This window comes from Sorex araneus, chromosome 6, assembly GCF_027595985.1.
Source record: "Sorex araneus isolate mSorAra2 chromosome 6, mSorAra2.pri, whole genome shotgun sequence".
NCBI classification, from domain to species: domain Eukaryota; kingdom Metazoa; phylum Chordata; class Mammalia; order Eulipotyphla; family Soricidae; genus Sorex; species Sorex araneus.
The window spans coordinates 158,382,912-158,455,000 of NC_073307.1; the positions used below are offsets into that span (position 1 = coordinate 158,382,912).

General features: G+C 40.6%; 2 protein-coding genes across 2 annotated transcripts; one reads left to right on the forward strand and one right to left on the reverse strand.

Moving 5' to 3' along the window:
- The first annotated feature begins 2,114 nt into the window (after positions 1-2,114).
- LOC101556583 (B-lymphocyte antigen CD20) lies at positions 2,115-21,060 on the forward strand. Its single transcript, XM_055143257.1, has 7 exons — positions 2,115-2,177; positions 11,564-11,735; positions 12,832-12,951; positions 14,658-14,714; positions 17,763-17,999; positions 19,070-19,171; positions 20,211-21,060. Exons 2-7 carry the CDS (start codon positions 11,577-11,579, stop codon positions 20,418-20,420), a joined length of 885 nt encoding a protein of 294 aa, XP_054999232.1. The 5' UTR covers positions 2,115-2,177; positions 11,564-11,576; the 3' UTR covers positions 20,421-21,060.
- A 22,935-nt stretch (positions 21,061-43,995) lies between these two features.
- On the reverse strand, positions 43,996-44,293 carry LOC129405678 (40S ribosomal protein S27-like). Its single transcript, XM_055142703.1, has one exon. The coding sequence runs from the start codon at positions 44,291-44,293 to the stop codon at positions 44,039-44,041; it is 255 nt and encodes an 84-aa protein (XP_054998678.1). The 3' UTR covers positions 43,996-44,038.
- Between the last annotated feature and the right edge of the window lie 27,796 nt (positions 44,294-72,089).

Genomic DNA, 72,089 nt, shown 5'->3' on the forward strand with positions numbered 1-72,089 from the left:
GACACACACAGAACAGCTGGCCCCAAGAGCTAAGTCCCCAAGATAGAACTTGGGAAGTAGGGCCTACCCAAGAAAGCAATCCCTGAGCACCTTTGACTCCTGACACCCTCTGCCATACATTGGCCAAAGTCATCCCCATTCCCCAACTCATGAAAATGAAACGCATGTTTCATCAACACGCATGTTGGACTTCAACCTCAAGCTCACGATCATCCATTATTCAGATCCTAGTTCATAACAATTCTTTTCACCAACTACTGAAACACTTCAATGAAACTAATAAATCTGCAAGTGGAATTCTAAGTGGGTAAAACATGAGAATGTTTCCCCTCCTCTCCGAGGTAGTGTTTTTTCAATTGTGGCATCATTCTGACATTGTTTACTTCCAGGGCTCCCCTCCAGTTCTATAAGTTGTAAGTTGGACCCCTAGTTTGGTGCCTTTGCCTCCCCTCAACATAATTTTCAACTTGGAGCCCCTTGGGATATCCTGCACACACAGACAATGGAGAAGCACTGTGCTATAGCATGTATGAGAGGTGACTTCAAGGAGTTTGCATTTGTGTTATTCATGACAGCTAGTTCTTGTTCGAATGGTAGCTCTGTTTCAATGATGATCTCCTTGAGTGCAAGGAGATGGCATTTTTTCAAAAATTGCACCAAAATAAGCTTCTCAAAAACTGTATCTACCTCTTAGTAAACTGACTGCAACCCTTATCAAATAAAAGAGAAGCACATGAGGAGAGAAGAAAGAAAAGATTGAAATATTTCTTTGGGGAGGAAGGGGATTTTGGGTCACATCCAGGGATGCTCAGATGGCTCTGTTCTCAGGGATCATTCCTGGCAGTACTCAGAGGACTGTATTAGATACCAGGGCTCAAACCCAGGTTGGCTGCATGCAAGGCAAATGCTCTACCTGCAATACTATGGCTCCAGCCCCTTGTCTTATATTTCTAAGCAACAGAACCACTATATTTTAGCCCTTTAGAGTAGGCAGACAAATAATTACCTAATTACAGTCTCATGTCTTTAACAAAGTAAAGCAATACCAAGGAAATTGAAAAATACAAAATCCAACCTATATTCAAACGTGTCATAGATGGTGGCATTCATAGATATCTTCAGGAATACAAACATTCTTTTTTTTTTTCTTTTTGGGTCACACCCAGCGATGCTCAGGGGTTACTCCTGGCTCTGCACTCAGGAATTGCTCCTGGCAGTGCTTGGGGGACCATATGGGGGACCATATGCCGGGGATCGAACCCGGGTCGGCCGCGTGCAAGGCAAACGCCCTACCCGCTATGCTATCGCTCCGGCCCCAGGAATACAAACATTCTTTGATTCCTTTCCCAAATGTCCGTACTCTTAGACACAAACTTTCTCCCTTGCTTCACTTAATCTAGCACTGGGGTTGCTGGCCACAGAGATCCAGCCTCGACTGAAAACTGAAGGGGACACAGGGAACCCGACAGATGAAGGCAAAGCTGGATTTGTAGGTTAAAGTCCTATAGTTCACTTTACGTGTCCAAATAAGGGACTTGTGCCTCAAGCTCCTAGGCACGTGATAACCAAACCAAAGGCTAGTCCATTTCTACAAATCTGCCAAGACATATATGACACAGACTCACTCTGAGCCTGAATGTGAACAAATGAGAACAATACATGTAAAAGTGTACGTGCAACCCTCTCAAGCATCCGGGTCTGTCTGCATGGGTCTCTCTGCATGGCTGCTTCCTTCCACCTACTCACTTCTAAAAATGAAGTAAGAAGGTAAAAGTCCTAACATCCCATCTTAGAATCTATACAGCCCCCAGGGACCCACCCTCCACACCTGCTAGCTGGGTAGGGACGGCAAATTTCTTCTAATTAGGGGAGTGTAAAGTACACCCGGCTGTCCCCTGAGGTCCTTTTTAAGAAGTGAAACCTCCTGGGAAGGCAGAAGATTTTTGTACATCCTTCAGCGCATGTTAAGTATATATTAAACTAAAATAATTGAGGCAAAGCCCAAGGTAGCAGAAGTCACCGATTTCCTGTCACCTGATATCTATCAGTGATCCCAGACCCGAACTTGGCCTCTCTCACTCACCCTCACGGTCTTTGAGAAAGTAGCAGTGGAACTCAACTCAGCAGCAAGGATCCAAATCAATCCTTGGAATTGATTGAAGGCATTGGGGATTCAGGTAAGAGTTCAGTTTTCTATGTTTAAATGAGTGATAAATAGGGCATCAGATACTTCTGGAGATTGAGATTCTTGACTTTAATTCTAATCCTTCCTTCGTCAGGTTTTGAAGTGGTGTCATGATCTGAGAAGGGTAATGTTAAGTTTTTCTGCCCTTCTCGTTTCTCCCTGACTTTGTCTCTGTTTGTCTCTCTCCCCCCCCCCCATCAATGCATTTACACATGTGTACATGTGTGTACGAGTGTGTGTGTGTGTGAGTCTATCATGGTAGAAAATCAGCAAATTAGCAAATAAGAAACTTTAAAGTTCAGTTTCTCAAACCCAAGTTCTACCACTTACAAGCCATATTCCCTCAGGCAATTCATTAAATGTCTATGATCATCCAATTTCCTCATCTATGAAAAGAGCTTGGGCCGGGTGGAGGGGGAGGCAGGAGGGAGGACACAATATCTTACCCACTGTATTTTAAGGAATAAAAGAGCAAAAACCTTGAAGTTCTTAGAAGACCCTAGTACCTAATGAGCAAATCATCAGTTGTGCCTATAATTAAAATGACTCCGTTCCTTTTGTTTTAACTGCTTTTGCATCCAGAAGATATTCTGTGAAACGTAAATATCTCTATATACTTACATTTAGCAGAATACCTATATAGTGCTATGGATCAAAGGGTAATTTTTTCTGGAGGGGTATAGGGAAAATTAATCTGAGCATAAATTCTTCCTCAAATCTATCACAGAAATCTGGGTGGCCACCAGAGACAAAAGAAAACTTTAATTTAAGAGTTTAATCCCTAGCACCCCAAATGAAACTCCTGAGCCCCACAAGGAGCAATCCCTAAGTATAGAGCCAGGAGTAAGCTCTGAACACTGACAGGTGTGACAAAAAGGCTGGGGCAGGGGGTGGTGAGTAGGGTAACAGATGAATTTTAACATTCCATAATGGTTTTCCAAAATCAATATAAAATGTCCCTTTCCCTGCTTCCCATGAAAAAGCTTGATCTCACCAACCATCAGGTTGGGACGAAAATCCTCATTTTCTTCTCTGACAGTCTGATCACTGGCAGAGCTGCTCTGAGAAAGCAGTTCAGTTTCATGCTCAGTTTCATGTTTACTAGACACAGAGGACACAAAAATCAAATTCTCTCTGTAGTCTTAGTAAGACACAAGGAGTCCTTGAGAAATTCATACCACATTTCCAAAAGTTACAATAAGGCAGTAGGAAGAAAAGGAATAGTAATAAGTAAAAGATGCGAAGAGCGGAAGCGTTGGAGGGGGGCGGAGGTAACACAGCTAGAATAGACTCAGGTGATGTCCATGTCTAGTGGTGCTACGGACTGAAATCTCCAGGGTAGGAGCATGAGCGTGTCAGTTTCAAGAGGAAATGAGGATACATGGCCAAACTGCAATGAGGTTGGTCCGGTTAGAACTCGGGAGAATTGAACCGTGATGGCCAGAAGGGCCAGGTGGAAGAAGTTTCCTTCAGTAGAGCATGACTGAGCAGCGGAAGAGTTTTGGTTTAGAAGAGCATGACTTAAGCAGTAAAATGGGTAGTTTGAACTAGCAGCCCGTGATGGGTGGCTAGAGCAGAGAAATATTGAAGGCAGAAAAGCAAGATATTTGTGAAGTCCAGGAGATAGAATAAGAAGACTCCAGTTCATGGGAGCTATAATAGAAGGGCAAAAATAGGTCCTTGTGTAAGATAATTTTATGCAGGCAGAAACTGTGAAATTGGCTATAAACCCAACCACTGAGAAGTGAAGGAGCTCTCGTGAAACATGGCTCCAGGGGATAGAGCAATAGCACAACGGTTAGGGCATTTGTCTTGCTCACAGCTGGCCTGGGTTCGATTCCCAGCACCCCATTTGTTCCCCTAAGCACCACCAGAGTAATTCCTGAGCGCAGAACCAGGAGTAACCCCTGTGTATCGCCAAGTGTGACCCAACAGGCAAATAAAACGAACATGGCTCCATTGCTTTCTTTCAGGGCGGGGGGTTATTTGTGGGGGGACCATAACCAGGGATGCTCAGGAGTTACTCCTGGCTCTGTACTCAGGAATTACTTCTGGTGATGCTCAGGGGACCGTATGGAATGCCAGGGACCTAACCTGTGTCGGTCACATGTAAGGCAAATGCTCTCCCTGCTGTACCAGCTTCTATTTTTAAGTCTGAGAGTAGTACTGTCTATAGCACTGTCCTCCCGTTGTTCATCGATTTGCTCAAGCGGGCACCAGTAACGTCTCCACTGTGAGATTTGTTACTGTTTTTGGCATATCGAATACACCACGGGTAGCTTGCCAGGCTCTGCCATGCAGGCGGGATACTCTTGGTAGCTTGCTGGGCGCTCCAGGAGGTACGGAAGAATTGAACCCTGGTTGGCCATGTGCAAGGCAAACACCCTACCTGCTGTGCTATCGCTCCAGTCCCATCATTGACAGTATTGCAAATTATGTGCCTAAATTTGTTTAAAAAAGAAAGTCTACACCCCTATTTTCACATAAACGTCAATTAACATCTCAGTTTTATCTGTTAGTTTTAAATACAAAAAAATCAGGGCCAGAGAGATAGTACAGCAGGTAAAGCACTTGACCTTGCACATAACTGACCTGGGTCTGACCCCAGGCATCCCATATGATCCCTGGAGGACCGCCAACAGTGATTCCTGAATGCAGAACCAGGAATAACTTCTCAGCACTGCAAGGTGTGATCCCAAAACTTCCAAAAAGATAAAAAGATGATAGGTTTTTATTACTGAATGAATGTCATTTTTTTGCATATTGTTTTGTAACTCAGATTAACCACAATTTTTGGAAGTATTATAGCAATCATTTGCAATTTCTGTACTAAGTTTTAAGAAAGCAATCTCCGACTTTTTTTTTTTTTGTTTTGTTTTTTGGATCACACCCGGCGATGCACAGGGGTTACTCCTGGCTCTGCACTCAGGAATTACCCCTGGCGGTGCTCAGGGGACCATATGGGATGCTGGGAATCGAAGCCGGGTCGGCCGCGTTCAAGGCAAATGCCCTACCCGCTGTGCTATTGCTCCAGCCCCGCAATCTCTGACTTTTAAGTAGAAAAGTAGACTGAAGGGGGCCGGAGAGAGAGAAGAGTAGGTAGGGGGCTTGCCTTCTATGCAATGACCCGGGTAGGATCCCCAATATTCCATACAGCCTGAGAGCAGAAAGAGAAATAAAACAGTGTAAGCTAATGCATAAGGCAAGGCCACTGGCACTGTTGCAAGATTCTTAACGGAGCAGTTCCAGTTGAAAGGCTCTGGCAGAAACCAGGTGAGAAACCTAGAGGAGTGGGTGCGTGTTCAGCGGAGAAAGAAAGCCAAAGGCTAAGCCCTGAGTGATCACGGTAGTGAGCATGATGATGGCACTGCTGGCAGTGCTCAGAGACCGTGCAGGGCTGGGGACCAGACCCAGCTCTTCATATACCCAAGGTAGGTGCTCTACTACTGGAACCTATTCCCAGCCAGGAAGGATATTTTTGTGTGTCTGTTTTTGTCTGGGGCCCACAGCTGGGAGTGCTTAGGGCTGACTCCTGGCTCTACACTCAGAGATCACTCCTGAAGGGCTCAGGGGACTATAACAAGTGCCAGGGATTGAGCCTGGTCATCTGCATGCAAGGAAGATGTTCTACCAACTGTACTATCACTACAGCCCCAAGAAAGGATACATTTTTTTTTTTTTGCTTTTTGGGTCACATCTGGCTATGCACAGGGGTCACTCCTGGCTCTGCACTCAGGAATTACTCCTGGCGGTGCTCAGGGGACCCTATGGGATGCTGGGAATCGAACCCAAGTCGGGTCACGCGCAAGGCAAACGCCCTACCCGCTGTGCTATTGCTCCAGCCCCGAAAGGATACATTTTTAAGAAGCTGAGTGAAAAGGAAGAGGACATGGGGGAAACATTGTAAGACTAAAGAAAGGGGTCTGGATTGGAAGACATCAAAAACCCATTTGAAATAAAGAAAAGTGAGCTAACTAAAGTTGTCATTGAGTGTTTAGGGTTTATAAACTTCTCATGCTCTCAAAACAATGCTTTTGAATAGAGGAACCAAAAAAAGTAACCAGTATTGCTAAGACTAGCTCCCTTTTTCGCTCAATCCTAGAGTAAGACAGTTGATGATGAACAGATGTCTTTGAAGGATCAATGTCTTGGTGGAAGGGGTTGGACTCAGGTGCCCACGCAGAGGGAAAGGAAGTAAGAGCATTCTTCCTCAGAGAGAAGCTCACAGAAGACCATCAAAACGAAACCTACTTTGAATGGCAAAGGAGGAAGTAGAGATAATGAAAGCTAGGCACTTTTGCACTCCTCCATAAATGATACAATTATTGAGCTCTCCCCTAATTATTAAAACGCAAACCCATCCAAACTGTGAGCCCATTTTGAATCCATAGACAGGAAGAGAATGGTGTCTTGTACAGAGAAGAAAATATTTGCTGAGGGGGCTGCAATAGAATGGAGCCATGCCTAATAAACAGTGTCCTGATTTCAATAGCGTTTAGTGACTATCCCGCTGTGACATATTTTAACTACTGCACTCAGTAGCTCCTGCCACTGTGCCATTACTCTTTAAGTGCAGTTCCGTGTTCGGCACTGTCTTTGTGAACAATTCATTCAATGATGGAACATAGCTGCAGGAACCCGCAATATCCTTATGAGTACGTGTTCTAGTTTGCTACATTTATCATCAAATATATACTGCAAAGATTAATAAAACACCATACTAACAAATGGAGTAATTGGGACTAGGTGCTAGTTCAGGAGTTAGAACACATACCTTGCATCTGTCCAGCCCCATTTTTGGGTCAATACTTGATCATAATAAGCCCTCTCCCTGTCTCCAGTAGAGCACTGCCAGGTCAGGTCAGAAGCTTCTGAGCACTTTCTTCTGCAGCCCCGGGGGCCCCTGAGCATTATGGAGGTGGATACAATGATCCCCAGCACTGCAAAGCCTGAAACATCACATCTCTGGGACTTAGAATCCAACCATCTGATCTGGCTGACCAAGAGGAACTGGCAGGAATAGCCCCCAGGCTTCTTAATCACTGTTTAGAAGCCTCCTCCCAAAGTGTAGTGTTATGTATGTCCACGTTTTAAACTATTTTACTGCAATATTTGTTGAAAGTTTTGCAGAAATATAATTGTCACCATGATCCATCATTTAAACATGAAATGAAGGTCAATATTTCCCCTCCCAATAATCATTACCACTATACTCATAGTCCCAGCAGAACTATTTATGGGAAAGATTATCTCACCCATGACAAAGTTGATGCCACAAACAGTGGACAAATAAGGAGAAATGAATACAAAAGCACATCAATCATCTCCTTTGTCCAGTTGATGACTTTTTTTTTCTTGAATGGTCTCGAAATGACTTGAGGGGAGTGTGGCGATCCCTGGCTCATCCCATACTGTCCCCGGGGTAACAGACATCTCTGAGCCCCAGTGTCCACATCACAGGTAAGACAACACCATCCTGGCTTAGGATGGAAGATACTGGGAAAGTTGATGCAAGAGACACAATGCCTCTGGACCATGGTGCTCAGTGAGGAGAGAGAATTGTGTGTCCTGGCCTGTGAGACAATACGTATCACCCACCCACATTCTGATTTGGCCAGCACTAAGTACAGACCTTTAAGTTACACACATATCCCAGGCAAGGACTAACATGACCTCGTTTCTCAGATTCATAGAGTAGTTTCTGACCTTCTGAGGAGCTCTACGAAGTCTGCCAGAAGCAATCTGTAGACTTCTTAGTGGATTGTATAACTATGTGTCTTAGTTATTAATGGTCTTAATAGGTCAGTTTGTGCATCAAAGTAGATAGCACAGCGGGTAGGGCGTTTGCCTTGCGCTCGGCCTACCCGGGTTCAATTCCCAGCATCCCATATGGTCCCCTGAGCACCGCCAGGGGTAATTCCTGAGTGCAGAGCCAGGATTAACCCCTATGCATTGCCAGGTGTGACCCAAAAAGCAAAAAAAAAAAAAAGTAGAGCTCCAAAATCACATGACATCTTAGCATTCCTTGGAGTAAGACCAAGGTCAGAGCACCAAAAGTCTCCAGTCTCCTCTCTCTCTTCATCCATGAGCCAGACGTTCAGTTTTCAATTAATTGATAGTGATCCATCTCCAAATAGCGCATCAAGAGGTAGGAGAAGAGAGTGTTTCCCAAGAAAAAGGCTCAAAGCTTAGCCCCCAGGAGGAAAAGGAAAAGGCAGACCGGTATGCAGATCCCTCATTGGCTAGATTCCAGTCCTCATCTTAGTGTCCCAATAGTTATGTGATTTTGAACAAGTTGATTCATTTTTCTCTGCCCTTGTCACCTTTTCCACAAACAATGGGCAATGACTCATCAGTCATCCCTTGTGTGAGACTCAAATAAAATACCAGAAGTAAAATCTTTTTGTAGCTAAAAGGAGTGTACATAGGTGAGGCCTAAACACTTCTAGGCACCTGGTCTACAATACAGACACCCAACTCTCAGTAGTTGCAGTAAGATAAGCAAGCTGGTCAGTCTTTGAATCCAAGACCCCTTACATGATTTATAGCTGATAAAGAAGGGACCCAAGCTGCATCCACAAAGAAAAATTTCCCAGGCCCAGGGAAGACCCAGCAGGATCAAAGCAATTAGTAAACATAAAAATGGATTCCAATACAGATGCAAGAGGTTATCCTGTTTGTTCTTTTACCTATTTTCAGCATTCAGTTCTTATCCAGAGTGATTATTTCCAACTATTTTTGTCATATTTTGTCTATTCCAACTGCCTTCCTTCCATCACTTGAGGCACACTTCCAATCATGAACCAATCCTCCTGCCCTTGGGTATTAGTCTCATATTATGGATTTTTTAAAAAGTATATATCCCACAGAAGGGCTGGAGAAATGGCACAGCATGTAGGGCATTTGCCTTGCACACCGCCAACCTGGGTTCAATTTCTCCACCCCTCTCGGAGAGCCCGGCAAGCTACCGAGAGTATCCCGCCCACACGGCAGAGCCTGGCAAGCTCCCCATGATGTATTCGATATGCCAAAAACAGTAACAAGTCTTACAATGGAGACGTTATTGGTGCCCGCTCGAGCAAATCGATGAGCAACGGGACAACAGTGATGACAGTGATACAGTGATCTCACAGAAGAGTCTCCTTCTGACTTACTTCACTCAGCTTGAACAGCTTTGTAACTTTCTATCTCATGGGGATTCAATTTTTTAAAAACTAGATTCCAAAAGGAAACACAAAATAAGGAATATTGAACCAGCCCTTAAACTCGATAGCTAGAAATGGTGTTGGCAATCATCACCCAGCTTCAGACATGATCATGAATTTTTTAGCAAAAAGGAATAAAGAACCGTTGTGACTTCTGCCTTGCACATTTGACATCCTCATATATGTTACCTTACTTTTCACAACATGTCTGTGAAAGAGCCACTGGTCTCATATCTTAGATAAAATAATAAATTAATCTTTATAAATATAACAGCACTAAGATCAAGAATAACAACTGAGGGGCCAGGGAGATAGTACAGCAGGTAAGGCAGCATGCTTTGCATGAGGCCATGCCAGGATGGATTTCCAGGGCCCTATTATAGTTCCCTGAGCACACTGGATATGTGTTCCTAGCCTTTCCTCCCCCCAAAAGACTAACAGCAAAGTAGTTCATCATTCTTCAAACAAGGAGACTTAGTATTTATTTATCCAGCGATAATGATTAAACTACTAAGTTAGTGCATAATTTTAGACACTGAAAAGGGGGAAACAAGATCTCAGCTTTGATGGAATCTATACTTTTGTGGGAAAAGACAGACAATAGACAAGCAAATGATTAGGATAATTATATTGATAAGCAACATGTAGTGAGAGAGAAAAGAGAAAAAAGGGAGAAGAGAGAGGAGAAATAAGGGAGACAGAGAGAGAGAGAGGGAGAGGGATTGAATAATTGTAAATGGGGGAGTCCAGAGAAGGCTTTTCTGGGGACCTGGTATTTGAGCTACATTTGGATGAAGACATCAGTCATGCACAGACCACCCAACTATCAGAAAATGATACAAGATACAAGAAAATGACACAAAATGATAATTATTGCACTGCACTGTTGTCCCATTGTTCATCTATTTGCTCGAGTGGGCACCAGTAACATCTCCACTGTGAGACTTGTTGTTACTGGTTTTGGCATATTGAATACACCACAGGTAGTTTACCAGGCTCTGCTGTGTGGGCGGGATACTCTCAGTAGCTTGCCGGGCTCTCTGAAAGGGATGGAGAAATCAAACTGGGGTCAGCCGCATGCAAGGCAAAGGCCCTACCCGCTGTGCTATTGTCTGCCCTAATTATTATTAATTTTGTTTTAAGCCAAAGAATTTGAGGTTCAGGGAATTCTAAGAACTTGCCCGAAATATTAGTAAATTTAAAAAAATATGATTTAAATCTAAGCAACTGGATTTAGGAGGTTACTGTGCAACATATAATCTTAGAGATTATATGCTTCTCCTTGAAGCAATTCACCCAAGGTAGTGAAGTTAGAGGCAGAAAGAAGACTAGGATTAGCCCCTCCAGAGACAGATTTCACCACAATCTGCCATGTCTCTGGCCCCGTACAATGGAGAAAAGCAAGTAAGGGGAGGAAGAAGGAGAAGATAATGCAAAATAATTTCTCCGTAGTAAAACAAAAGAAAAGTACCGAGAGGTGAAAGACAGATAGATTGTGCATACATCTGTGTATATGTTTCCTACAAAGGTAAAGGATGCTTCAAACATGGCGGGCAGAACCCCTCGCAGGGACCCACGAGGCTTTAAGTCCTTGCCCAAGTTGTCCACTCCAGATGGAGTATGAGAACCCAGCAGTAGATATTCAGTCAGAGGCAAAGACAGTAGAGAGAGGCCATGTCTAATCTCAATGACAGAGACAATAGAAAGGAAAGTATTACAGGAACATACATGATAACCTTTCATTATCTGTGTTGCAAACCACTATGCCCAAAATGAAAGAGAGAGAGACACACAGAGAGAGAGAGGAGAAGGAAAAGAAGAAGGAAAGTGCCTGCCATAGAGGAAGAGTGGGGGAGGGACTGGGAACACTGGTGGTGGGAAACGTGCACTGGTGAAGAGATGGGTGTTGGAGCATTATGTGACTGAAACCCAATATGAACAAATATGAGCAACCTTGTACCTGTGCATCTGCTATTCAGTTTAAAAAATAAATAAATAATTTTTGTGGAAAAAAATGTATTTCAGAAATCTGACACAAAATAGACCATTGCCTGAGATCCCATTCTCTCTCTTCTCTCTCTCTCTCTCTCTCTCTCTCTCTCTCTCTCTCTCTCTCTCTCTCTCTCTCTCTCCTTCCTCTCTCTCTCTCACCCTCATGTAATTTTTTTAGCAGTTTTGAGAAAACAATGACAACACCCAGAAGTTCTAAGAGTGGAACTTTCCCGACAGAACCTCCGAAAGGCCCTATGGCCATGCATCCCTTTCAAGGAAGCATTCCCAAGAAGACGTCTCCAATGAAGGACCCCACAGAGAAGTTCTTCATGAGGGAATCCAAGGCTCTGGGAGTAAGTCAGTTTTCCTTTATACGATATTATAAGGGTTGTTTAAACCACAGATAATACAGGTTAGGGCTAGAAATCAACTCAAGGGAATAGGGATTTGATATGACCTAAGCTGCCCTTTATGTCTGCTGGGGTGGAAGAAATGAAGGATGTGACAAAAAGTCACCAAAACTCTATACCTCTCCAGGGTGATGGACAATTTAAAAGTATGCTTAAGGACGGGACAAGGGTCATATATTAAGCAGATGTTGGTCAAGTTAAAGGGTATGTTAAAAAAAAATTGTGGTAACCATGTAGCTTATGTAGAAATAGCTTATGTAGAAAGATAATGAAAACATTTCTATAAGTTTTCTAAATCACTGTGGGATCTATTCATGTAACCATAAACTAGAAAATGCGTGTGTATTTGTGTATGTGTACGTGCACATGGGAAGGGGGAAGGAATCGATGGGGAAATGCTCGAGATAAAACAAGATGAGATAAATGGGGGAGAAGGCAAAAGTTGAACTCTTAACAAAATCTTGGTCATTTGTCATATGCATCTGGAACTTTTATTGAATCCTTTAAATTGCTGGGGGAAAAAGTCATCAGGGTGGTTTTGCGTCCCCTTTTGATTTTTAGGCTGCTTAGTTAAGGGGTCTCTTATTCCAGTTTGTTCCCAGCATCCCAGATATTACTGCTTTGGAAACTGACTTTTGAAAAATGGTGGGGGAAATGGGTGAAAACAAGACAAAAATCTTGACCCCCTCCACCTCTTCCTTTGATTTCACACAGTCCAAGTCAGGGCCTGACCTTTGGTTTCCGATGACTTGGTGATTTTATTTTCTTTTTAAATTTTTTTATTAGAGAATCACTGTGATGTACAGTTACAAACTTGTGAACTTTTGTGTTTGCATTTCACTCATACAGTGATTGTCAACCCATCCCTCCACTAGTGCCCATTCTCCTCCGCCAGTGCTCTCAGTATCCCCTCACCACGCCCACCCCATCCCGCGCCATCCCACCCTGCCTCTGCGGCTGTATGTTCTCATTGCAGCACTGTTTACAATAGACTTGGTGATTTTAGTTCACCCCTCAGTGACCTCACTCTCTCCTCCAGGCTGTGCAGATTATGAACGGACTCTTTCACTCTGCCCTCGGTGGCCTCCTGATGGTCCACTCCAATGTTTATGCACCCATCTGTATAACTCTGTGGTACCCTTTCTGGGGAGGGATTATGGTGAGTAAAAACATAACTACCTGACAAGTGGTGCCGGAAAAATAATGTTTTTAAAGATTCACAGGATTATGCAGATTAGTTCTGCCTGGAAAAAGGATTTAGATAGGAACTAAGTTATCAGTTTGAAGTAATGAGGCAGAAAGAGAGGGTTGACTAATTTGAGCCTGGATCCCATAGGAGTTAAGAATGACCAGGCCTCAAGAACTGATTTTATGTGAATTCAGAGGAAGATGCCTTTCATGAATCTACACAAGGAAGGAAGATGGTTTAAGATTGGACATGTCCAAAGTCAATTTTTGTGAAAAGGGGGCATAGTCTCTCGAACATGGTGTGTCCTTTTAGCCTGGCATCTCAGAAAGCAAGAGGGAGAGGAGTGCCCCACTTCACCACCTATACCATCTTCCCAACAATTCTGTTATTACCCATGCCTGCTAAAATTAGGCTGGTTCTAGATATATCTGCTTCTGCACATCAACAAAGCAGCACTTATGGCTGATTTTGTGTGTGTGTGTATATACACACAAGTATATACATATATCACAAGTATATGTGTATATATACTTGTATATATGTGTATATATGTGTGTATATATAATTTCTCAATGGTAACGCAAAAGAAAAGCATCAAGAGGTGAAAGACAGATTATGCATACATTTGTGCACATGTTTTCTACAAAGGTAAAACAAGATTATACATATATTATTTGTGTGGATAGATAGAGACAGATAAGATAGATAGATAGATAGATAGATAGATAGATAGATAGATAGATAGATAGATAGATAGATAGGTATCTTCCAAATTGTAATCCTGCATGTACAGAGTACTGACATTAATTTCACTCTTATATTCATAGTTGCTTTGCTACAGAAGGGTATAGGACTAAAATTTATTTTCAGAACATAAAGATAAATTGAAACAGTAGATTTTTCCATTTCCTAGTTTAAAATATTAAAAAGGAAAACGAGAGATAATCCCCATGACTTCCTATAACAGCCAATACTTTAATGAAGAACCTAGGACATTCAACTCAAGTGTCTCCTTCCACATCAATTCACAGTTCTAAACTAACAGCAATGTCATTTAAGTCATTATGAACTGAAAATAGCAATTTTATTCCACAATTAAAATAAAAAGGAAAGGAAAATGAAAATGATCTTTCCATTTATACTGTAATCATTGACATGGAAATATGAATTCTGGCTCTCTGGTCTTATTATATTTTTTCCAAATGATTAAATCAATGTGGGTTGAATTGGAAAATAGATGAATCCAATAAGGATGACTAGAGTGTATTGAAAGCGGCCATAATATGGATATCCATTTTACAACCATTTCTCAATGTTAAAACTGATCTTCTCTTGCATGTTGAAAGTAGATAATGGACCAAACATGATGACCTTTCAGTGTTTGTGTTGCAAGCTATAATGTCTAAAAGTAGAGAGAATATGGGGAATATTGTCTGCTATAGAGACAGGGCGAGGGTGGGAAAGGGGGGGCTATACCCGTGATATTGGTGGTGGGGAATATGACTGGTGGAGGGATGGATGTTTGATCATTGTGAGACTGTAACCCAAACATGAAAGCTTGTAACTATCTCACGGTGATTCAATAAAATTTTAAAAATTAAAAAAAAGACTGATCTTCTCTGCCACCTCTCTCAATTGTTTCACTCCCTTCCCACCATCTTCTTTTTTTCTTACAGTATATCATCTCTGGATCACTGTTGGCAGCAGCAAAGACAAACTCCAGGGGATGTCTGGCAAGTAATCATATGTTCCCTTTTCACACACATTTTAGCATTGTCTACTTTCTCTGTTGGAAAAAAGGATTCTTTACAGCCCCTTGTTATCCAGCAGCAGTGAGCTGTCTTTCAATCATCAAAAGTAGAATACCTTCCTTCATGTTGGCTTGATTGTATTCATGAAACTCTTGTAAATGACATCTACCTGAAATCTGTCTATGGAAAGAGAATTTAAGGTAGATTTTAGAAATAAAGGATGCTTATGATCTTACGGATGGTCATGTAGCTCAAGACTAACATGTCTCTTTCAAAGCCAAGTCATTCATCTCAGATCACCTTTTAGGAAAACTGACTAATCAACATTTTAGTGGTGTAAGTAATTTTCAACCTCCACCTATAATCTCAAACAAGTCAGTTTTATGTACCTCTAAGTTTTTAACTATAAAAATGAAATATGCCCTTGATACCATATAAAATGGTCATGAGGATGAAGCAGAGTGACTGTGAAAAGCTATTGAATTTTTCTACTTTGTATGATTCTAAGCGACACATTTACATCCAGAAGAGCTCTCTATTCTGAAGGGGTAAAAAACTTATCAGCCAAGGTCTTCCCCTGACTTTTTTGTTTGTACTATCACTAATTTGAGACATTTCCAAAGCGATTGCTTGAAAGAATTGATTGAGATGATCACCTCCCTAGAGATGGCCCCAAAAAAAGTTTTGGGGAGAAAAAATGATTATAAAAATTGTTTTATTTTACAAATACAGGTAGTTATACCTATTTTTCATATGTAGATTACACAGCCAGAAATAAAGCATATGTTTTCAAGTAAGCATCAGTAATTTCATACCTTTATGGTACTTGTAAGATATATTTTCCTCTTTTGAGTTTCTATCATTTCTGCAAGGTAGAACATGAATCTTGATACTCTTTTTCTTATATCACTCAAAAACGCCAACTCTGGTTGTATCTTGAAAGACAATTGGTTGGTCATCACAACCAATGACAATGGAAGGTAGATGGTTACAGTAGAGGGTAGGTGGTGGGGTATTGGCTTCTGTTGTCAACTTCCACTTGGTAATACAAGACCAAAGAGGTGTGTTCTTTCCCTGCCCATACCTACTGTACCATCATGATTCATTGGCTTCCCCTCTCCTTTCCCTCAATCTCCCCACATAGATATAATCTAAGTACTACTTATCTGTAGAATAACATTGGTTTGTCCTTTCTGCCTTGCCACAGGGAGCTTAGGTTTATTGGGTTACCCCCATCACAGTGCTCCCATTCTTCTGTGTTTATTTGTAATCTCTTTCTTCGTGCTCTGCTCCCCCAACAGGTCAATCACATTTATCTCCTAATCAGACTCCATTAACTTGGAAATATGCTTTTCTCTTCTCCTTAAGTCCTTTGCATAGTTAATTTAGAACAATGTCCTTTTTGTATAGACACAGGAAGACAGTTAATGCTATGCTTTTGCAACTTGGGAGTTAATTGACTCCAAATAATAACTCCTGGACATCTGTTCTCTCAACTTAAGCTTCAGTTGCCCTTACTTCCTAGCACTCCAAAATCAGGGGCCTGTGAAGAGGGACTGGATGGACCCAGGGCAAGCTGTGAGCTACCCTGGCATCGAAATGGGCCAGGCCAAAGCGCCATAATACTTAACTAAGTTAAGAGCATGGTCATGGACAAATTCTGTCATGATCCAAACAGTAACAACTGGATTAGGACCCTGCAAGGGTTAGGAAAGATTAATCCGGCCTGAGCATTGTAGTCTGAGATCTATAGTGAGATGTCCCCAGGAGAACCACCCTACAAGCTTAATGTATCTCTTACTGTGTCCATACAAAATAACTAATATTAAAAAGTAGAATTAAAATGTTAATTAAAATGTTAATTAAGTTATTGGAGTAAGGAAAGGAGAAAACCCCCTAAGTGGTATTTTGCCCTTGAGCCTGATCAGGGATCAGGAAGGGCTTTGATATGTTGATTGTGCTACACCAATGCTGGGAAGTTGGAGAGAGACTAGAGAGAGAGACCAAGGCAGGGAGTGGGAGCTCAAAGAGATGAGCCTGGAGAGATAGGAGGAGCCCAGAATGAGGGGCAGTGTGAGACTAGAATGGGGAACTTAGTGATAATGTGTGGGGTCCCCACTGCGGGCATCATCCTGTCCCGCAGGGAGCACCTTTCGTGGGGCTAAGGAGGGGACGCAACCGAACGAAGAGACGCAGAGCCAGAAGGAGGAGGAGAGAAAGAGAGTTTATTCACAGCAGTTACAATACTTATACCTCTTGGTGGGAGGGGGCGGTATGCATGCTTGGACCCCCATAGGAACAATAGTAAAATGCAGATCAGGCATGGGCGTTGGGCAGATCAGTCATGGGCATTGGCTAGTGAGAGAGGAATGGCGAACTGATAAGATCAGTAAGGTCAGCAGTGGTGACCTTGTTACAGGAATCCCAAGTAAGCCTCCGCTTGACTAGAGGATAAGAGCCGGGCTTGTAAAATGGCTCCCTACAAGAATGGAACAGGCATGCAGGGAGAATGAAATAAATGCCAACTGATCAACAACCAGTCTGGCTCTTGTTTTCACCTTCGTCTACCCATGGCATTGGCTGTCCGGGGTGGGGAAGTGGCCTGAGACCACCGAATGTAGGCGGCAAGAGAGAGCTAAGGGATTTCCTAGTCCATTGGTGATTACACACTTATCTTCATTGGTTCAACAAATTTTTACTGATTGCCTACTAGGATGATCAAGTCAGTGAAAGGAAAAGTAAGGGTACAAAATGAAAAAAAATAGTTCTTGATAAATTAAATGGTGATAGAATCAAATGAGTAGGGAGTAATAGAATGGAACAGAACTGAGAGATTAGGATTTCAGTTAAGATGGCAAAGAGACTAAAAGAACTAATAAGACTTATAAGAACTAATAAGAACTGATAAGAACTAATAAGACTTAGCTAAAGTGTCCTTGTGAGTCAGGGGAGTTGGATCTGGAGTAACTTTGTGTCTTATGTCTTTGCAAGTAGAAATCAAGCCAAATGAATTTTTCTCCTCCATTTCAGGTCAAGGGGAAAACTGTAATGAATTCATTGAGTCTCTTTGCTGCAATTTCTGGAATAATTCTGTTGATCATGGACATATTTAATATTACAATTTCCCATTTTTTTAAAATGGAGAGTCTGAATCTTATTAAAGCTCCTGTACCACTTGTCAATATACACAAATGCGAACCAATTAACCCCTCTGAGAAAAATGCTATATCAACCCAATACTGTCACAGCATACACTCTGTATTCTTGGTAAGTACAAAATGGGATTTCTTTTCAGGAATAAACTATGACATTATATTATAAAATTGACTCTGGATCCAGACTACATGCTATTTACTGTAGTTGGTCAAAAATTTAACTTTGCCTCAATTTATTAAACTCTTAATGGGGAAGGTAATAATATATTATCTTGAAAGTCTGTTCATAAATTCAATAATGAATTTATATTTGAAGATCATTTATTTAGAGTATATAGGATGCAGAAAGTTTCAGCCACTTAAGCAAAATAATCCCCTTCCTTAATATTAATTAAACATATTACTGTTACTGGTATTTATATTTATCATTATTATTGAAATAAACATACCTATGTTGTTACTGACAAATTTTGCCTCAATGAGTCTTTAATGTGGAGCTTAAGCAGGGAAAATTGCATTTCCCAAATATGGAGATATATCTTTGCTATAAAACCAAACAACCTAACAACCTAAGGTGAATACAATTCATTGGAGACTTCATAATTCTCTTATGTAAAATTAATTTTTCATCAGTTATCACTTCCTTATTCTCTATCAGCAATCAATACCAACTATCTAGTTAGAGTTATAAAACCAGTAATAGTGAAATAGTGAAGAATAAAGAAAATACTCATTAAAAAAATAGTAATAGTACTAATAGTTGCTACACCCTTGCTCATCAATCACTCTTGGTGTTATTCAGGGGATCATATATGTTATTTAGTACCTGTAAATAACTATTTTAGTTATTAACCTCCCCAGCCCTAGATTTTTTCATTTACTTTTAATAATTTACTTTTAGTCAATGATTAATATACTGAGCATCAACTTTATATTCTTGAAGACTTAATACCTTTTTTCTTTTCTTTTGATTCTGGGGCCACACCCAGTGATGTTCTGGGATCAAATCCTAGTTCTTAACACACACACAAAATTACTCTTAGTGACACTCACAGAACCACATTGGGTGTAGGGGATCCAACCTGGGTTGACTGTGTGCAAGGCAATTGCCCTACATTCTTTACTATATTATCCAGTCTGGATTCACCACATTTTAACCCTCATCTTTCTGTCATTTTTCAGAGTATTTTTGCAGTGATGTTGATCTTTGCCTTCCTCCAGAAACTGGTGACAGCTGGTGTCGTTGAGAATGAGTGGAAAAGTCAGTGCTCCAGACCCAAAACTGTAAGTCAGAGCCACTCCTTCCACAGCCTCGCTCTGGGGAAAATCATGTATACAATGGGAAGCATTACATTCTTTTAGGAAGAATGTAATCTGATGATACTTGGAGACTGGGAGTTCCATGATAAATGGTCTTGACATTTCTGGAAGGGCTACCAAAATTGAGGGGGATATTTTAAATGTGAAATTAGTCTGAAGATTAAACAGAGGACACCATTTTATGAGATGTGTGTGTGTGTGGTAGTAGTAGAAATGGTGTTATTGATGGTGGCGGCAGTGGTGAAAACCAAGGAGTCAATGGCAGTTCTGGTGTTTGCCAAGCTCCCAACAACAGAAAAACTGTACCTGATGCAAAAGTCAAATGATTCACCTATGCCATCCTTAAACTCTTTTTCATCCCGCATCTTACTAACCTTAAGTCATTTTTTACTTCAGTAATCTATTACTGATTTCATGATTTTGCATTTATTGAGTAAAAGTCAGATGTTTTTACAGACTCATGAAAATTACTAGACCTTTTGCCTGGTTGCTCGGTATCCCCTCTTTTCCGATGCATTTCATCAAATCCTTTTTCCAAAACAACATATTCAAATAGACTCTACCATTTGGAGACAGGAATATCTAAGTGATAATTTTATTAACAATAGCTTCCAGTGTAAAAGAGATAATTTAAAAGCACCATTGCTTTCATGGCTGTGCTATGAAAAACATAAAATTAAAGGGATTAAATTACTTCCTGTAGGTTACTTCCAAGGAAGGCAAGTCAAAAACTAGAATCCAAATTCTGTCACTAATGGAGAGCTTTTTTGCAGTCATGTGTGATTCCCTTGGGCAAAGTCACAAATGTCTGCTAGTTTTGAAGGGGAATTTTGATGTTTGAAAAGTATTTGAGCACCTGGGAAATCAATCTTGGTATCTGGGACAAATAGAATATGGTGTGAAGAGTTTAAAAATAGGAGGAATTTGACAAGTACTTGTAGATAATGTTGAGAAATGTGTTGATGGTATAGTCAAGAAAAGTCTCCTTGATTCTGTATTGCAGAATGTAGTTCTCCTATCAGCTGGAGGAAGAAAAGAAGAGCAAATAGAAAAACCAGAAGTGATTGAGATGACACAAATACCTTCCCAACCCCCAAATGAAGAAGGCGTTGAAATTATTCCAGTCCAAGAAGAAGAAGAAATAGAAGTAAACTTTCCAGAACCTCCCCAAGATCAGGAGTCCTCACCAATAGAAAGCGACCCCTTAAATTAATTTTTCTGTTTTCTCTTTTTTTCAGCATTAGTACTCATATTCACCCCAGTATCTTGGGGGGGGACCCTATTTGTGTCCTTCACATCGCTCAGGACTTTGCAAGGAATAGTCACAGCTCTGACTCATGCATTCTCACCATCAGAGAATATTCTCCTTGAGACAGAGTAGGCTGTCATTTCTCTGTTTGCAGCAGTTTCCTTATCTTCAGAAGTGCAGAATTAGTGCTTATGAATGAAATTTCTCACTCAATTTTTTCCTTGGATAAACATTCTTAGAAGGAGTCATGGTAATGATGGTGGTGATAGACGTGAAGGTACCCAGAGTGACAGGCGCAGCTAGCAGCCATCAGCAACTCCACTACCTAAATGGGTATTGAGAGAGATACATATGAGTCATAAATCAAAATTTAGGCCTTGGAAGAAATAAAAAAAAATGTAGGCAGTCACATTTGGAAACATACAACCTTACAGTTGTATATTATATTCTATAATGTACTATAAACATTCTCAAAAACTGCATGCTTGAATCTAACATAATGGATTGCAATGCTTTCTTTTTTCCTAGCTAGCCTATTTCAATTCATTTTCATCTGCTGCGTGCTGAGTGTTCTCAGTTTCTTGTAGGTAAAGAGAAAATATAATCTCCATTCCCTGGGATAGTTCTACTTTTGTTAAGGTCAAGAGTGGAAGATATTTGCTATGATTAGAAAACAGAAAGCATGCTATTTCTGTCTGTGTAAAAAAGCCAATAAATGATTCAAAATGAATAAAATCTTCTTGTATTCTTGTCTACAAAGAACGATTCCAACATGAATATTTTCCCAATCTTCTTTCCCATATAGTATCAGATGCTAGGAGGTCTGTGGGTCTGAATGGTGAGATATCAAGGAACTGATAATTAATTTCAGAAATTTTTACACAAATATTATGAAGAAAATTTTCATGGAATAGATCATAACACATTACCTACTCGAACTTCAAGAATGCAAAAACATATAGCAGGCACTTTGTAGCATTAATATTTTCCTTATTGGTACATAATTTTGATCATCATCATCATCATCACCATCATCCGGTTGATCATTGAATTTCTTGAGTGGTCTCAGTAATGTCTCCATTCATTCTAGCCCTGAGATTTTAGGAGCCTCTCTTTACTCGTCCTTTCCAAGGATGCCACTTTGGAGGCTCTTTCAGGGTCAGGGGAATGAGACCTAGCATTGTTACTGGTTTTAGCATATAAATACACCACAGGGAGTTTGTGAGGCTCTCCCATGTGGGCAGGAAACTCTCAGTAGCTTGCCAAATTCTCCGACAGGGAGAACTAGACTATAAAATGTCTAGGCTTCCGGGAGCTTCATTTAATAGTCTCTGGATGTTGGCCATTGTTGGGATTACACGGCATCAGGGTCAGTCCCTGGGTGTGACGGTCTAGCTACTGGAAAATGGGAAATCTGGGTGGAAGAGGTCCAGTCCCAATCCAAGCACGCTTGGAGGTCTCAGCCCCAGGTCCAACACACCTGGGTTCCTCTGCTGGTACCTTCATGCGTGAGACTCGTCGGATCGTGTGGAAAGGGGCCTTGAGCATGGCTGTGGCTAGGCTCCGGAGGTCTTCGGCCACGGGAGCTCTGCTTGGGGTGTGGAGGGAAGCTGAAGCCCACCCCCTTCCAAGGGGCTCCAGGGAAGACAGCCAGGTGCATGGGCAAGATAGGTATCTAAAAATTTTTTTTTAGACCAAGGGTCTTTTCAATTTCACTTTTTTAATTTTTCAACTACTTTTATTGAAGTACCAATATTTTCAATACTGTTAATTATAATTTTTATGCCATTACCAGAGTGCTCACTTCTGTCCACCAATGTGCCAAGGGCCACCTCTAGCCACCACCCCTTCCATGTAAGTTCAGCTCTACACACAAAATCTCCATTTCCAAAGACTTTGGCCATTTGTTGTTCCCTTACTATGCTCCGTTATATTTCACATATGAAAGAGTTTTTTAAAATTTATTATAAAGGTGTGACTCCTATATATACATAAATGATTAAAACTAAATTTCTGAAATTGTACAAACTTGTCATTGCAACACAGGATTCCATTGGAAAACTATCAATAACTCCTCATTCCTCTCATCGTGGGTAATTAAGGTATTCCCAAATACTTTTATTGTTTAATTGCAAGTTGTTTCCAGGACTGAAGAACTGTGAGCTAGAGACATATTTCCTTTTGCAATTTAAAAATATGAATTCACATTTCAAGTCTTGTTGAAGACTATCTAGGAATCACTGTCCTGTGATAAACCAAGAAATTCATTGTTATTTTACTTGTAGTAAACAGAAGTGGTGGCTTCAGACTGATTTAGTGTAAGTTCATGGATAGAATTTGTTTGTTTTAAATACTAGACACAAAACTAAAATATTGACAAGGAGAGTTTAAATATAAAATATATTTGTAAGTCTGACATCTTTAAAGGTATTTACTTGAGTTCTAAATGTGGTTGCATGTTTTGTTTTTTTTTCTTTCTTTTATTAGTTCACCATGTGGAAAGTTACAAAGCTTTCAGGTTTAAGTCTCAGTTATACAATGCTCAAACACCCGTCCCTTCACCAGTGCACATATTCCACCGTGGTTGCATGTTTTGAGTAAAAGAGGATCAAGTGACATGAAATTAAAATGGCGAAATATTATAACAGTAAAATTAAAGCTAAGTAGGATTATTCACTGGGGCCATATTTGCCTCTATACTAAAAACTAAAATAACCTTTAGGAATAAATTAAGACTAGAGAGCTTCACTGAGTCAGGTTATAAAGCACATACATAATTTCCCTCACTATCCTCAAATATCAAAACCAAACAAAATTATTTGTGATTATACTAATTTATAATTATTAGGTAATAATAAATGTAAATTGTTTGTTTTTGACAAACGCAATACTTGCTAGTAGTAATTATAGAAGATAGTACTAATCTCTTAAGTAAGAGCCAAAAACAGTAACAAGTCTCACAATGGAGACGTTACTGGTCCCGGCTCGAGCAAATCAATGAGCAACGGGATGACAGTGATGATGACAGTGATGACGAATCTCTTAAGCATCTCCAAAAGTGTTTGTCTGAATGAATCAAATTCAATATAAATAAAACTTAACTTTTCCCTTGGTGGTTTACTTACTACTAAAAAACTCTTCCCTAGTACGCATTTCTGTTGCATGAAGGAAAAAATTCCTCAGGGAAAACACAAATTACTCAGAAAACATTAATTCATCCAAAAATTTTTTTCAATTTTAGCCTACTTATGAACAAAACTAAAGCCAAGTGTTAGAATTCTTTTCCTTTCAAGTTTATTAGCTGGCTGGGGGCGGGGTGGGAGAGAAGAGAGAGAGAGAGAGAGAGAGAGAGAGAGAGAGAGAGAGAGTTACAAAAGCTCCATCAGTCAAGTACAAAGGTTAAGGGTAGACCTAAATAAGAGAGAAGTCCCTACCTCAAAATATTTTGGTGCTAAAATGGAAAATTTTTTAAAAGCAGTATTAAAGAATAACATGTTGAGGTCAAGAAAATTTAAGTGGGAAGTAATAATCTTTCAACAAACAGTGATAGGGAATCTGGATAGCTACAGGCTATACAAATGTATCAGGGACCTAAATGTAAGATTCAAAATGGTAAAAATCTTAGAAAACAACATAGGTATTGTAAATTTAATGACCTAAGATTATTCAGGAGTTTGTTTGATAGGACACAAAAGCACAGGCAAAGACAAAATAAAATCTCACATTAATAGCACTGCAGCACTGTAGCATTGTCATCCCATTGTTCATCAATTTACTCGAGTGAGCACCAATAACTTCTCCAGTGTGAGACTTGTTGTTACTGTTTTTGGCATATCGAATATGCCACAGGTAGCTTGCCAGACTCTATCAAGTGAGCGAGATACTTTTGGTAGCTTGCCAGGCTCTCCGATAGGGATGGAGGAATGGAACCCAGGTCCGCCGCGTGCAAGGCAAACGCCCTATGCACTATAGAATATTATAAAAATTAAAACACTTGTACTTCAAAGGGCAAGTACCAGAGAGATAGTACAGTAGTTAAGGCAGTTGCCTGGCACGCAGTCAACTCTGGTTTGATCCGTGGCTCTGAATATGGTCCTTGAAGCACTACCAGGGACGAAGTCTGAGCACAGACACCCTGAGCAATACCAGCCCAAGAACCACAGACCCAGAATGCAGAAAGCAACTCACCAGAAAGAACTCACAATAAAAAAGACAAGTAGTTCTATTTTAAAAGTAGCAAATGGAGAAATAGCTGTTGAAATCAGGAATAAGTGCTGAGCACCACCAAGTATGCCACCTCCCACGTCCACACACACTGCCCCTGCAAAAAAAATACAAAACCCACCCTAGTACAGGATTTGAACATATATTTCCCCCAGGAGAATATATAAATAGTGACTAATCACATGAAAAGACGCTAGTGTCATTTGTCACTAGGGAAATGCAAATCAAAACCACAGCAAGAAACGTTTTATGCCCACGAAGAAAGTGCTGAAGGTTGGTGCATACTTGGAGAAATTGCCACCTTCCTTCACAAACTGCTTGTTGCAATGTAAAATTGGGCAACTGCTTTATAAATTACCTGGAAGTTCCTCCAAAAGCTACATGTAAAGTTACTGGAAGACTTAGCCGTAGATGCGACTGTAAGAAATGAAAATGTAAATGACGAGAAGTGAAAATGCTCTCCTACAGAAACTTGTTCCAAATAGTCACAAGAAAACTATTCAAAATCACCAAAAAGTAAAACTGGCCCAAATATTTGCCAACTGAATGCTAAAAAAAATGTGGTATATCCATATATGCCCACCATTTCCTAATGCAGTGCCCTTCCGTACTGGCTTCCTAAATGTGTCACCACAGACTGTCCTCCACCCCATCCTACCAGTTGGTCCCTTGACCTTGGGCCATGACCCCCTCCCATTTATGCAATTTTTATAGCTGGGCCCTTTCGAATGTACTGGAGGTTCACAGAAGGCCATATGGCCCCAGAGTGAGAAACAGATATATACCCCATCTATCCCTCTATCTCTGTCTATCTGGTGTAAGATTATTTAGTCATCAAAAGGACTGATGTGCTGGTATATGCCACAACATGGTGAATTTGAAGATATGGTGAAAGAAATAAGTCAGATACAAAAATACACACTGATTCCATTTGTTTCCACTTATTTGAAACACCCATGGAAGGAAGGTCTACCTACAGACATGGAGAGCGGATAGTGGTTTCAAAGAGCCTTACGGAAGAGGGATGGAGACTGTCAGTATTCTTTCTAGGAAGGAGATGAAGACGGTTTGCAAGTACACAGTGGAAATGCTACACAATTTCATAAGTCTATTTAAAAACACTTTTAAGGGTAGAATTTATGATGGTGAACTATATGCCAATAAAGCATTGTAGCACTATAGCACTGTCGTCCCATTGTTTATCAATTTGCTCAAGCAGGCGCCAGCAATGCCTCCATTCATCCCTGTCGTGTGCTAGTATAGCCCAATGGCATCTGCTTGCTCCAGGAACATGAAGTGAGGCCTGTTATTGTTACTGTTTTTAGCATATCGAATACGCCATGGGTAGCTTGCCAGGCTCTGCCGTGCAGGCGGAATACTCTCGGTAGCTTGCCAGGCTCTCCGAGAGGGATGGAGGCTCCTGGAAAAGATGCGTCATTCTCTTGCAGGAGATTTGTTTTATAGTCTCTGGATCTTGGCCATTGATGAGATTACATGGCACCGGGGGGCAGTTTGTGGGTGTGACTACCAAGCTACTGGAAAACAGGGGATCTGGGTGGAGCAGGCTTGGAGATCTCAGCCACAGGTCCCACATACCTTGGTTTCTCTGTCAGTTCCTTCATGGGTGAGGTTCATCCAAGTGTGTGGAGAGTGGCCTTAAGCATGGCTGTGGCTGGGTTCTGGAGGTTTTCAGCTGCTGGGGCTCTGCTTTGGGCAGGGAGAGAAACTCAACTCACCCCTCCGAGAGGGCCCTGGTGAAGACAGCCTGGCTCCGAGGCAGGAGGTTCTGCCATGGCAATAAAAGTTAATGTAAAATAAGAATGCCAGTAATAGAAGAAAGCCAAAAGGGACTAAATAACACGTGAGTGCTGAGCAGAAAATAATATTTCAGAGGTTGTGGATAATAGATGGCCTTGATAAAGCTGGAGGAGTGTCACAGGCAAATCTTGGGGAATAAGAAGGATTTGGGTGAGCCAAAACTATAGTACAGTAGGAAGGGGGCTTTCCTGGCACACAGCTCTCCAGGGTTCAATCCCAGATGCCTCCTGTGATCCCCGAACATCACCAGAAGTGATTCCTGAGTGCAGAGCAAAGGTAACACCTGAGCACCACGAGTGTGACCCCAGAATCCCCCCAAAAAATGAAGAAAGAAAGAAAAATAATTTTAGTTTAATCATTGAAAATAGAAAGAAATAATGTAAGAATATGGGAAGGATATTCTTGGTATGAGCAGTATAACTTTTACAAGCTGCAAAGAGAAGCACTAGTAGAATTTAGAGCCATCACCAGAGTAACCTAATGATCATTGTATTAAAGTAGACTGAAAGCACATTATTTAGGGTCTTAAGTGCTACATCATCTGTATTTTAATCCATACTATAGAAAATAGTATTGGAGACATTCAACAGAGAAGAAACCGGGCTTTCTGGTGAGCAACGCGGCCGGAGAATGCTCCAGACCCGAAACCGGGCCAGCAATACCAGGGATCCAGACGGAGGAGGTACAGCTGGTACACCTTCTCCAGATGGAGCCCCGGTGACATTGAGCAGCAACTAACACGGCTCTGGGATGTCGGACTGGGACAACTCCGAACCGCGCAGCCGCATTAGCCTTTTCTAAAAACTGAAAACATACCATCTTTTCATGGAAAACTAATTATCAAATGCTTCCTTGGTAGTAGGGCTGTCTTTCTTGGGGGGAAACTCCAACAACAATAGTGAGTTTTGTGTTGAAATATGGAACGTAATCAAGGTAAAGAGAAAATGAAGTAAAATTTATCAGTTATACAGTTGGGGGTGGAGGGCGGGGTGGGGGGTATACTGGGGTTTTTGGTGGTGGAATATGGGCACTGGTGAAGGGATGGGTGTTTGAATATTGTATAACTGAGACATAAACCTGAGAACTTTGTAAATTTCCACATGGTGATTCAATAAAAATTTTAAAAAAAGAAAATAGCATTTGATTAGGAAAGTAATGAACTATAATTGATAATTTAGAAAATACATGAGACCAGATGAATAAAGGAACAGTAGGCCAAAGAACTAAAAACAACCCATGATTCAATAATATATGCATCAGTGTATTCATCAAAGCCTTTTCAATGACCAAAATATCTGGAGAAAAACCTTGTAAGGGCCTATAATAAAATGAATCCATAAAGATGGGAAATAAATATTGTGCAGTGCAAGCAGCGAAATGATCAAAGAGAGAGCTCAGGATAAGATAGTGAATTTATTAGAAGGTCAGCACCAGAGCTGGAGCGATAGCACAGCAGATAGGGCATTTGCCTTTCACATAGCCAACCCAGGTTTGATTCCCAGCATCCCATATGGTCCCCTGAGCCTCACCAGGAATAATTCCTGATTGTAGACCACAGGAGTCACCCCTGTGCATCCCGGGTGTGACCCAAAAAGCTAAAGTAAAATAAATTCGATTGGTTAAAAAAATAACAGAAGTTTAGCACTGAGGACCCTAAGTCAAAAGTGAAACAAAGTCAATGATAGTTGAAGGAATCATTCAGAATGGGAGATGTGTGTTGAAAGTAGATAAAGGACCAAACATGATAGCCTCTCAGTATCTACATTGCAAACCATAATGCCCCAAAATAGAGAGAGAGTATGGGGGAAATTGTCTGCCATAGAGGCAGGAGGAAGGTTCAGAAGGAGGGAGGGGGGATACTGGGGACATTGGTGGTGGAAAATGCACACTAGTGGGGGATGGGTGTTCTATCATTGTATGATCAAAACTCAAACATGAAAGCTTTGTAACTGCATCTCACGGTGATTCAATTAAAAACAAAAACAAACAAACAAATAAAACCTCAGTTAGAAAAATAGGGGGAAAAAGATGGAAAAAAAAAGTGAAATATACTTGGAGCCCTGTTTGCTGAGAGGGTCTCTCTTTTATTCTCTGCGAGTGGGCTACAACCTATATATGGATTTATCAGTGAAGCAGGAATACAGAAGTAATAAGCAAAAGAAAAACATTGCATATTTCCCACATGATATGGCCTTCATGTGCCCCAAAGGAAAACAGTCAATGCTAGTATATCCTGCCTCTTTGCACTCCTATGCACTCCCAAAAATCTGGTGTTTCCTTAACTCAGTTGATTGGGGTCATAAAAAAGAAAGCTTCTTCCTCCCTTCTCCTGTTTAACCAGGAGTAAGTTTCAGTTTCCCAGGGCTCATTACATTTTCTTAGTTCTCATTACATATGGTTTCTTACTTCTCATTACAGTTCCATCATTCTCATTACATACGTGAGACCGTATGTAAAAGTTTCTTGGTTGCCATTATAACATATAAGGCGAGTAGGAAGTCAGCCAGGCACCAAGGCGATGAGTTTGGGGGTAGTAATAGAACATAGGTATGTTTTTTAAAAACAAGTTACTCTGCCACCAATCCTTTTGCCAGTCCAAAATAAGAAGGCTGCACTCTCTTGTTATGAAGGAATTGAAGCCTGGTAATATTCAGAATGACACAATCCTGAAGAAGCGGGATGCTCCCATTCCCTCTTCTCACCCTCCACCCACAGGAGAGGAAAAACTCCAGCAGGAAGCAAAGGCTGTTACGGGAATATGAAGAGAGTCAGAGACAGTACAGTGAGTCAGGCTCTTACCTCAGAGACCGCTGACCTGGATTCAATCTCCCGCACCCCATCATGTGGGCCAGAAGTGACCTCTCAGCACAGAGCCAGGAGTAAACTCTGAGCACTGCAAAAAAAAAAAGAGTTTGTTTTTGTTTGTATGGATGAAGACCATCTTAAGCTCAAAGTTCCCTCGACAACAACCCAGGCAGGAACCCTTAGCAACAGAGAACACCTCAAGTGGTGGCAGTGTGGGGGGGAGTTGCGGGGGAAGCACCTATAAAGCCAACTTTGGGGAAGCAAGCAATGCACGATCTCACTCTAGGGTCACCCACATTCAGATCACTTCATATGGTTCCCTGTCTCTCTTTAGTCTTTTTATTTATTTTTAATTTTTTGGGTCACACCCAGTGATGCTCAGGGGTTACTCCTGGCTCTACACTCAGGAATTACTCCTGATGGTGCTTAGGGGACCATAGGGGATGCCAATAATGGAACCTGGGTTGGCCGCATGCAAGGCAAACACCCAACCCACTGTACTATCACTCCTGCCCTCCCTGTCTCTCTTATCTCTCCTGTTTCCCAAGAAAAACCACCTGTCTTTCCTGTAGCATAAGGACAAGAGTCTAAACCCAGATGGAGAGTAAGACTAACTTACTTTACCAGTCCTGATCACACACTTCCCACTGACAACTTACACACAGTGGGAAAGGAAAGACATGCTTTTGTGGAATTTACACCATCTATAGGTACTGTTCGCTTGCTCAGGAGTCAGTGGTCAGGAGAATACTGAGAGGTGAGAGTATGTCTGCTCACTTCAGACCTAGAACTCAGCCCCCTCACTCGGCCTTCCTGAAATGCTAACAACTTATTGACAACTGGGTGTGAGTCTCACCATGTTTTTTTATCTTCAAAACAAAATCTTGGGGCTAGAGCGATAGCACAACGGGTAGGGTGTTTGCCTTGCATACGGCAGACCCGGGTTCGATTCTCAGCATCCCATATGGTCCCCTGAGCACCACCAGGAGTAATTCCTGAGTGCATGAGCCAGTAGTAACCTCTGTGCATCTCTGGGTGTGGCCCAAAAAGCAAAATTTTTTTAAAAAATTAATTAAAAATAAATAAAACAAGATCTTCTCAGCTTTGGTAGGAACAACTACAGGACCCACACAGCTGAAACTGATTTGGAGATTGCACCATGGATAGTTTAAGCGATGTGACTTTTTGGAGTATGTGACCATAAGGAAGAGAGAAATCACTAAAGTATGATTTTAGAAATGACTAAAGTATGGCGGGGGTGTGCGGGGAGAAACTTTGACTGCATAAATAACTCTGGTGCCATTTTCAATCATTTTTTGAAGTTAAAGAGCTTCCCAGCCATCTAACTGCCATACTCGGTGCTTCTACACTTAAAGGAAATGAAACTTGGTAAAGTTATGCTTTTGTGTGTTGCAGGAAACAGCTGCAGTGAAGCCAGGCTTGTCCCATCCCAGAAATAATTCAAGTCATAAGATGGCAGAAGTCTTTATTGAAGTTTTAAATGAAATAGACATTTTGTTCTTTTGAATATATTTGTATTAGGTGCTTGTCAAAAATCACAAGCTGAAGTATGTCTAGGATGTATTATATACAGACCTTCGATCTGCCAAAGGGAATAGTCAGAGATTCTCTTAAACACTTTTTCTTTCCTACTCCCTCTTTAAACTTTTCTAATTATCAAAGCTCCGAGAAAGAGAGACTTGAAAAAGTATTGTTGAACAAGAAGATAACTAAATTTCTCTGAATTCAGAATTGAGTTTTGTGTGGGGTTTGTAGTAATAAAAGACATTGAGACATTTGATAGTTTTTTTTTCTTTTTGGGTCACACCCAGCAATGCACAGGGGTCACTCCTGGCTCATGCACTCAGGAATCACCCCTGACGGTGCTCAGGGAACCAATTGGGATGCTGGGATTTGAACCCGGGTCGGCCGCGTGCAAGGCAAACGCCCTACCCGCTGACATAGCAACTATTTTTAAATGCTCCTTGTTATTTAGTCATGACATTTTTTTTTACTTTCTCTGGAGATCCTTTTGATCATAGATCAATTAATGACAATTCTATGGATGCTATCATAGTGTAACTTCTTTTTACTGGTTGATAAGATCACTAGATGTTGGGAACACATTTTCTGAATATGTATACATACAATAGCCCTTATTTCTGAACTATGGATTATGAGCTGCATGTCAATTTGTGATAAGCTTTGTCTCCCCTTATGCAAATGAGGTCTTTAATTTCAAACTTTAATGTGTAACTAGTAATAACAGTCACTTTACTGTTGAACTCAATTCTATAATCATCTTTCCAGTCCAGACATGCAACAGAATAATTATAAAATTATGTTTAATTTCCTGTCCCCAACATCTGACAGATTCTCAAAGTCATTTTACTGTGTTGTTTCTGTAAGAGGGTAAATAAATAATTAGTTGATTTAAATAAAAATACATGAGGAATCATTCATGGTTCTAACCTAAAAGCTATGCCTTTAAATATTATTTACTGTTCATTTACTGACAATTATCAGGAGAAAGGTGAGCACTTTAGGCATTAAAAAATTTCCCAGGGCTAAAGTGATAGGACAGCAGGGTAAGATACTTACCTTGCATGTGGCTAACCAAATTGAATCCCCAGCACCCTATATGTTTGCCAAGCACCAACAGGAGTGACACAAGGTTAGGAGTAAGGCTTGAGCACCTCCAGGCATGCCCACCCCCCCACCAAAAAATAATAATAATAAAATAAACCTGGATTCCATTTCACCTTAACCCTTCTTCTTTCTGGACAACCAAGTACCAGGAGTTGCCACAATTCTGTGGTTTTTGTAAAACAATTCTTAGCTCAGGGATCAGAGTCATATTATGGTGAGTTTGATCCTTGGCACCTCATATGGTCCCCCAAGAACCTGCAAGGTGTGGTCACTGAGTGCAAAGCCAGGAGTAAGCTCTAAGTACAGCTTGGTGTGGCCCAAATACCAATAATAATAATAATAATAATAATAATAGTATCACTGTCATTCCATTGCTCATCGATTTGTTTGAGCGGGCACCAGTAACGTCTCTCATTGAGAGACTTATTGTCACTGTTTTTAGCATATCCAATACGCACGGGTAGCTTGCCAGGCTCTGCCGCGTGGGCTCAATACTCTCGGTAGTTTGCCAGGCTCTCCAAGAGGGGCGGAGGAATCGAACTCGGGTCGGTCGCATGAAAGGCGAACGCCCAACCGCTGTGCTATCGCTCCAGCCCAATAATAATAGTAATAATTTTAAAATTAAAAGAATAAAACTATGCTTATCTCTTTTTTTATTACTTTATTTTTTGACTAGTGAATCACAGTGAGGGTACAGTTACAGATTTACACATTTTGGTGTTTTTGTTTCCCTCCTACAATGTTTGAGAACCCATCCCTCTACCTGTGCTCATTCTCTACCACCAATGAACCCAGTATCCCTCCCACCCCTCAATCCCAACCCCCTCACCACACCCCGCCTCTGTGACAAGGCAGTCCCTTTTGTTCTCTCTCTCCTTTTGGGTTTTGTGGTTTGCAAAAGGGGCATTGAGTGGCCATTGTGTTTAGTCCATAGTCTAGTTGCAGCACGCATCTCCCTTCCCGAACAAGTTCTCCAGCTACATTTTACTTGGTGTTCCCTTCTCTACCTGAGCTGCCTTTTCCCCCAGCATGTGAGACCGGCTTCCAAGCCATGGAGCCAACCTCCTGGTACTTATTTCTACTATTCTTGGGTGTTAGTCTCCTACTCTGTTATTTTATATTCCACAGATGAATGCAATATTTCTATGTCTGTCTCTCTCTTTCTGATTCATTTCACTTAGCATAATACTTTCCATGTTGATCCACTTATATGCAAAGTTCATGACTTCATCTTTTTTAACAGCTGCATAGTATTCCATTGTACATTGGAATAGTATTCCATAGTATTGCATAGTACATTGTATAGATGTACTAACGTTGGTTTAACCAGTCATCTTTTCTCGGCACTAGGGTTTTTTCCAGATTCTGGCTATTGTAAACAGTACTGCAATGGACAAATAAGTGCAGATGTCATTTCGACTATACTTTTTGGCTTTTCCGGGATATATTTCCAGCAGTGGTATTGCTGGGTCAAATGGGTGCCCAATATCTAATTTTTTGAGAAGTGTCCATATTGATTTCCAAAAGGGCTGAACCAGTCAGCATTCCACCAGCAGTGTAGAAGGGTCCCTTTCTCCCCACATCCTCACCAACAGCGGTTGCTTTTGTTCTTTTGAATGTGTGCCATTCACTGTGGTGTGGGGTGGTATCTCATGGTTGTTTTGATCTGCATCTCCCTAATGATTAGTGATGCAGAGCATTTTTTCATGTGCCTTTTGGCCATTCATATCTCTTCCTTGGGAAAGTTTCTGTTCATTTCTTCACCCCATTTTCTGATGGGGTTGGATGTTTTCTTCTTGTAGAGTTCAACCAGTGCCTTATATACCCTTGATATCAATCCCTTATTGGATGGGTATTGGGTGAATATCCTTTCCCTGAATATTCTGGTCACTATATCTTTTGCAGCGCAGAAGCTTCTTAGTTTAATATAGTCCCATTAGCTTATCTCTGTTTCCATTTGGTTGATCAGTTGCATGTCATCTTTGAAGATACCTTTAGCTTCCATATTGTGCAGAGTATTGCTGACTTTTTCTTCAATGTATCTTATGGACTGTGGTCTGATGTTGAGGTCTTTAATCCATTTTGATCTGACTTTTGTGCATCGTGTCAGGTCGAGGTCTAAGCCCGTTCTTTTGCATGTGGTTGTCCAGTTATGCATGCCAGCACCATTTGTTAAAGAGACTTTCCTTGCTCCACTTCACATTTCTTGCTCCCTTATCAAAGATTAGATGATCATACATTTGGGGTTGTGTGTAGGGATATTTCACGCTGTTCCATTGGTCTGTAGCTCTGCCTTTGTTCCAGTACCATGCTGTTTTAATTGTTACAGCTTTGTAATATAGTTTAAGGTTGGGGAGGGTGATGCCTCCCATCGTCTTTTTCCCAAGAATTGTTTTAGCTATTTGTGGCAGTTTGTTGTTCCATATGAATTTCAGGATTGTTTGGTCCATTCCTTTGAAGAATTTACAGGGTATATTTATAGGGATCACATTGAATCTGTATAATGCTTTGGGGAAAATTGCCATTTTGACAATGTTGATTCTCCCTATCCATGAGCAGGGGATATGTTTCCACTTTCTCATGTCCTCTTTTATTTCACGGAGTAGCATTTTATAGTTTTCTTTGTAGAGGTCCTTTACTCCCTTAGTTAAACTGATTCTAAGGTACTTGAGTTTCTGAGGCACGATTGTGAAAGGGATTGCTTTTTTCATGTTCCTTTCTTCTGTCTCATTGTTTGCATATGGGAAGGCCATGGACTTTTGGGTATCTCACTATTCGCAGACGATATGATACTATGTCTAGAGAAGACTAAAGCCTCTACCAAGAAACTCTTGGAAACAATAGACTTATACAGTAAAGTCGCAGGCTATGCTTATCTCTTTTCCTTTAGTGACCTTTAGGTTTTGAGCAATTGTCAGTATGTAAAACTCAGAAAGTATCTTTTATCCCCTTAAAAAAAAGCTTTATAAATTTCAAAACCACTGAGAAAGGAAATGTTAAAAAAAATCAATAAAGAAAATATGGACAAGGTACTAATTCCATTATTGTCACTGACTTCTTCCACACACATTGAATGAGTCATTATATTGCAACTATGCAAGACAACGGGTAGTGGGGACACAGGACCCTCCCTTAAGGTTTCTGCTCAAGGCATTCATTTGTATTTGAGAGATAGAACTAGGAGTAAAGAATAGGGCACTTTTGAGTAAAGAAATAGCCACTATTGAGATTTAAAATAAAAGGTCTGAGGGTTGGATTATACTGAGGAGGAGGTGCTTACTCTGCATGCAGCCAGAGTTCCATCTCTATACAGTCCCCCAGGAGATTCTGAGTTTGGCCCCAAACAAAATAAAGTGAGAGGCCAGAAAATGATTTCCAGCATTTCATGTGGTCCCCTGAGCACCACCAGGAGTTATCGATCCCTAAGCACAGAGCCAGGAATAAACCCTGGAACCACTGGTGTGACTCAACTCCCCGCCCCCAGCTCCACCCCGAAAAGGGAGGAGCAGGTGACTTATATTGATTGGCAGTAAAATTATACAAATAGTGGATTAGTCGGGGTGGAGAGATAGCACAGTGGGGAGGGCGTTTGACTTGCACGCGGCCCACCCAGGTTCGATTCCCAGCATCCCATAGGGTCCCCCGCGCACTGCCAGGAGTAATTCCTGAGTGCAGAGCCAGGAGTAACCCCTGTGCAATGCTGGGTGTGACCCAAAAAAAAAGTTTAATAAGAAAATTACAAAATCTCTGCAGCACTGTAGCACTGTCATCCTGTTGTTGATCAATTTGCTTGAGCGGGCACCAATAACGTCTCCACTGTGAGACTCGTTGTTACTGTGTTTGGCATATCCAATATGCCACGGGTAGCTTTCCAGACTCTGTCATGCGGGTGGGATATCCTCACTAGCTTTCCAGGCTCCCTGAGAGGGACAGAAGAATTGAACCCGGGTTCGCCGAGTGCAAAGCAAACACCCTACCACTGTGCTATCGCTCCAGTCCCTTACAAGATCTCTATACAACATAATTCTAATGAGGACTTTACAAAATCATAAATATTTTTGTGTAAAATATAGTTATTTACATACTTTGTGTTTAGCAGGAAATCTAAATAAAACTATTATTGATCCTGCATGAGCGGTGGATTTATGGATGTTTTCTTTCTTGCTCTTTTAGATTTTTGTCAGCTGCACTTTCCAATTTCGTTCCGCTCATTTAAATGGCAAGAAAATACAATATGGTATTTCACAAATGAATTTGAGACAGTGCGGAATTGCTGAGACAGAAAAAAAAATGAGCACTTTTCTGTCTGGGAGCATGAGGAAAGTCTCAGTATAAAGGTATAAAATTCATTCAGCGCTTTCAAAAAAAACCTAATAGCCCTGTGTATCCAGCGAAACATGAAGGGGAGTTTATGGTGAAAGGACTTTGGAATTAAATAAGTAGAGATATCTAGGAAGCAAACTGTACCTATAAAGCACAGGTGATTACCTAAGTCAGACAGAACGAGTGCAAAAGAGAGGGGAAATCAGAGGGTGCCAAAGGAATAAAGTAAGTTCGTTGAAACATCTCTATCTCTTCATCAATGGGCATAAAATTAACGTTCTGGGTGGGCTGGGGGCAAGAGGGGATGCTATTATAGTTATTTCGGTATCCGTGTTCATGACATTCCATTATCTGTGTTGGAAAAAATTCGTTTCAGGAACAGGAGTACTAAGATTAAAGACTACACTCAATGTGCTCAAGGCTTACTACTCCTGGTTCTGTGCTCAGGGGTCACTCCCTCAGTGCCCAGGTGACCATATGTGATGGGAGAGATCGAACCAGGATCATTGTATACCAGTCCAACACCTGAACCCCTCTAGTATCTCTTTTGTCGCTGAGAAACTAATTCTTGATTTCTATAGGAAGTGGGGAAAGCGAAACACTGAGAAAAAGAGACAGTTCAGAAACGAAAGGGCCAGAAAGTTTCTAAGTCTGTAACTGTACCTCAAGGTGATTCACCAAAAAAAATTTTTTAATTTAAAAAAATGGAATACTATGCAGCTGTTAGAAAAAAGGAAGTCAAGAATTTTGTAGTTAAGTGGATGGGCATGAAAAGTTTCATGCTGAGTGAAATGAGTCAGAAAGAGAGAGACAGACATAGAAAGATTGCACTCATCTATGGTATATAGAATATCAGAGTGGGAGACTAATACCCAAGAACTGTAGAAATAAGTACCAGGAGGTTGACCCCATGGCTTCGAGGCTGGCCTCACGTTCCGGGGAAAGGGCAACTCAGAGAAGCGATCACCAACTACATTGTAGTCGAAGGCCATGTGGGGGAAGGGAGTTGCGGGCTGAATGAGGGCTAGAGACTGAGCACAGCGGCCACTCAACACCTTTATTGCAAACCACAACAGCTAATTAGAGAGAGAGAACAGAAGGGAATGCCCTGCCACAGTGGCAGGGTGGGTTGGGGGGGAGATGGTATTGGGGAGGGTGGGAGGGACACTGGGTTTACGGGTGGTGGAGAATGGGCACTGGTGAAGGAATGGGTTTCCGAACTTTGTATGAGGGAAGTATAAGCACAAAAGTGTATAAATCTGTAACTGTACCCTCACGGTGATTCTCTAATTAAAAATAAATAAATTATTTAAAAAAAAAGAATTGTAAATAGATTTTTAACTTCTAATGATTACATTTTTCATTTAATTAAATATTGTGACTTTAAAATAAAAAAAAAGAATTTCAAATTTAAAAAAAAATTTTAAAAATTTCAAATTAAAGTATCAACTTGTTACATTTGAATTTTCAGTAGCAAATTTTAAAATAATGTACTCTCATTTCTCTGTGGGTCTTAAACCCCTAGAGACAGAACACGTTGTGTAAATCTTGTAGACAAGTCATAAATATTTCTATTCCCTTGTACTCTGGATTGTCGCTAAAATGATATATACCAGTCTGTAATCCTAGTTTTCTTTTTCTTTTTTTGCTTTATGTTTCCTAAAATTGGTAAAATGTCATATTACTATAGTGATAGAAAATTGTGGTTGTGTATGAAGGAATTTTGTTCTTGTGACTTAAAGAAACCCAGAAACTGCCCCCGGTGGTGCCGTGTAATCCCATCAACGGCCAACATCCAGAGACTATAAAACCAAGTCCCGGAAGCCTAGACATCTTATAGCCTACTTCTCCCTCTTGGAGAACCTGACAAGCTACCGAGAGTTTACTGTCTGCATGGGAGAGCCTGGCAAGCTCCCTGTGGTGTATTCATCTGCCAAAACCAGTAACAATGATGGGTCTCATTCCCCTGACCCTGAAAGAGTCTCCAATGCGGCACCATTGGGAAAGATGAGTAAAGAGAGGATTCTAAAATCTAAAGGCTAGGAAGAATGGAGACGTTACTGAGACTGCTCAAGAAAATCGATGATCAATGAGATGATGATGATAATTTTTTTTTAATTTAAAAAGAAGCTTCTTTAAAAAAAAGAAGAAGATTGCCTTTCATGTGGCCAGCCGGGTTCTATCTCTGGTGTCCCCTGAGCACCACCAGGAGTAATTTCTGAGTATAGAGCTAGAAGTTACCCCTGAGCATCATTGGCCAAAAAAAGGAGGGGAGGAAGGGAGGAAAGAAATGAAACTATAGGAGTGGAAAATCGGAGAGAAATGCAAAAGTTGAGAAGCTGCTACAAGCCATGTAAATAGAACTTCAAGAAACAAACACCAAATGCTAATGCTGAAAAGTGTCACATAAAAGGCTCAAATTATGCCATCCAACATATATTAATCCATGGAGAAGAAGCAAAGTAACACTGCAAATATATGTTGGAGATGCGACAATCAAATGAACACAGAGCTCGGTGGAAAGCCTATAACATTTGGTTTCCTAATTAACTTTCCCCAACACTTTCCTAAGGATTTTTATGGCAAAAGCAAAAACTAGGTGGTGGAAAATGAGATAACTCATTCCAATGAGTGTAGCATATTTTTTTGTTGAAGGCTTGTCTATCTCTGGAGGTTTGATGCTGTGGAGAGGATTAGATATTATGTATTTCACTGTGTACTACAATGTCTTTTCAAAGGCAGTGGATATTCTCCCTACCGAACACTAAAGAGAAATCATTATGAAAGCGAGAGAGAGATAGAGACAGAGATAGAGAGACAAAGAGAAACCAGGGAGGGAAAAGGTTGAGTTGGTTCATTTTCACTTGAAATGATCTCATTGAATGGTAATTTAAGTTTAATTTCAAAAAAAAATGAAAAATGGAGCCAGAGAGATGGCTCAAAGGACCGAAGGACATGCTGTATTTAAGGGAGCCTGGGCTGGAGCGATAGCACAGCGGTTGGGCTTTCGCCTTTCACATGGCCGACCAGTGTTCGATTCCTCCGCCCCTCTCGGAGAGCCTGGCAGGCTACTGAGAGTATGGAGCCCACAGGGCAGAGTCTGGCAAGCCACCTGTGGCGTATTCCATATGCCAAATACAGTAACAGCAAGTCTTGTAATGGAGGTGTTACTGGAGCCTGCTCAAGCAAATTGATGAGCAACAGGATGACAGTAACAGTGAGAACTAAATAAGTGCCTCCCAAATCAAAAGTATGAAATGATTTTTTCTTATTTAAAATAACCTTTTGTGAATTAGAATTTATTTCCATATTTTAAAAGTTATCCCCTTAAATGAGATGTTTTTAAAATGTGGTTTTGCTTCTCCATTTTCATGTGTGAGTTATGTACTGTGAAATATGCTGACAAACATCTTAAAATCACGGATGCTTTTGTCACCATTTGATTGTTTCCTTGGCCTCTGTATAAGTTATCTATTTGCTGCTATAACAAATCACACAAACATGGTGTTTTTTTTTTTTATTAGTTTATTTTTAATTAGAGAGTCATCGTGAGGGTACAGTTACAGATCCATACATCTTTGTGCTCATGTTTCCCCCATACAAAGTTCGATAACCCATCCCTTCACCAGTGCCCATTCTCCACCACCCGTAAACCCAACATCCCCCCCCCCCCCAGTCCCGTCTCCCCCCACCCCACCCTGCCACTATGGCAGGGAATTCCCTTTTGTTCTCTCTCTCTGATTAGGTGTTGTGGTTTGCAATAAAGGTGTTGAGTGGCCATTGTGTTCAGTCTCTAGTCTGTATTCAGCCCGCATCACCCTTCCCCCACATGACCTCCAACCACATTTTACTTGGTGGTCCCTTCCCTGAGTTACCCAGAATGAGAGACCAGCCTCCAAGCCATGGAGACAACCTCCTGGTACTTATTTCTACTATTCTTGGGCGTTAGTCTTATAGTCTATTATTCTATATTCCACAGATGAGTGCAATCTTTCTATGTCTGTCTCTCTCTTTCTGACTCATTTCACTTAGCATGATACTTTCCAAAACATGGTGTTTTCAAACCACACAGATTCACTCCTTCATAATTCTATAGTCAGAAGTCAAACATCGGTTTCACTGGCTTAAGATCAAGTTGTTGCCTGAGTTGCATTTGTTTCTGGAAGCTGAAGGAAAGAATACAAGTTTTCTGTTTTTCCAGTATTTCATATGCCAAAGTCTCACAATGGAGACATTACTGGTGCCCACTGGAGCAAATCCATGAGCAACCGGGATGACAGTTATACAGTGATACAGTGTTACCCAGGATCCACCACTCATGGTTCTTTCCTATATCATCAAAGTCAACAACACAGTTCTCTACTTTTACTTCAATCAAAAACCCTCTTTCTTTCTTATCTTCCTTTTTCTTTTTCCTTTCTCTTTTGGCGGAACAGTTCCCTTCCTTAAGATAAATTTATTAATCCTACTTTTATTTGAAAATTTAATCTCCCTTACCATGTAACCTACCAAACATTTGCCTGCTCCTGGATTAGAATGTGGGCTTCTTAGGAGGGGAGAGAATAGTGCATTGATTATTTGATTATTTCTTTGACTATTTCTCTCTTTCTGGTGTTCTTCAGGTGCAGTAAACTTGTAGAAGATCAGTATACACATATAAATGTTTAAAAGTAAAATAAGAATTATAAAATAAATGCATTACCCATTCTCCTTCGCTTTCTTCAAACAGTATCATGTACAGGACTCCAAAGTGAGATAAAAATATTATTTATATTAGTTTCCAATTTCTGTTATCTGATCACTTACTTTCCTCTATTTGTCTACAATACAGATATTGACAAGACGTTCTCTTCTGAAACTAAAAAAATATATCATTTTTTCTTCTTTTGTGATACTTAGGTCATCATGTCAATCCAGGCAAGCTACCCCAACTCTCCATCCTTTACCCCAGGAAGAAATGCTATAGTTCCAGTATCTTCACCCTACGCTGACTCAAGAGCACAGTATCCCTACGTCATTTCCCAAGGAGTCTTTTCTAACAGACCCTTCCAACAAGATGATGCTAGAACGATAAATACAGAAATACCAAATACAGAATTAACAAAATTTCAGAAAAAAGGCAAAGCACTAGGGGTAAGTCTACTTTTGACTAGAATGCAAGGTTTGAGTTTGCAAGGCACTTTTAGTGTAAATTTCTGTTATGAGAAATTTATGATACCTCATAAATCCAATCTTCCAACAGTTCTGAACATGGCTCGAGAATCTGTATATCCTTTAGGTGGAAGCAATTCCTCTACGAATAAACTTTTGCCTGACTTTATTTTATTTTCGTGCAAGCAATCTTCTAATGGGTAACAAAAAATAATTTTCAGTGCTCTTCAAATAATGAAGAGTACTGAAACTGTGGGGCCACTAACATTACTAACATCATCTCACACCTACAAAGGAAATATCTGGCACTCTCTATCCTGACTCTGAATTAGTTATGCCAACATTTTATTACAGTTGAATCCATACTAAACATAACATTGATGACACGCTTAAAGTAATTACAAGTGAGTCACCTGGGAAAGCTTAGGTATGAAATGGAGGGTCACTTCATCTGCTAAGTCTCTCACACAGTATCTGTAGAGAGTTTGTGACTTTGCAAAAAAACACCTTGAGCACTTGGGATCTCATATACATAGGCACTAAAAAGCATGTCCTACATGTAGATGAAGATTTCATTTGCCTCAATAGAACCATTGGCCCTTTTGCTTTCACATATCTCCCTCACGCCACTCAAAACAATTCCCCCAAACTGAACTGTCTCTGTGCCATTCTAGTTGTTATGTTATAAATTTTATTTAGTATCATTTATGTGTTATAAACTCTTCTAGCCCTCTTATTGTAATAAGAGGCTACATGTCTAAGTTTCAACATTTTAAAAGAGGAAAAATAAGACTGATTTCCCTCCACCAGGAGCATTTTCAGCGGCGGAGGTGTTCCCGATTATCTTTCTCCTGCTAGACTGATAAAAATCCCCTGCCCCGGCTGGGGACGTGGGGGGAAGGAGGGAGGTATATCGTGATTCTTGGTGGTGGAATATGTGCACTGGTGAAGGGATGGGTGTTTGAGCATTGTATAACTGAGACTTTAACCTGAAAGCTTTGTAACTTTCCACATGGTGAATCAATAAAAGAATTTTTAAAAAAAATCCCCTGCCCCATTGAGCCAATGGGACCATTCAGAACCTGACACCGCCAGCCCCACACATGTGTTGGAAATACTGCAGAGTACAAAACTGGCTATAGTGGCAATGTTTGCGTCCCCAAATCCCTCTGTTAAAATCCTGTCCTGCCTTGATCAGTGAGATAAAACAGGGTTAAAGTTAACTCGTCTTACATATAGCCTAACCTGCGTTGAGTTCTGACACTGCCATGATTTCCTGAGCACCACCTCAAGCACTGAACTAGGAGTAGTTCCTAGCACTGCCGACTGTGCAGCCTCATCTCTGTGTCCCTTCCATACAGTGAGAGGACGCTGCGGAGTAGATAGTCTTTGTGAATGCTTTTGGAAAAGGCTCTAGAGCGCTCCCTAGCGTCTGCACATGAGGACACCGTGAGAAGTTGTGTGTTAGGAAACAGGGTTGACTCTTTTTGATGATGGACTTTCAGTCTTCAAAACTGTGACCAATTGATGTCCTGTTTGTGTGCTTTCTCCTCTGTGGGATTTTACTGTACTTGACTGAACACATTTAGACCAATAATTAATTCTTAAGTCTCTGAAGAAAAACAAAATAGGTATTACCCAGCAGAGCTAATGTCCAATAAGTTGAGGTTTTTTTCAACACTGATTCTTTCCCTCTTACTGGGAATCAATTCATTTTTTTAAAAAAGCCATCAGGTCACAGTTAAAGATTTCTTTATGAGTCTTTTGCATCAAGGGATGCTAACACATATGTAAGCAGCAGTAGCATTTTCTGAAGAATTTTCCTTGGGTCACCTTAGAGAGTCTCCTTAACTACTTCATACAAGTCCTCCTGCTGAGATCTTGGTTCCAGTGCATGTCGGAATCTCCCTGGACTTTGCCCTTTGTGGAGGTACCCCAAAGCGACATCCATGGATCTTGCCGGGGTTAACAAGAAATAAGCAGTAAGCGACAATGGCAATGATGCGAATAACCCTATTACTGAAATGCTAATACCTGAGAAAGAAAAAAAATAATTTCAAATACTTGTTTTCTTTTACCCAGGCGGTCCATATCATGATTGCGTTGGTGCACTTTGGTCTTGGAATTATTTTGGGCTTAATGATAGCTCCTCGCTACGGTGTTCGGATAATCACTTCTTATGCTGTCCTCAGCGGGTATCCATTCTGGGGCGGCCTCTGTGTAAGTAGACTACTCTAAAGTCTCTCCTCCATTAATAAAAAATAACATTATCAACTCAATTTTTAATAAGTCTTCCATTTAATCAGCTGAAGAATTTAGATAAATGGAAATTACGACAGGATTTAAATAAAGGTTTACTCTCCATTTTATTTTTTTATGTCCAAAATGTGTTTATCGGGGCTGGAGTGATAGCACAGCAGGTAGGGCATTTGCCTTGCACGCGGCCGACCCCGGTTCGATTCCCAGCTTCCCATATGGTCCTCTGAGCATGGCCAGGGGAAATTCCTGAATGCAGAGCCAGGAGTGACCCCTGAGCATCGCTGGGTGTGACCCAAAAAGAAAAAAAATGTGCTCATTGGGATGGTTTCCCATTCATCTGATTCAGGGAGCTTTTAGTGCTGCTTCTGTCTGAAGGAGCATCCTTCTGTAAGCCTTGCTTTCCCGCCCATGGGCTGGCAGAGGACCGTGGAGCAGCCGACACACAGAACCACGGTCTGTGCATGGCTGAAGACGGTGGTGGTCTTATAACATCCTGGGCACTTGACGTCCATGAAGTAGGAGTTGAGGCTCTGCACCAGCCGCTTCTTCTTGTGCTTCCGCTTCTCCTGCTCCGGCAAGGGGTGAAGGAGGTCCTTGGCGAGAGGCATGTCCTTGTGGGGAGGCGTCACCGCCGGAAAGGCTTACTCTCCATTTTAATTTGCAACTTGCTCATTGGTTTTTGGGGGCCTCATCTTTTCTATTTATATATTTTAAATACTTTATTTTTAATAAAGTTTATGAAAAATTACATGCATGTTATTTAGCCATAATAGAAAATAGAGATTAGACAAATTTAGTAAGAATCCATCAGTTCAGGATAATTTTTTTTATTCTCCTACTACTGTTTTGTTAGAATAATAATCGTTGCAAGGTAAGGGATAGCTGAGACTAAAGGAAAAAAATCTGTCCATAGATAGATTTCACACTGTGCTGGTCTTAGAAAAGACACCATGAGCAGAATGCAAAAGATAACAAAGATATCTGTGGCTTAGGAGATATACCAGCAGGAAGTTTAAAAGACAAAAAATCCTAAATTACTTGACTGTGTACACTCCACTCTATGATAATAGCAGTAAGCTGCCAAATGTTAAATGTCTGCCACAAGCCAGGCATTTCCCAGAGTTTTATATATGTATAACCTTTAATTCTATTTTTAAAGAGGTCTACATTGATTGTTTAATTTGATATTTACATTTCTTCGACCATTAATCTGAGATAATAACTTCACTTTTACCATTTCATTTTTTACAGAATGCATACTTAATACTGATCATTTATTTGTGTTGATAATTTAAAACACCATTCTTTTTTTTAAGGTACACAAAATAATTTTATTTTTTAATTTTTTTAAATTAATTTATTTTTAAATTAGTGAATCACCATGAGGGTACAGTGACAGATTTATACATTTTCGTGCTCATGTTTCCCTCCTACAATGTTCAAGAACCCATCCCTTCACCAGTGCCCATTCTCCACCACCAATGAACCCAGCATCCCTCTCACCCCCCCAATCCCAATTCCCTTGGGAACCTCATCTTAAAGTTTACTCTGATTCAAGTAACCAGCAAGCCAAAGACATTAGTTTCCTGTTGCATTTTAGATGGAAATATGTGGGTTGATTGGAGAGTGGCAAAAGGCGGTGGTGATTGGGGGTAAGATTGAAAACATGCTGTTGAGGGTCTGGAGCTATTAGTACAGGTGGTAGGATGCTTGCCTTGCATGCAGCAGGCCCAGATTCCATCCCTGGCATCCTATGGAGTCCCTGAGCCCACCAGGAGTGATCTCTGAGCAGTTCAGAGCCGGGAATAAGGTCTAAGCACTGCAAGATGTGGCCAAAAAAAACCCCCAATAAATTAATAAATAAATGTTGTTGAGGGCCAGAGAAATATTACAGTGCATAGGGCACTTGCTTTGCATGCAATTAACCCTGGATTCGATTCCCAGCACCACATATGGTACCCTGAGCCCTACCAGCAGTGAGCCTTGAGCACAGAGGCAGGAGTATGTACGGAGCACCACTGTGCATACCCCACCCCTGCATCTCACCCCCAAATGAAAGGTTGACCATGAAGAGAGAATGAGCATTGAGCTCAGAAGTCAACAGAACAACAACAACAAAAAATGTTTATAAGCATGAATTTAGTATGCACCAAAAAAAAAAGTGTGTAGTGTCCAGGGAGATACAAAAGAACATAGTCTCAGAATTATTCCAGAAAAATCAGAAATACAAAAGGACATAGTCTCAAAAATCAGAAGTACAAATGCAAAAGTTTATGAGCATGAATTTTGTATGTATGAGAAATTAAGGGTGTGTGTAGAGTCCGGGGAGATCAAAAAGGACATAGTCTCAGAGTTATTCCAGAAAAAACAGAAGTACAGCATTTTAAGAGGAAAGCTGAAACCAGCTACATATAGACACATCACCATTTCTTGTGGGGGAAAAATTTTCCAGGTTCAATAAGAGGATTTACTATCTCACAGATAAATGTGTTTTTCTTTCTACAGTTCCTTGTCACTGGTGTTATCGCTATACTAGGAGTCAAGCAAAATTATTCTTGCCTGGTAAGTTAGAATATGTCTACTTTTTAACTTTTTAATCATTGATTTATTTTAACCAGGAAGGAAAAGCTCAGAAGCTAAATTCAGAAACTGTGAAAGCGGAGCGCTCCCACGTGATCCACTCATTCAGGGGGCTGGAGCAATAGCACAGCGGGTAGGGCGTTTGCCTTGCACGCGGCCGACCTGGGTTCGATTCCCAGCATCTCGTATGGTCCCCTGAGCACCGCCAGGGATAATTCCTGAGTGCATGAGCCAGGAGTGATCCCTGTGCATCACCGGGTGTGACCCAAAAAGCAAAAAAAAAAAAAAAAGACCATGATCCACTCACTCTGTAGTTCCCACTTATTCTGACTTTGTCCTGTAGCACTGCACTGTAGCACTGTCCTTCATTGTTCATTGATTTGCTCAAGCGGGCACCAGTAACATCTCCATTGTGAGACTTATTGTTACTATTTTTTAGCATATCAAATACGCCATGGGTAGCTTGCCAGGCTCTGCCATGCAGGCGGGATACTCTCGGTAGCTTGCTGGGCTCTACGGGAGGGGCGGCGGAATCGAACCGGGGTCAGCCACGTGCAAGGCAAACGCCCTACCCGCTATGCTATCGTTCCAGTCCAACTTTGTCCTAGAGGTCTTTGTAAAGACTGGGCAGTTGGTTAGCTGTAGGGTATCCTAGTGGCTGCATGGCTCTGCTGGGTCACACTACTTTGAGACTCTTCAGAGGGGACTCCTGGAACCAGGAAACACCCACTTGCCATTTCAGAGTTTAAAATTTAAATATTTCTTTGCCATTTTTGTTCTGCCTGTTCTTGTCTACTTTTTCCCTTGCGCATATACCCTGTTCCTTATTCAGATTTGGCTTTTGTTTTAAATTTCTCAAAAATCAAAGCGATATCACAGGGACTGGAGTGATAGCACAGCGGGTAGGGCGTTTGCCTTGCACAGAGCCAACCTGGGTTCAATTTCTCCGTCCCTCTCGAGAGCCCGGAAGCTACCAAGAGTATCCCACCCACACAGCAGAGCCTGGCAAGCTACCCATGGCGTATTGGACATGCCAAAAACAGTAACAAGTCTCACAATGGAGACGTTACTGGTGCCTGCTAGAGCAAATCGATGAACATCGGGGACGATAGGGCAGTGCTACAGTGCTATTATTGTACCTGAGGCTTTTAGACAAATAGTTGTTTATATTTACATATTTACATTTACATTTTCTACTCCAGGCTCTGTGCCCAAGGATTGTCCTTGGTCATGGAATAGTTTTATGATAACATCTCTAAAAGCAGAGGGGAAGTAATTTGCATATCAAATTTTCCAGGATTTCAAAGATTAAGAAGCATTTAATTAATTTTTAGCAGATGTTAAAGTTTTTTATTTATACACGCTTCCTATGTGTATGGTGAATTGGACCATGTATATAATTTTACCTCTCTGGTCATAATGCAAGATAGTTTTTAAACTGAATCACCATGAATACAGAGTTACGAACTGTTCATGGTCGGGTTTCAGTCCTACAGTGTTCCAACACCCATCCTTCCACCAGTGTACATTTCCCACCACCAATGTCCCCAGTTTCCCTCCCACAGCCCTCTCCCCTCCCTTTATGGTAAGCACTTTTCTTCTCTCTGTCTCTGTCTCTCTCTCACTCTGTCTCTCTGTCTGTCTGTCTGTCTCCCTCTCTCTCTCTCTCTCTCTTCTCTCTCTCTCTCTCTCTCCTCTTCTGGACTTTATGGTTTATAATACAAGATTTTTAAGGTTACATAATTCCCTTTATTATCAAATAATTTCCTCTGAAATTGCCATCATTTACTGTGTTAATAAATTACCATAATGAAGTGCATAACTTTGTAAGCAGATATGCACTATAGCCCTGTAGCACTGTCCTTCCATTGTTCATCGATTTGCTCGAGCAGGCACCAGTAACGTCTCCATTGTGAGACTTGTTGTTACTGTTTTTGGCATATCAAATATGCCACAGGGAGCTTGCAAGGCTTTGCCATTTGGGCCGGATACTCTCAGTAGCTTGCTGGGCTTTCCAAGAAGGATGGAGGAATCGAACCCAGGTCGGCGTGTACAAGGCAAATGCCCTACCCGCTGTGCTATCACTCCAGTAACAGATATAAGAGCATTAAACACATAAAGTCTTCGAAACTACCTAACGTGAAATTTTCCAGTCATCCTGTGGTGAAACTTGAATTATATTACAGGTTTTACTTAAGAAAACTATGAGTTAGAGAAGTCAACTAACATACTATAATTATACAACCAGGGAGTAGTAAAATAAGAATTAAAATGTTTGTGTCCGATTAACTTTAAAATTCATTTTTAGAGCTCAGTATTATACTAAGTTTCTCCCCAGCTGGGGAATTTCTTCTTCTTTCTCCTGTACTTTCCTATAAACCTTTCTACTTCCAAGAAAAGAAATAAATAAAAATTGATTCTGTTAATCAATGAGTTATAAAGCAGCATTAACATTCACTCTCATTTTATTTATTCTATGATTTATTTTCCTATCATCTCCATTAGATAAAAAGCAGCCTAGGAATGTGTATCCTTAGTGCCGTCCTTGCTTCCATCGGAATGATTCTGCTGCTGATAGATGCTCTAAATAGTAAATATCCACAAGTCACATGGTTACTGGTAAGTATTACATACCATACTATCTCCTGTCTTTCTACTCTCATTAAGTGAGTGGGATGTTTTTAACAACCTCTAACCTCTATAGAGCTGCACTATTGTAAATTTCCTAATTCTGTAGAAAAATCACCCTTACTTGCTCCATCTGACTTCTGAAAACATCACTCAGTGTGGAAAACTGCTGAAGACACAAAAACATACCCTAAAGATACCCAAATATTACTTTGCATAGACCTAAAATTCTAAGTAATTGAGACAACCCTTTTAATGAACAGTTTATTTCAGAATAATCAATAGGAGCAGAAGACTACTGTAAAAAGAACTTGTGAAAAAAAGGGGGGACTTTATCAGAATAACCAAAGAAAAGTAATCGTAAAATCAAGCAAATGTTTATAATGTCCTCAAAATAGAATCATCTGCTCAGTGTAATTATATCTGACAAGAATGGAGAATGGGATTTGACTATGATCTCAAGGGTCTAATAAAGCATGATGAAACCTCATGGTATAAAAAAGATAGAAGGAAGTAAGAAGATAAATTTTATCCTTTAATAGGACACGTCAAACATAAGAACCAAAATTAGTCCCCTCCTTTACCCTCCCCCCCCAAAGAAAAACAGGCTTTTGAAATGATCCAGTAATTGACTCTGCTTCGGAAGCGCATATGCTGTGTCAAGATTTAAAAAAAAAAAAAAAAAAAAGGAGCTCTTATCCCTGACCTTCACTTAGTAGAAATAAAGCCAAAGAAGTAAGAGTGTCCAGGGGCTAGAACGATAGCACAGCGGGTAGGGCATTTGCCTTGCACGAAGCCAACTGGGGTTCGATTCCCTAGATCCCATATGGTCCCCTGAGCACCGCAGGAGGTAATTCCTTAGTGCAGAGCCAGGAGTAACCCCTGTGCATAGCAGGGTGTGACCCAAGAGTGTGGAAAGGTCAGATTGCAGCTGAATCTCAACAAGACAATGTTCATGAAAAACAAACTGGTCCCTGAAGCTCCATTTGCTCTCAATGGAACGAACATTTCTGAATGCAGCAGCTATGTGTATCTGGGTCGAGAAATCAACATGAGGAATATTTAATATAGAGAAACAATATTTTAAAAATCTTCACAACAAAAATATCAATAACCTCATCAAAGAACTGGGAAAGAAAATGAACTCTTCTAGGATAAGACAGGCAGACAGTTGTCAAATGAAAAAACATGTCCATCATCATTTATTATCAGGAAAACAAATCAAAATGATAATTATATGTCATCTCATATCAGTGAAAATTGCATCTATCAAAAAGACTGAATAAAAAGTGTTGGTGAAGATGTGGTGAGAATGTCATCTGGCTCAGCATCTATGGAAAACAGTATGGAGACTACTCAAAAAAAGAAAGAATAAATCATGCAATTTGCAACCATCTGGATGGATCTGGAGAGAATCATGAAGAGAGTGAAGTTAGCCAGGAGAGGGACAGATATAAAATGACCAGTCTGATATGTAGGGTATAAGAATTCATAGTAAGGGAATGACAAATAACCAAAGACAAAAGAACCTTAGAACTGGTCTAAAGAAATTAGCTAGCCATGCTGGGGGATAGAAGATTGAGGAGGTCATTGAGATAATGATAGAGAAGCGAACACCCAGGTGGAAGGTGCAGAACTGGAACACTTGGTGAATGAAACTTACTGAACCAGCTCGAACACTAACTGCACAGTATGATCCTGCCCCCTCGTTCTCTCTTATTGATGCCTGCCCCTGGTCATGATGTTTAGGAAGCCCAGTGGTTTTGACATGCCAGAGAAAGCACCTTCGTTGGACTTCTGACTTAGGTGCTTTCCTCTAGTGTATCTGTATTTGCATGCATCTGGCTATACACCAAGCTACCATCCCGGTTCACACTGACCCGGAAACCATCAAGGCTTGGTTTTGCCAAATGTTGAAAGAGTTAGTGCACACGTGGCAGGTGTGAGTGGAAGACAGTGCAGATGGCAATCTTTTTTTTTTTGATCTTGCTATTTTCAGTATTCCATTTTATTTATTTATTTATTTATTTATTTATTTATTTATTTTATTAGTTCACCATGTGGAAAGTTACAAAGCTTTCAGGTTTAAGTCTCAGTTATACAATGCTCAAACACCCATCCCTTCACCAGTGCACATATTCCACCACCAAGAATCATAATATACCTCCCCGCTTCCCCCCACCTCCCCAGCCCCCCACCCCGCATGTGTACTGGTAAATTTCACTTTACTTTCACTTTACTTTGATTACATTCAATATTTCAACAAAAAAATTCACTATTATTGATTTGGAGTTTCTCCCCCCTAAAGTCGATCTGCTGAAAAGAAAGCATTTGGTAATTTGTTTTCCATTGCTGAGAATGAAGAGATATGAGGTCCGGAGGCTGCACTAGCAGCAGCATAGTTTTGGATTTCTGTATTTTAGTAACTAAGTCTAGTGAAATGTCTGCCAGGAATCACAACATTGTAAGCTTGTACCTTTCAGCTACTTTATATTCTATGTGAGTGTGATCTTTCTATGTCTATCTCTTTCTTTCTGACTCATTTCACTCAGCATGATACTTTCCATGTTGATCCACTTATATGCAAATTTCATGACTTCATGTTTTCTGACAGCTACATAGTATTCCATTGTGTAAATATACCAGAGTTTCTTTAGCCAATCAGCAGATGGCAATCTTCCCAGCACTTTTCTGCTATCAGTTTATAATAGTGGCACTGTTTGCATCATCCAGCAATCCTGCCCCGTGCCTCTCCTTCTGTAGCACTTCCATGTCATTTATCTGTCCCTGCTCCAACCATGAGGGGGTGAGTCCTTAACAAGTCTGCTAGATAGGATCACTGGACTGTCTCCAGTTAATCTTCTCCAAAGAACTCTGCAACAATATCCCCCTTAGTACAGCTTTTACTGTGTCCTCCAGATCTGATAGTTTGCTTATTCCTTCTTATGAGCTTCAAGGAATTTTGGTATTTCCTCCTTGATTTCCTCTTTGACCCAGTTATTGTTTAGCAGTGTTTTGTTCATATTCTGCTTGCTGGGGTTTTTAACCCATATTTTTATGGTTTATTTCTGCCTTTATGGCACTGTGATCTGAAAGAATATTTGGCATGATTTCTATATTCCTAAATTGATGTTTTAGCTACTTCCTAGTCTGTGATCTATCCTGGAGAATGTTCCATGTGCACAAGGGGAAAAAATACATACTTGGGTTTTAATAAAATAGGCCTCTGAATATTTTGATTAATTTTATTTTTTTCTAACTCCTCTTAACTAGTTTAACTTCTTGACTAGTTGCTGATATTCTGTCTGTCTGATCTGGCTAGTGAAGAAAGTGGAAAGTTGAACTCTTACTATTATTGTGTTTCTATCAATGTGTTTCTCACCATTTTGATCTCAATGTGACTTGGTGCTGTTTTGCTTGAATCTGTTTTGTTGTTGTTGCTGTTCTCTTGGGGCCTCTGAACCTATGCAGAAGCCTCCCTCCAACAACGGGAAAATTTTGAGGTATTATACCTTTCGTAAATTGTTCTCTCTCCTTCTGGTATTAATATAATTCAGAGACCAAGAGGAATCTCTTGCTGTTGTCTATTAGGTATCTTATATTCTTTTCCATTCTTTTCTTATTTTGCCACTGATGTTTTGTTTTGGGGCCACACTCAGCTATGCTCAGGGCTTACTTCTGCTCTCTGCCCTCAGGGATCATTCTTGATGGTATTCAGGGGACAAAAGTGGGGTACCAGGGATTGAAAACAGTTTGGTTGCATGCAAGGCAATCACCCTACTTCTGTACTATTGATCTGGCTCCTATTTTCTCACCTTTACTTAGGTGTATGAGCTGTATTTTGTCCACAAGATCACATTCAAAATTCTGTTGCTGTGGCTTGTTACTGTGTTCTTTAGCTCCTTTCATTCTATTTGTATGTATTCTTTCATACTTTGAGTCAATTCTTTGATTCCATTGAATTACTCTTCGAGCGATTTCTTAATTTCTTTTTAGAGTATTGCTTAATTTCCATCACCATTGTATGGTATGTTGATTTGGAGTCCTCTCCATCCAAGCTTGAAATTTTTGAGAAATCTGAGGCCTTACTTGAACTTCTGTTCCTGTCTACTAATGCAGCTGAATTCCTCGGTTTTCCATTGTTCTTTGGATTTTGTAGGTCTTGACATGGAGCTTTAATTCCTGATTATCTGAGTACTGACCTGATGTAGCATTTGACACTAACAGGCTATGCCTCTCCTTCTGCTTCTGTTATTTAGACTATTGCCCTATAAAGATATTTTCAGTTGGACATCACAGGTGTAAGTCTAATTTTTTCCTGTTAGTTGCCAGGAGTTTTATGGAAGTTTCCTGGCACTATTAAGACCTTGTAGTTTCCCACATGACCATGAAGAGTGTGAAAGGAGGATGAAGTACAACGGTGTAGTGGACCAGATGGTCTTGGTTGTATGCATGATCTGTTAAGTTTGGGCCTGTAAAAGGAGACCCTCAGGGCTCTACATAGTCCCTTGAAGCTAGGGGTGTCATTTCTCTGGTAGAGCAGGATGGAGTGATGTGGGTGGTTCATTTTTAACTTTTTAAAAATAAACACAGCATATTTATAAAAACAAACAAATTGCAATGGGAAAATGAACAACCTCCCTTTTGTTTCTTTTTTTCTTTTCTTTTTCTTTTTAATTGATTCACCGTGAGGTACAGTGACAAAGCTTTCATGTTTGAGCTGTGATCATACAGTCACCAAATACCCATCCCTTCACCAGTGCACGTTTTCCACCACCAAAATCCCCAGTATCTCCCCCACCACGCCCCCATTCCACACCTCCCAGCTGCCTGTGTGGCAGACAGTTTGCACAATACTCTCTTTCTCTACTTTAGTTACCTTTGATATTTCAAGACTAGTCCCCCCACCACTCATACCTGCCCAAAAAAGGCAATGCTAGACAATGTGTTATGTATTGCTTGTTATGGATACAATATGATATCTGCGCTCTAGGAATTCTAAAATTTTAATAATTAGGGTCTGATGAGATCGCTGCAACAAGTTGCTCAGGTATGAGATTCGTTTGTGTGACTCTGGATCATGGCCATGTGGGAGCTTAAGTAGGTGGTGGCCAGATGTGGCATCATCTCAGAGTCCCATTGGGGTGGGGGGAAGGAGAAGGGCCCACTCCTCCCCTGTCCCATGAGGTCTGGCATTTGCCACCACCGCCACTCTTACCTGGAGCTTATCACTGACTTCTAGAAACTGGGGGCTGCTGGGGTTCCTAGCGGGCAGGCGGAGGGACAGGCACCTGCCCCCATCTGGAGTAGCCGAGCGGAAAGGGCCTATTGCAAAGTCCAGGGCCATCTCTGCAGCAAGTTGCTGGGGTCCAAGGTTTGTTTGTGTGTCCCCTTCTAATGTTTCTAAACAAAATAAATCCTCTGACCAAAAGGAAAGTCTTCCGGAACTTTAATTAAAATCTGAGACAAGGCATCCAGAGAAAGTATATCAGGTAACATTTTCTTGCATGTGGTAATCCTGGGTTCAATCCCCAGCACCCCAAAATGGTCCCCAACCAGGGATCACTGTCAAAAGTGATCCCTGACTGCAGAACCAGGGGTCCTCCAGCCCCTGTCAGTGTGACCATAACATTTAAAAACAAAAAAATTTACATTCCCTGAAATATGCAGAAATAATCATTCCCAGATAATTTCCAGAAATAACCATGGGTAAGCAGAGTATGAGCACCAGCAACACTTGATGATTCAATACCTTTTTGAGATCAAAATGTGACTTTTCCTTGTTCACCAAAAGTTGAATGTGTTTATCCCTGATTTCAGATTTCTGGAAAAGGAATGTCAATCATGCTGATTATCTTCTCTCTTCTGGAAATCTCCATATCTTCTGCCACAGCCCATGTCATCATTGGAACAATCGCCAAAACATTGTGAGTTAGAGATCTTATAGGCAAAATAATTAAAATGTATGCTGAAGGAACACAGACATAAGTGTTAGCTAAGAACCAAGTTCTGTGCACTGGGTTCTAAGTGGAGTGGATTCATAAGGCAAATATGGGGAGTGGGGGTGAGGGAGACACTGATATGGATGGAAGTGGGGGGGGGGGTAGGGGTAGGTGTACAAAGGTGGGTAAGGGCGATTCTCAATATGACTTTTGTAACAATATTCCTTGTTTTATTCATTTTTACAGAGCGCCATTTTAAGTTTGTATTAATACAAACAACTATGGTCTATCAAGAAATGATGTATTCATTGGCAATGATCCCCATAAGTTTTAAAAGAAAAAGCATCATATCATCTCACAGGTAGAGCTATTCTACGGAAACCTCCATGGAGCTGGTCACTTCTCATCTTTAAAAGACTTTCCTTTTGTATTTAGTTTGTTGCTCATGGTAACTGTGTGTGTGTCACCTTGTTATTGTTTCTCTATGTCTACTACTACTACTACCATGTACTGACAAAGATAAAGGACCATTAGGACTAAATGACTCTTGCAATTCTCTTAAAATTTTGAAGATTCCTGCTTGATGCTGACTTTTCCTCAGAATGCTGTGAACTTATGCTATCCTCGGTATTTTTTTTTAATTTTTTAATTTAATATTAGTTGGAGAGTCATAGATCTGACAAACCAATGTAAAGCAGAATGATAAAAAATACATATATTTTAGTGATGACTTTTTGGTACCCATTCAATACTATTTCCTTTTTAATCCTCACTCCTCTTTCTGTTCAGAAGGCAAATGTACAGTTGCTTGTGTTAGGGAATCAGCACTTTCTAAAGTAATATTATCAAACATCTGTCTGTCTTGTTCATGGCACACACATGCATATCAAACATTCATTCAATTACAGAAAGCCATCAAACATCTTGCCTCTTGGATATCTACAAAGATTTGGGTGTTTATAGAGTAGTGTTTTGTACAATAAACTCATTTGTCATGGCAAGACTAGGATGACACACTGAGGATGTTTATATGATTAGGCATTTTGTTTACAAAATTGGAGAAATATGGGCATAAAGATCAGCAACAAAAAATTCAATGAACCCATCAAAAACTGGGTAGAAGAAACGAATAGGCACTTCTATGAAGAGGACATATAAATGGCCAAAAGTGTATGAAAAGGTGCTCATTATCACTTAATATCAGGCAAACACAAATCAAAACATCAACGAGATCATTACTTCACACCAGTGTATTGGAAACACAAGTGTGGGTGGGGTATGATGGAAAAGAAAGTCTCATTCACTCTCGATGGGAATGCCAGCTGGCTCTGCCTCTATGGAAAATACTATGGAAATTTCTCCAAAAAGCCACAATGGAGTTCCCATTTGACCCAGTTATACCACTTCTAGGTATCTATCCCCAACACACAAAGCATTAATTAAAAAAGATACATACATACCTATGTTAATTACAGCTCTTAACACAATAGGTAGTATATGCAAGTAACCCCACGTGCCTAAGAGCAGGTAAATGGATAAAGAAGCTGTGGTACATATACACAGTGGAATACTATGCTGGAAAGTCAAACTCATTCAGAATCTAAGAGTGTGGTTTGAACGTCTAAAATATTCATTTAGTTTGATGCCTTTTGAATATGAAAAATAAGACTTATTACATAAAATTTTTAACAATTCTGGAAGCATACAATTCTAATGTTACTTGTTCAGTTTAAACAACAAAATAATTTTTCTATTTGGGGAAGCATTCACTCATACATTCATTTATTGTGTATTTGCTGAGTGCCTAGTCTGAAAAGGGTATTATTTTGTATGCTTGAGAAAAAATAGAAAATTTCTGTTCCTTGGAAATGTACACAAATCAAAGCAACAATGCTTTCACACCAGTAAGAAAGGCAGATATGTATATAAACATATGTATATCATGAAATGTAATTAAGTTTAAGTTTTAGGTCTCTAAAACTTAATTTTTAAGTTTTGCACAAGTTCTGAGAAACTGAGTAAAAATATCATATCCCTTGGGAAGCTGAAAGTGAAGTTTAATGGTTGACCACTGCCTTGCTTATTTGAAGTCCTGGGTTTGATCACCAACACTGGGATAAAGCAAAGAAAAATAAATATTCCACCACCAAGAATCCCAGTATACCTCCCATCCCACCCCCACCCCACCGCCTGTGTAGCTGATAATTTTCACTTTACTTTCTCTTTACTTTGATTAAATTCAATATTTCAACAGAAAACTCACTATTATTATTTGGAATTTTCCCCCAACAATCAGACCTGCCAAAAAGGCATCATTTGATAATTTGTTTTACATTGCAAGAGCATGAGAGGTTGCGTGGCCACAACAGCGGCCGCATGGTTTTGGATTTCTGGTATCTTAGTAATTAAGTCCAGAGAAATTTCTGCCAGAAGTCGCATCATTGCAAGCTCGTACCTCTGTTTAGTGGGCCTTATAAGATGTGGTTGCCACACCGCCGGGGAAAGGAAAGGCCGAGAGAGAAAAACCTTTCCCCTCCCAGGGCAGCATTGGGCCGTAGCTTAGTTCACAGTCTAGAAGCACTTCTGCAAGAAGCCGCTGGGTGCCGAAAGTAGTTAGTTAGCCTCCAGGATCATGGGCATTCAGGAATGGAGGAGCCATTCGTGTGCCGCCACTCGGGGTCACGTCTCAGCATTTAAATATTTTTTTACTTATTTTGCTGTAGTTTAGATAGTTTACATAGCAACAATAGTATTAACATTTACCCCCCCCTCCAAAGGTTACTGCATCTTTATCACCACCAGAGTGCCCAACACCCTCTACCACTGTCCTTGTGTCTAGTTCACCCCATCCTACCCCTGTTGTTGAGTAACTTCAGTATTACAGTTAAAGACAAAGGGTTTATTATTCAATACTCAACAGTATCGTTGAGTATTTTTGTGTGCATGCAATTTCACAACATTCACAAGGGAGAGGTCTTCCTGAGAGAGACGTAGAGAAAGCATAAGAGAGCAGATTCTGGAGCTGGATTGCTAGAATTAAGAAATTATAACAAATTAATTAAATAAACATTTTTAAGCTATGTGATCATGAACATGAGCGTTAGCCTCCCAAGACTCAGTCTTCTCCACTGTTCAAAGGAAATAAGGACCCGCTACCCTGAGACTCTGAGCAGTCCCAAGCCTGCTAGCTTGGGGAACCCCATTCTTCTGTCCTGAGCAGTTGTACCCCCCACCCAGGTCTGAGACTAACCCCATCTCTCTTCCATCTATTCTCTAAACCCAAAACCCAACCCCCCCCAAAAAATACAGATGCCTGCATGCCCATGCAAAAAACATTACTACATACATTTCTGATATTGAGGACCAGTAGGATGTGGCACTCATATTTCTCAAGATTTTCTTAAATCTTCTTAAAGATTTTATTAAAGAAAGTTGTTACAAGCTGACCAGCCAGGGCTGCACCCCATAGAAAGGCAGCTGGGGTACCACTACCTCCAACCACGGGGAAGGGTTTAAGTACCGGAAACCACATTCTTGGCTGACTACCAGGTTATTTCCACCCCTACACTAATTGATTGGTACCTCTTATCAGCTTTGCAAGGAGTTACCCCATCTATTTCTATTCCTCTTTTGAGGGTGTGTTCCAGGGTACGGTCTAGGGTTCATGCTCAGTTCGGCTGTCAGTTACTAAACATACAAAGCACAAAATGACTCCTAACAGCTAATATGTCTGCACTTTGCTTCACGCCCAAATTGGCTGTACTTTGGTTCTAACAATGGTGTGTGTATACCCATCATCATAGGCATAAGGCGAGAATGCCGCTGGTCTCAACCTTCATTCAATATACTGTTACAAGCAATCAATAAGAAAAATAAATCAAATGGATCCAAACTGGAGAGAAGCCAAACTATCACATTTGTAAATAGCTGATAATATACACAAAAGACCTTGGACTCTGGACTCAACGGGACCCAAAAGCAGAAATTCTCTGCCTGCCATGCCCCAATCTCCAGTGACCCAGCGATCATACCCATAAACCACACCCTGCCACATCCTGCCAGCACCAGATAATCTCCTCATCCATGGTCACCCTCCAGATCTCAACGGCTGCTCCACCCCAACAGGAGTATAAAATGAGGTCCCCATAACCATGCCACCAGACTCCTGGACCAGGTTGTTTTCACTCAGCGTGCCCCAGAGCGGGGCTGGTGAGAGCCCTCCCCGCCCCAAGGGACCCAGCCCCGGCAGCCAACCTCCACTACCCAACTGCCGCCACACTCCAGGTTGCTTTCCGGACCTGGAAGTCTGTTATAAGACACTTCCTACCCATTTCCCATAATTACCACACCATATTCGATGGAGTTCAGATAGCAGGCAACAAATCATAGAGAGCAATATCTCTCGAGAGCCTGGCAAGCTACAGAGACTATCCCACCCACACGGTCAGAGCCTGGCAAACTACCCATGGCCTATTGGATATGCCAAAAATAGTAACGATAGGTCTCATTCCCCTGACCCTGAAAGAGCCTCCAATCATTGGGAAAGATGAGTAAGGAGAGGCTGCTAAAATCTCAGGGCTGGGAGGAATAGAGACGATACTGGTGCCCGCTCGAGTAAATCGACGAATAACAGGATGACAGTGATAGAGTGATACTGGCCTTACCTATTTTTGGTAAATCCCAAAATATATTAGCACAGAATTCTTTGTAAGTTTCATTAATGAAGGTAAGGCATGATTATTACCATATTGAAATCCAAATATAAAATGAAATTTAGTGCAACACATCTTAGATTCCAGAGTACTACTTTTCCATTTCTTAAAGTTTTATCGAAACAAGAAATCTAAAGTGAATCGGTGGTGGGTCTAAGAGGGCAGTCTGAGGATGGAAGGGAAAATGGGGACACTGGTAGAGGGAAGGTCACACTGGTGGTTTTGGAACACTGAATGCCTGAAACAACTGTATAATGAACAACTTTGTAAATCATGATGCTTTTAATAGAGATAAAAATTCAAAATGAACAGATACAAGCAGATAGCAAGGATGTGATGAAAGAGGAAGTATTGAGAATTGTCGTCTAGTTGAGCCTGTCTGTAAAACTCTGTTAATGCCTCCAAAAATTAAAAAGTAGAATTCCTATATGATCTAGAAATTCAACTCCTTGGCATTTATTTCCATAACACAACAATAGGAACACATCAAGATCCATACACACCTATGTTCTTTGGAGCACTATTTACAATAACCCAGACCTAGACATAACCCAAATGTTCAATGAAAGAGAACTGAGTAAAGAAATTGTGAGATTTGGACACAATTAAATACTTCTCTAAGAAAAGAAGAAATATTTATTTTTTCTATGATTTGTACAGAACTAAAGGACTGGTGATTTGTCCAACCTAATGAGTCAGAGGGAGAATACCAGATGATTTTACTCAGATGTGTCATAGAAACAAAGCTAGAGAATGGACACTATCCAAAGATAATAAAGCCTTGGACTTTGACTGCAGAACAGAGGGAGGGGAATTGAATCGTAGGGAAGGAATATTTATGTGGGTCCTTGCAGTGAGCATGATGCTGGATGTGGATTAATCACCTGATTAACCTGTGATTAAGCTGTAGAATGTCAATCTGTGCAAAAGACTTTGAACTAGATATGCCAAAGTAGGGTTAATCCTTGAACAATATGCTTTTTGTCAGCCTGAGTCCACCTGTCTGAGAATTTTTTTCTTAACCAAAGGTTCTGAATTCAGCCAGAAACTGATGCATCCTGATGCAAAATTTCAGGACACAGGAATGCAACTAAAGGACTTAAACATTTATGGATTTAAGTAATCATGGTTGGAGAAAAGAGAGTGTAGAGAAGTTACAGAGGCTAATTTCTCTAACATAATAAGAGACAGCTATATTTAACTTTCGGGAGAGTCAAAACATACAGATTTTCAGCCACACAGGAGTCAATGACCCTAGCTCCCAATTTGTTCAGTCAACAGCATAAATTTTAACTAATTATTAACTATATTATCATAAAATTATTATCATATACTTTCATAATAAATGATAACAAATTATAATAACATAGCAACTATTTTTTTTTTGCTTTTTGGGTCACACCCAGCGATGCTCAGGGGTTACTCCTGGCTTTGCACTCAGGAATTACTCCTGGAGGTGCTTGGGGGACCATATGGGATGCCGGGGATCGAACCCGGGTCGGCCGCATGCAAGGCAAATACCCTACCCTCTGACAAAGCAAGTATTTTTAAATGCTCCTTGTTATTTAGTCATGACATTTTTTTTTACTTTCTCTGGAGATCCTTTTGATCATAGATCAATTAATGACAATTCTATGGATGCTATCATAGTGTAACTTCTTTTTACTGGTTGATAAGATCACTAGATGTTGGGAACACATTTTCTGAATATGTATACATACAATAGCCCTTATTTCTGAACTATGGATTATGAGCTGCATGTCAATTTGTGATAAGCTTTGTCTCCCCTTATGCAAATGAGGTCTTTAATTTCAAACTTTAATGTGTAACTAGTAATAACAGTCACTTTACTGTTGAACTCAATTCTATAATCATCTTTCCAGTCCAGACATGCAACAGAATAATTATAAAATTATGTTTAATTTCCTGTCCCCAACATCTGACAGATTCTCAAAGTCATTTTACTGTGTTGTTTCTGCAAGAGGGTAAATAAATAATTAGTTGATTTAAATAAAAATACATGAGGAATCATTCATGGTTCTAACCTAAAAGCTATGCCTTTAAATATTATTTACTGTTCATTTACTGACAATTATCAGGAGAAAGGTGAGCACTTTAGGCATTAAAAAATTTCCCAGGGCTAAAGTGATAGGACAGCAGGGTAAGATACTTACCTTGCATGTGGCCAATCAAATTGAATCCCCAGCACCCTATATGTTTGCCAAGCACCAACAGGAGTGACACAAGGTTAGGAGTAAGGCTTGAGCACCTCCAGGCATGCCCACCCCCCCACCAAAAAATAATAATAATAAAATAAACCTGGATTCCATTTCACCTTAACCCTTCTTCTTTCTGGACAACCAAGTACCAGGAGTTGCCACAATTCTGTGGTTTTTGTAAAACAATTCTTAGCTCAGGGATCAGAGTCATATTATGGTGAGTTTGATCCTTGGCACCTCATATGGTCCCCCAAGAACCTGCAAGGTGTGGTCACTGAGTGCAAAGCCAGGAGTAAGCTCTAAGTACAGCTTGGTGTGGCCCAAATACCAATAATAATAATAATAATAATAATAGTATCACTGTCATTCAATTGCTCATCGATTTGTTTGAGCGGGCACCAGTAACATCTCTCATTGAAAGACTTATTGTCACTGTTTTTAGCATATCCAATACGCACGGGTAGCTTGCCAGGCTCTGCCGCGTGGGCTCAATACTCTCAGTAGCTTGCCAGGCTCTCCGAGAGGGGCGGAGGAATTGAACTCAGTTCGGCCGTGTGAAAGGCCCGCTGTGCTATCTCTCCAGCCCAATAATAATAGTAATAATTTTAAAATTAAAAGAATAAAACTCTGCTTATCTCTTTTTTTATTACTTTATTTTTTAATTAGTGAATCACCATGAGGGTACAGTTACAGATTTACACATTTTGGTGTTTCTGTTTCCCTCCTACAATGTTCGAGAACCCACCCCTCTACCTGTGCCCATTCTCTACCACCAATGAACCCAGTATCCCTCCCACCCCTCAATCCCAGCCCCCTCACCACACCTCGTCTCTGTGGCACGGCAGTCCCTTTTGTTCTCTCTCTCCTTTTGGGTTTTGTGGTTTGCAAAAGGGGCATTGAGTGGCCATTGTGTTTAATCCATAGTCTAGTTGCAGCACGCATCTCCCTTCCCGAACAAGTTCTCCAGCTACATTTTACTTGGTGTTCCCTTCTCTATCTGAGCTGCCTTTTCCTCCAGCATGTGAGACCGGCTTCCAAGCCATGGAGCCAACCACCTGGTACTTATTTCTACTATTCTTGAGTGTTAGTCTCCTACTCTGTTATTTTATATTTCACAGATAAGTGCAATCTTTCTATGTCTGTCTCTCTCTTTCTGACTCATTTCACTTAGCATGATACTTTCCATGTTGATCCACTAATATGCAAAGTTCATGACTTCATCTTTTTTAACAGCTGCATAGTATTCCATTATACATTGGAATAGTATCCCATAGTATTGCATAGTACATTGTATAGATGTACCAAAGTTGGTTTAACCAGTCATCTTTTCTCGGGCACAAGGGTTTTTTCCAGATTCTGGCTATTGTAAACAGTGCTGCAATGGACAAATAAGTGCAGATGTCATTTAGACTATACTTTTTGGCTTTTCCGGGATATATTTCCAGCAGTGGTATTGCTGGGTCAAATGGGTGCCCAATTTCTAATTTTTTGAGAAGCGTCCATATTGTTTTCCAAAAGGGCTGAACCAGTCGGCATTCCACCAGCAGTGTAGAAGGGTCCCTTTCTCCCCACATCCTCACCAACAGCGGTTGCTTTTGTTCTTTTGAATGTGTGCCATTCTCTGTGGTGTGGGGTGGTATCTCATGGTTGTTTTGATCTGTATCTCCCTAATGATTAGTGATGCAGAGCATTTTTTCATGTGCCTTTTGGCCATTCATATCTCTTCCTTGGGAAAGTTTCTGTTCATTTCTTCACCCCATTTTCTGATGGGGTTGGATGTTTTCTTCTTGTAGAGTTCAACCAGTGCCTTATATACCCTTGATATCAATCCCTTATTGGATGGGTATTGGGTGAATATCCTTTCCCTGAATATTCTGGTCACTATATCTTTTGCAGTGCAGAAGCTTCTTAGTTTAATATAGTCCCATTAGCTTATCTCTGTTTCCATTTGGTTGATCAGTTGCATGTCATCTTTGAAGATAACTTTAGCTTCCATATTGTGGAGAATATTGCTGACTTTTTCTTCAATGTATCTTATGGACTGTGGTCTGATGTTGAGGTCTTTAATCCATTTTGATCTGACTCTTGTGCATCGTGTCAGATCGAGGTCTAAGCCCATTCTTTTGCATGTGGTTGTCCATTTATGCATGCCAGCACCATTTGTTAAAGAGACTTTCCTTGCTCCACTTCACATTTCTTGCTCCCTTATCAAAGATTAGATGATCATACATTTGGGGTTGTGTGTACGGATATTTCACGCTGTTCCATTGGTCTGTAGCTCTGCCTTTGTTCCAGTACCATGCTGTTTTAATTGTTACAGCTTTGTAATATAGTTTAAGGTTGGGGAGGGTGATGCCTCTCATCGTCTTTTTCCAAGAATTGTTTTAGCTATTTGTGGACGTTTGTTGTTCCATATGAATTTCAGGATTGTTTGATCCATTCCTTTGAAGAATTTATGGGGTATCCTTATAGGGATCACATTGAATCTGTATAATGCTTTGGGGAAAATTGCCATTTTGACAATGTTGATTCTCCCTATCCATGAACAGGGGATATGTTTCCATTTTCTCATGTCCTCTTTTATTTCACAGAGTAGCATTTTATAGTTTTCTTTGTAGAGGTCCTTTACTCCCTTAGTTAAACTGAGTCCAAGGTACTTGATTTTCTGAGGCACGATTGTGAAAGGGATTCCTTTTTTCATGTTCCTTTCTTCTGTCTCATTGTTTGCATATAGGAAGGCCATGGATTTTTGGCTATCGCACTATTCGCAGAAGATATGATACTATATCTAGAGAAGACTAAAGCCTCTACCAAGAAACTCTTGGAAACAATAGACTTATACAGTAAAGTCGCAGGCTATGCTTATCTCTTTTCCTTTAGTGACCTTTAGGTTTTGAGCAATTGTCAGTATGTAAAAATCAGAAAGTATCTTTTATCCCCTTAAAAAATACTTTATAAATTTCAAAACCACTGAGAAAGGAAATGTTTAAGAAATCAACAAAGAAAATATGAACAAGGTACTAATTCCATTATTGTCACTGACTTCTTCAACACACATTGAATGAGTCATTATATTGCAACTATGCAAGACAACGGGTAGTGGGGACACAGGACCAATCCTTAAGGTTTCTGCTCAAGGCTTTCATTTGTATTTGAGAGATAGATCTAGGAGTAAAGAATTGGAATATAATAGGGCACTTTTGAGTAAAGAAATAGCCACTGTTGAGATTTAAAATAAAAGGTCTGAGGGTTGAATTATACTGAGGAGGAGGTGCTTACTCTGCATGGAGCCAGAGTTCCATCTCTATATAGTCCCCCAGGAGATTCTGAGTTTGGCCCCAAACAAAATAATGTGAGAGGCCAGAAAATGATTTCCAGCATTTCATGTGGTCCCCTGAGCACCACCAGGAGTTATCGATCCCTAAGCACAGAGCCAGGAATAAACCCTGGAACCACTGGTGTGACTCAACTCCCCGCCCCCAGCCCCACCCCGAAAAGGGAGGAGCAGGTGACTTATATTGACAGGCAGTAAAATTATACAAATAGTGGATTAGTGGGGGTGGAGAGATAGCACAGTGGGGAGGGCGTTTGACTTGCACGCGGCCCACCCAGGTTCGATTCCCAGCATCCCATAGGGTCCCCCGCGCACTGCCAGGAGTAATTCCTGAGTGCAGAGCCAGGAGTAACCCCTGTTCAATGCTGGGTGTGACCCAAAAAAAAAGTTTAATAAGAAAATTACAAAATCTCTGTAGCACTGTAGCACTGTCATCCTGTTGTTGATCAATTTGCTTGAGCGGGCACCAGTAACGTCTCCACTGTGAGACTCGTTGTTACTGTGTTTGGCATATCCAATATGCCACGGGTAGCTTTCCAGGCTCTGTAATGCGGGTGGGATATCCTCACTAGCTTGCCAGGCTCTCTGAGAGGGACAGAAGAATTGAACCCGGGTTCGCCGAGTGCAAAGCAAACACCCTACCACTGTGCTATCGCTCCAGTCCCTTACAAGATCTCTATACAACATAAATCTAATGAAGACTTTACAAAATCATAAATATTTTTGTGTAAAATAAAATTATTCACATACTTTGTGTTTAGCAGGAAATCTAAATAAAACTATTATTGATCCTGCATGAGCGGTGGATTTATGGATGTTTTCTTTCTTGCTCTTTTAGATTTTTGTCAGCTGCACTTTCCAATTTCGTTCCCCTAATTTAAATGGCAAGAAAATACAATATGGTATTTCACAAATGAATTTGAGACAGTGCGGAATTGCTGAGACAGAAAAAAAAATGAGCACTTTTCTGTCTGGGAGCATGAGGAAAGTCTCAGTACAAAGGTACAAAATTCACTCAGCGCTTTCAAAAAAAACCCTAATAGCCCTGTGTATCCAGCGAAACATGAAGGGGAGTTTATGGTGAAAGGACTTTGGAATTAAATAAGTAGAGATATCTAGGAAGCAAAGTGTACCTATAAAACACAGGTGATTACCTAAGTCAGACAGAACGAGTGCAGAAGAGAGGGGAAATCAGAGGGTGCCAAAGGAATAAAGTAAGTTCGTTGAAACATTTCTATCTCTTCGTCAATGGGCATAAAATTAACGTTCTGGGTGGGCTGGGGGCAGGAGGGGATGCTATTCTAGTTATTTCGGTATCCGTGTTCATGACATTCCATTATCTGTGTTGGAAAAAATTCGTTTCAGGAACAGGAGTACTGAGATTAAAGACTACACTCAATGTGCTCAAGGCTTACTACTCCTGGTTCTGTGCTCAGGGGTCACTCCCTCAGTGCCCAGGTGACCATATGTGATGGGAGAGATCGAACCAAGATCATTGTATACCAGTCCAACACCTGAACCCCTCTAGTATCTCTTTTGTCGCTGAGAAACTAATTCTTGATTTCTATAGGAAGTGGGGAAAGCGAAACACTGAGAAAAAGAGACAGTTCAGAAACGAAAGGGCCAGAAAGTTTCTAAGTCTGTAACTGTACCTCAAGGTGATTCAGCAAAAAAAATTTTTTAATTTAAAAAAATTAAAAAAATTTCAAATTAAAGTATCAACTTGTTACATTTGAATTTTCAGTAGCAAATTTTAAAATAATGTACTCTCATTTCTCTGTGGGTCTTAAACCCCTAGAGACAGAACACGTTGTGTAAATCTTGTAGACAAGTCATAAATATTTCTACTCCCTTGTACTCTGGATTGTCGCTAAAATGATACGTACCAGTCTGTAATCCTAGTTTTCTTTTTCTTTTTTTGCTTTATGTTTCCTAAAATTGGTAAAATGTCATATTACTATAGTGATAGAAAATTGTGGTTGTGTATGAAGGAATTTTGTTCTTGTGACTTAAAGAAACCCAAAAACTGCCCCCGGTGGTGCCGTGTAATCCCATCAACGGCCAACATCCAGAGACTATAAAACCAAGTCCCGGAAGCCTAGACATCTTATAGCCTACTTCTCCCTCTTGGAGAACCTGACAAGCTACCGAGAGTTTACTGTCTGCATGGGAGAGCCTGGCAAGCTCCCTGTGGTGTATTCATCTGCCAAAACCAGTAACAATGATGGGTCTCATTCCCCTGACCCTGAAAGAGTCTCCAATGCGGCACCGTTGGGAAAGATGAGTAAAGAGAGGATTCTAAAATCTAAAGGCTAGGAAGAATGGAGACGTTACTGAGACTGCTCAAGAAAATCGATGATCAATGAGATGATGATGATATTTTTTTTTTTAATTTAAAAAGAAGCTTCTTTAAAAAAAAGAAGAAGTTTGCCTTTCATGTGGCCAGCCGGGTTCTATCTCTGGTGTCCCCTGAGCACCACCAGGAGTAATTTCTGAGTATAGAGCTAGAAGTTACCCCTGAGCATCATTGGCTAAAAAAAGGAGGGGAGGAAGGGAGGAAAGAAATGAAACTATAGGAGTGGAAAATCGGAGAGAAATGCAAAAGTTGAGAAGCTGCTACAAGCCATGTAAATAGAACTTCAAGAAACAAACACCAAATGCTAATGCTGAAAAGTGTCACATAAAAGGCTCAAATTATGCCATCCAACATATATTAATCCATGGAGAAGAAGCAAAGTAACACTGCAAATATATGTTGGAGATGCGACAATCAAATGAACACAGAGCTCGGTGGAAAGCCTATAACATTTGGTTTCCTAATTAACTTTCCCTGACACTTTCCTAAGGATTTTTATGGCAAAAGCAAAAACTAGGTGGTGGAAAATGAGATAACTCATTCCAATGAGTGTAGCATATTTTTTTGTTGAAGGCTTGTCTATCTCTGGAGGTTTGATGCTGTGGAGAGGATTAGATATTATGTATTTCACTGTGTACTACAATGTCTTTTCAAAGGCAGTGGATATTCCCCCTATCGAACACTAAAGAGAAATCATTATGAAAGCGAGAGAGAGAGAGAGACAGAGATAGAGAGACAAAGAGAAACCAGGGAGGGAAAAGGTTGAGTTGGTTCATTTTCACTTGAAATGATCTCATTGAATGGTAATTTAAGTTTAATTTCAAAAAAAATGAAAAATGGAGCCAGAGAGATGGCTCAAAGGACCGAAGGACATGCTGTATTTAAGGGAGCCTGGGCTGGAGCGATAGCACAGCGGTTGGGCTTTCGCCTTTCACATGGCCGACCAGTGTTCGATTCCTCCGCCCCTCTCGGAGAGCCTGGCAGGCTACTGAGAGTATGGAGCCCACAGGGCAGAGTCTGGCAAGCCACCTGTGGCGTATTCCATATGCCAAATACAGTAACAGCAAGTCTCGTAATGGAGGCGTTACTGGAGCCTGCTCAAGCAAATTGATGAGCAACAGGATGACAGTAACAGTGAGAACTAAATAAGTGCCTCCCAAATCAAAAGTATGAAATGATTTTTTCTTATTTAAAATAACCTTTTGTGAATTAGAATTTATTTCCATATTTTAAAAGTTATCCCCTTAAATGAGATGTTTTTAAAATGTGGTTTTGCTTCTCCATTTTCATGTGTGAGTTATGTACTGTGAAATATGCTGACAAACATCTTAAAATCACGGATGCTTTTGTCACCATTTGATTGTTTCCTTGGCCTCTGTATAAGTTATCTATTAGCTGCTATAACAAATCACACAAACATGGTGTTTTCTTTTTTTTTTATTAGTTTATTTTTAATTAGAGAGTCATCGTGAGGGTACAGTTACAGATCCATACATCTTTGTGCTCATGTTTCCCCCATACAAAGTTCGATAACCCATCCCTTCACCAGTGCCCATTCTCCACCACCCGTAAACCCAACATCCCTCCCCCCCTCCCCAGTCCCGTCTCCCCCCACCCCACCCTGCCACTATGGCAGGGAATTCCCTTTTGTTCTCTCTCTCTGATTAGGTGTTGTGGTTTGCAATAAAGGTGTTGAGTGGCCATTGTGTTCAGTCTCTAGTCTGTATTCAGCCCGCATCACCCTTCCCCCACATGACCTCCAACCACATTTTACTTGGTGGTCCCTTCCCTGAGTTACCCAGAATGAGAGACCAGCCTCCAAGCCATGGAGACAACCTCCTGGTACTTATTTCTACTATTCTTGGGCGTTAGTCTTATAGTCTATTATTCTATATTCCACAGATGAGTGCAATCTTTCTATGTCTGTCTCTCTCTTTCTGACTCATTTCACTTAGCATGATACTTTCCAAAACATGGTGTTTTCAAACCACACAGATTCACACCTTAATAATTCTATAGTCAGAAGTCAAACATCGGTTTCACTGGCTTAAGATCAAGTTGTTGTCTGAGTTGCATTTGTTTCTGGAAGGTCAAGGAAAGAATACAAGTTTTCTGTTTTTCCAGTATTTCATATGCCAAAGTCTCACAATGGAGACGTTACTGGTGCCCACTGGAGCAAATCCATGAGCAACCTGGATGACAGTGATACAGTGATGCAGTGTTACCCAGGATCCACCACTCACGGTTCTTTCCTATATCGTCAAAGTCAACAACACAGCTCTCTACTTTTACTTCGATCAAAAACCCTCTTTCTTTCTTATCTTCCTTTTTCTTTTCTCCTTTCTCTTTTGGCGGAACAGTTCCCTTCCTTAAGATAAATTTATTAATCCTACTTTTATTTGAAAATTTAATCTCCCTTACCATGTAACCTACCAAACATTTGCCTGCTCCTGGATTAGAATGTGGGCTTCTTAGGAGGGGAGAGAATAGTGCATTGATTATTTGATTATTTCTTTGACTATTTCTCTCTTTCTGGTGTTCTTCAGGTGCAGTAAACTTGTAGAAGATCAGTATACACATATAAATGTTTAAAAGTAAAATAAGAATTATAAAATAAATGCATTGCCCATTCTCCTTCGCTTTCTTCAAACAGTATCATGTACAGGAATCCAAAGTGAGATAAAAATATTATTTATATTAGTTTCCAATTTCTGTTATCTGATCACTTACTTTCCTCTATTTGTGTACAATATAGATATAGACAAGATGTTCTCTTCTGAAACTAAAAAATATATCATTTTTTCTTCTTTTGTGATACTTAGGTCATCATGTCAATCCAGGCAAGCTACCCCAACTCTCCATCCTTTAACCCAGGAAGAAATGCTATAGTTCCTGTATCTTCACCCTACGCTGACTCAAGAGCACAGTATCCCTACGTCATTTCCCAAGGAGTCTTTTCTAACAGACCCTTCCAACAAGATGATGCTAGAACGATAAATACAGAAATGCCAAATACAGAATTAACACAATTTCAGAAAGAAGGCAAAGCACTAGGGGTAAGTCTACTTTTGACTAGAATGCAAGGTTTGAGTTTGCAAGGCACTTTTAGTGTAAATTTCTGTTATGAGAAATCTATGATACCTCATAAATCCAATCTTCCAACAGTTCTGAACATGGCTCGAGAATCTGTATATCCTTTAGGTGGAAGCAATTCCTCTACGAATAAACTTTTGCCTGACTTTATTTTATTTTCGTGCAAGCAATCTTCTAATGGGTAACAAAAAATAATTTTCAGTGCTCTTCAAATAATGAAGAGTACTGAAACTGTGGGGCCACTAACATTACTAACATCATCTCACACCTACAAAGGAAATATCTGGCACTCTCTATCCTGACTCTGAATTAGTTATGCCAACATTTTATTACAGTTGAATCCATACTAAATATAACATCATGACACGCTTAAAGTAATTACAAGTGAGTCACCTGGGAAAGCTTAGGTATGAAATGGAGGGTCACTTCATCTGCTAAGTCTCTCACACAGTATCTGTAGAGAGTTTGTGACTTTGCAAAAAAACACCTTGAGCACTTGGGATCTCATATACATAGGCACTAAAAAGCATGTCCTACATGTAGATGAAGATTTCATTTGCCTCAATAGAACCATTGGCCCTTTTGCTTTCACATATCTCCCTCACGCCACTCAAAACAATTCCCCCAAACTGAACTGTCTCTGTGCCATTCTAGTTGTTATGTTATAAATTTTATTTAGTATCATTTATGTGTTATAAACTCTTCTAGCCCTCTTATTGTAATAAGAGGCTACATGTCTAAGTTTCAACATTTTAAAAGAGGAAAAATAAGACTGATTTCCCTCCACCAGGAGCATTTTCAGCGGCGGAGGTGTTCCCGATTATCTTTCTCCTGCTAGACTGATAAAAATCCCCTGCCCCGGCTGGGGACGTGGGGGGAAGGGGGTGGTATATCGTGATTCTTGGTGGTGGAATATGTGCACTGGTGAAGGGATGGGTGTTTGAGCATTGTATAACTGAGACTTTAACCTGAAAGCTTTGTAACTTTCCACATGGTGAATCAATAAAAGAATTTTAAAAAAAAATCCCCTGCCCCATTGAGCCAATGGGACCATTCAGAACCTGACACCGCCAGCCCCACACATGTGTTGGAAATACTGCAGAGTACAAAACTGGCTATAGTGTCAATGTTTGCGTCCCCAAATCCCTCTGTTAAAATCCTGTCCTGCCTTGATCAGTGAGATAATACAGGGTTAAAGTTAACTCGTCTTACATATAGCCTAACCTGCGTTGTGTTCTGACACTGCCATGATTTCCTGAGCACCACCTCAAGCACTGAACTAGGAGTAGTTCCTAGCACTGCCGACTGTGCAGCCTCATCTCTGTGTCCCTTCCACACAGTGAGAGGACGCTGCGGAGTAGATAGTCTTTGTGAATGCTTTTGGAAAAGGCTCTAGAGCGCTCCCTAGCGTCTGCACATGAGGACACCGTGAGAAGTTGTGTGTTAGGAAACAGGGTTGACTCTTATTGATGATGGACTTTCAGTCTTCAAAACTGTGACCAATTGATGTCCTGTTTGTGTGCTTTCTCCTCTGTGGGAT

Bases quoted from the DNA above. Each gene is read 5' to 3' on its own strand.
- LOC101556583 (XM_055143257.1), top strand. From the start codon at position 11,577: ATGACAACACCCAGAAGTTCTAAGAGTGGAACTTTCCCGACAGAACCT. The intron at 14,715-17,762 runs GCAAGTAATCAT...CCTCCATTTCAG, and splicing joins CAAACTCCAGGGGATGTCTG to GTCAAGGGGAAAACTGTAAT. The intron at 18,000-19,069 runs GTAAGTACAAAA...GTCATTTTTCAG, and splicing joins GCATACACTCTGTATTCTTG to AGTATTTTTGCAGTGATGTT.
- LOC129405678 (XM_055142703.1), bottom strand. From the start codon at position 44,293: ATGCCTCTCGCCAAGGACCTCCTTCACCCCTTGCCGGAGCAGGAGAAG.